The sequence below is a fragment of the Rutidosis leptorrhynchoides genome, chromosome 11, assembly GCF_046630445.1.
Source record: "Rutidosis leptorrhynchoides isolate AG116_Rl617_1_P2 chromosome 11, CSIRO_AGI_Rlap_v1, whole genome shotgun sequence".
In the NCBI taxonomy this organism is placed as follows: Eukaryota; Viridiplantae; Streptophyta; class Magnoliopsida; order Asterales; family Asteraceae; genus Rutidosis; species Rutidosis leptorrhynchoides.
The window spans coordinates 108,068,438-108,140,526 of record NC_092343.1 but is presented as its reverse complement, the minus strand read 5'-3'; the positions used below and the strand labels follow the sequence as shown (position 1 = coordinate 108,140,526).

Here is a 72,089-nt window from a genome sequence, read left to right as displayed (position 1 = left end):
TGTCCCGTTCTTATTGATTAAAAACGTTCCATATTAATTGATTTCGTTGCGAGGTTTTGACCTCTATATGAGACGTTTTTCAAAGACTGCATTCATTTTTAAAACAAACCATAACCTTTATTTCATAAATAAAGGTTTAAAAAGCTTTACGTAGATTATCAAATAATGATAATCTAAAATATCCTGTTTACACACGACCATTACATAATGGTTTACAATACAAATATGTTACATCGAAATCAGTTTCTTGAATGCAGTTTTTACACAATATCATACAAACATGGACTCCAAATCTTGTCCTTATTTTAGTATGCAACAGCGGAAGCTCTTAATATTCACCTGAGAATAAACATGCTTTAAACGTCAACAAAAATGTTGGTGAGTTATAGGTTTAACCTATATATATCAAATCGTAACAATAGACCACAAGATTTCATATTTCAATACACATCCCATACATAGAGATAAAAAAATCATTCATATGGTGAACACCTGGTAACCGACAATAACAAGATGCATATATAAGAATATCCCCATCATTCCGGGACACCCTTCGGATATGATATAAATTTCGAAGTACTAAAGCATCCGGTACTTTGGATGGGGTTTGTTAGGCCCAATAGATCTATCTTTAGGATTCGCGTCAATTAGGGTGTCTGTTCCCTAATTCTTAGATTACCAGACTTAATAAAAAGGGGCATATTCGATTTCGATAATTCAACCATAGAATGTACTTTCACGTACTTGTGTCTATTTTGTAAATCATTTATAAAACCTGCATGTATTCTCATCCCAAAAATATTAGATTTTAAAAGTGGGACTATAACTCACTTTCACTGATTTTTACTTCGTCGGGAAGTAAGACTTGGCCACTGGTTGATTCACGAACCTATAACAATATATACATATATATCAAAGTATGTTCAAAATATATTTACAACACTTTTAATATATTTTGATGTTTTAAGTTTATTAAGTCAGCTGTCCTCGTTAGTAACCTACAACTAGTTGTCCACAGTTAGATGTACAGAAATAAATCGATAAATATTATCTTGAATCAATCCACGACCCAGTGTATACGTATCTCAGTATTGATCACAACTCAAACTATATATATTTTGGAATCAACCTCAACCCTGTATAGCTAACTCCAACATTCACATATAGAGTGTCTATGGTTGTTCCGAAATATATATAGATGTGTCGACATGATAGGTCGAAACATTGTATACGTGTCTATGGTATCTCAAGATTACATAATATACAATACAAGTTGATTAAGTTATGGTTGGAATAGATTTGTTACCAATTTTCACGTAGCTAAAATGAGAAAAATTATCCAATCTTGTTTTACCCATAACTTCTTCATTTTAAATCCGTTTTGAGTGAATCAAATTGCTATGATTTCATATTGAACTCTATTTTATGAATCTAAACAGAAAAAATATAGGTTTATAGTCGGAAAAATAAGTTACAAGTCGTTTTTGTAAAGGTAGTCATTTCAGTCGAAAGAACGACGTCTAGATGACCATTTTAGAAAACATACTTCCACTTTGAGTTTAACCATAATTTTTGGATATAGTTTCATGTTCATAATAAAAATCATTTTCTCAGAATAAAAACTTTTAAATCAAAGTTTATCATAGTTTTTAATTAACTAACCCAAAACAGCCCGCGGTGTTACTACGACGGCGTAAATCCGGTTTTACGGTGTTTTTCGTGTTTCCAGGTTTTAAATCATTAAGTTAGCATATCATATAGATATAGAACATGTGTTTAGTTGATTTTAAAAGTCAAATTAGAAGGATTAACTTTTGTTTGCGAACAAGTTTAGAATTAACTAAACTATGTTCTAGTGATTACAAGTTTAAACCTTCGAATAAGATAGCTTTATATGTATGAATCGAATGATGTTATGAACATTATTACTACCTTAATTTCCTTGGATAAACCTACTGGAAAAGAGAAAAATGGATCTAGCTTCAATGGATCCTTGGATGGCTCGAAGTTCTTGAAGCAGAATCATGACACGAAAACAAGTTCAAGTAAGATCATCACTTGAAATAAGATTGTTATAGTTATAGAAATTGAACCAAAGTTTGAATATGATTATTACCTTGTATTAGAATGATAACCTACTGTAAGAAACAAAGATTTCTTGAGGTTGGATGATCACCTTACAAGATTGGAAGTGAGCTAGCAAACTTGAAAGTATTCTTGATTTTATGAAACTAGAACTTTTGAAATTTATGAAGAACACTTAGAACTTGAAGATAGAACTTGAGAGAGATCAATTAGATGAAGAAAATTGAAGAATGAAAGTGTTTGTAGGTGTTTTTGGTCGTTGGTGTATGGATTAGATATAACGGATATGTAATTTTGTTTTCATGTAAATAAGTCATGAATGATTACTCATATTTTTGTAATTTTATGAGATATTTCATGCTAGTTGCCAAATGATGGTTCCCACATGTGTTAGGTGACTCACATGGGCTGCTAAGAGCTGATCATTGGAGTGTATATACCAATAGTACATACATCTAAAAGCTGTGTATTGTACGAGTACGAATACGGGTGCATACGAGTAGAATTGTTGATGAAACTGAACGAGGATGTAATTGTAAGCATTTTTGTTAAGTAGAAGTATTTTGATAAGTGTATTGAAGTCTTTCAAAAGTGTATAAATACATATTTAAACACTACATGTATATACATTTTAACTGAGTCGTTAAGTCATCGTTAGTCGTTACATGTAAGTGTTGTTTTGAAACCTTTAGGTTAACGATCTTGTTAAATGTTGTTAACCCAATGTTTATAATATCAAATGAGATTTTAAATTATTATATTATCATGATATTATCATGTATGAATATCTCTTAATATGATATATATACATTAAATGTCTTTACAACGATAATCGTTACATATATGTCTCGTTTAAAAATCATTAAGTTAGTAGTCTTGTTTTTACATATGTAGTTCATTGTTAATATACTTTATGATATGTTTTCTTATCATAGTATCATGTTAACTATATATATATATATATATATATATATATATATATCCATATATATGTCATCATATAGTTTTTACAAGTTTTAACGTTCGTGAATCACCGATCAACTTGGGTGGTCAATTGTCTATATGAAACATATTTCAATTAATCAAGTCTTAACAAGTTTGATTGCTTAACATGTTGGAAACATTTAATCATGTAAATATCAATCTCAATTAATATATATAAACATGGAAAAGTTCGGGTCACTACACACATGGGCTGCTAAGAGCTGATCATTGGAGTGTATATACCAATAGTACATACATCTAAAACCTGTGTATTGTACGAGTACGAATACGGGTGCATACGAGTAGAATTGTTGATGAAACTGAATGAGGATGTAATTGTAAGCATTTTTGTTAAGTAGAAGTATTTTGATAAGTGTCTTGAAGTCTTTCAAAAGTGTATGAATACATATTAAAACACTACATGTATATACATTTTAACTGAGTCGTTAAGTCATCGTTAGTCGTTACATGTAAATGTTGTTTTGAAACCTTTAGGTTAACGATCTTGTTAAATGTTGTTAACCCAATGTTTATAATATCAAAAGAGATTTTAAATTATTATATTATCATGATATTATGATGTACGAATATCTCTTAATATGATATATATACATTAAATGTCGTTACAACGATAATCGTTACATATATGTCTAAATTCAAAATCATTAAGTTAGTAGTCTTGTTTTTACATATGTAGTTCATTGTTAATATAATTAATGATATGTTTACTTATCATAATATCATGTTAACTATATATATAACCATATATATGTCATCATATAGTTTTTACAAGTTTTAACGTTCGTGAATCACCGGTCAACTTGGGTGGTCAATTGTCTATATGAAACCTATTTCAATTAATCAAGTCTTAACAAGTTTGATTGCTTAACATGTTGGAAACATTTAATCATGTAAATATCAATCTCAATTAATATATATAAACATGGAAAAGTTCGGGTCACTACAGTACCTACCCGTTAAATAAATTTCGTCCCGAAATTTTAAGCTGTTGAAGGTGTTGACGAATCTTCTGGAAATAGATGCGGGTATTTCTTCTTCATCTGATCTTCACGCTCCCAGGTGAACTCGGGTCCTCTACGAGCATTCCATCGAACCTTAACAATTGGTATCTTGTTTTGCTTAAGTCTTTTAACCTCACGATCCATTATTTCGACGGGTTCTTCGATGAATTGAAGTTTTTCGTTGATTTGGATTTCATCTAACGGAATAGTGAGATCTTCTTTAGCAAAACATTTCTTCAAATTTGAGACGTGGAAAGTGTTATGTACAACCGCGAGTTGTTGAGGTAAATCAAGTCGGTAAGTTACTGGTCCGACACGATCAATAATCTTGAATGGTCCAATATACCTTGGATTTAATTTCCCTCGTTTACCAAATCGAACAACGCCTTTCCAAGGTGCAACTTTAAGCATGACCATCTCTCCAATTTCAAATTCTATATCTTTTCTTTTAATGTCAGCGTAGCTCTTTTGTCGACTTTGGGCGGTTTTCAACCGTTATTGAATTTGGATGATCTTCTCGGTAGTTTCTTGTATAATCTCCGGACCCGTAATCTGTCTATCCCCCACTTCACTCCAACAAATCGGAGACCTGCACTTTCTACCATAAAGTGCTTCAAACGGCGCCATCTCAATGCTTGAATGGTAGCTGTTGTTGTAGGAAAATTCTGCTAACGGTAGATGTCGATCCCAACTGTTTCCGAAATCAATAACACATGCTCGTAGCATGTCTTCAAGCGTTTGTATCATCCTTTCGCTCTGCCCATCAGTTTGTGGATGATAGGCAGTACTCATGTCTAGACGAGTTCCTAATGCTTGCTGTAATGTCTGCCAGAATCTTGAAATAAATCTGCCATCCCTATCAGAGATAATAGAGATTGGTATTCCATGTCTGGAGACGACTTCCTTCAAATACAGTCGTGCTAACTTCTCCATCTTGTCATCTTCTCTTATTGGCAGGAAGTGTGCTGATTTGGTGAGACGATCAACTATTACCCAAATAGTATCAAAACCACTTGCAGTCCTTGGCAATTTAGTGATGAAATCCATGGTAATGTTTTCCCATTTCCATTCCGAGATTTCGGGTTGTTGAAGTAGACCTGATGGTTTCTGATGCTCAGCTTTGACCTTAGAACACGTCAAACATTCTCCTACGTATTTAGCAACATCGGCTTTCATACCCAACCACCAAAAATGTTTCTTGAGATCCTTGTACATCTTCCCCGTTCCAGGATGTATTGAGTATCTAGTTTTATGAGCTTCTCTAAGTACCATTTCTCTCATATCTCCAAATTTTGGTACCCAAATCCTTTCAGCCCTATACCGGGTTCCGTCTTCCTGAATATTAAGATGCTTCTCCGATCCTTTGGGTATTTCATCCTTTAAATTTCCCTCTTTTAAAACTCCTTGTTGCGCCTCCTTTATTTGAGTAGTAAGGTTATTATGAATCATTATATTCATAGATTTTACTCGAATGGGTTCTCTGTCCTTCCTGCTCAAGGCATCGGCTACCACATTTGCCTTCCCCGGGTGGTAACGAATCTCAAAGTCGTAATCATTCAACAATTCAATCCACCTACGCTGCCTCATATTCAGTTGTTTCTGATTAAATATGTGTTGAAGACTTTTGTGGTCGGTATATATAATACTTTTGACCCCATATAAGTAGTGCCTCCAAGTCTTTAATGCAAAAACAACCGCTCCTAATTCCAAATCATGCGTCGTATAATTTTGTTCGTGAATCTTCAATTGTCTAGACGCATAAGCAATCACCTTCGTTCGTTGCATTAATACACAACCGAGACCTTGCTTTGATGCATCACAATAAATCACAAAATCATCATTCCCTTCAGGCAATGACAATATAGGTGCCGTAGTTAGCTTTTTCTTCAATAACTGAAACGCTTTCTCTTGTTCATCATTCCATTCAAATTTCTTCCCTTTATGCGTTAATGCAGTCAAGGGTTTTGCTATTCTGGAAAAATCTTGGATGAACCTTCTGTAGTAACCAGCTAGTCCTAAAAACTGGCGTATGTGTTTCGGAGTTTTCGGGGTTTCCCACTTTTCAACAGTTTCTATCTTTGCCGGATCCACCTTAATACCTTCTTTGTTCACTATGTGACCGAGGAATTGAACTTCTTCCAACCAAAATGCACACTTTGAAAACTTAGCGTACAATTCTTCCTTCCTCAATACTTCTAACACCTTTCTCAAATGTTCACCGTGTTCTTGGTCATTCTTTGAGTAAATAAGTATGTCGTCAATGAAAACAATGACAAACTTGTCAAGGTATGGTCCACACACTCGGTTCATAAGGTCCATGAACACAGCTGGTGCATTAGTTAAACCAAACAGCATGACCATAAACTCGTAATGACCGTAACGTGTTCTGAAAGCAGTCTTTGGAATATCATCTTCTTTCACCCGCATTTGATGATACCCGGAACGTAAGTCAATCTTTGAATAAACAGACGAGCCTTGTAGTTGATCAAATAAGTCGTCAATTCTCGGTAGTGGGTAGCGGTTCTTGATGGTAAGTTTGTTCAACTCTCGGTAGTCGATACACAACCTGAATGTACCATCTTTCTTCTTGACAAACAAAACAGGAGCTCCCCACGGTGATGTGCTTGGTCGAATGAAACCACGCTCTAAAAGTTCTTGTAATTGGCTTTGCAGTTCTTTCATCTCGCTGGGTGCGAGTCTGTAAGGAGCACGAGCTATTGGTGCAGCTCCTGGTACAAGATCTATTTGAAATTCAACGGATCGATGTGGGGGTAATCCCGGTAATTCTTTCGGAAATACATCGGGAAATTCTTTTGCAATGGGAACATCATTGATGCTCTTTTCTTCAGTTTGTACTTTCTCGACGTGTGCTAGAACAGCATAGCAACCTTTTCTTATTAGTTTTTGTGCCTTCAAATTACTAATAAGATGTAGCTTCGTGTTGCCCTTTTCTCCGTACACCATTAAGGGTTTTCCTTTTTCTCGTATAATGCGAATTGCATTTTTGTAACAGACGATCTCTGCTTTCACTTCTTTCAACCAGTCCATACCGATTATCACATCAAAACTCCCTAACTCTACTGGTATCAAATCAATCTTAAATGTTTCGCTAACCAGTTTAATTTCTCGATTCCGACATATATTATCTGCTGAAATTAATTTACCATTTGCTAATTCGAGTAAAAATTTACTATCCAAAGGCGTCAATGGACAACTTAATTTAGCACAAAAATCTCTACTCATATAGCTTCTATCCGCACCCGAATCAAATAAAACGTAAGCAGATTTATTGTCAATAAGAAACGTACCAGTAACAAGCTCCGGGTCTTCATGTGCCTCTGCCGCATTAATATTGAAAACTCTTCCGCGGCCTTGTCCATTCGTGTTCTCCTGGTTCGGGCAATTTCTAATAATGTGGCCCGGTTTTCCACATTTATAACAAACTACATTGGCATAACTTGCTCCGACACTACTTGCTCCGCCATTACTTGTTCCGACACCATTTGTTCCTTTCGTTCTATTAACCCCTGGTCCGTAGACCTCACACTTCACCGCGCTATGACCATTTCTTTTACACTTGTTGCAAAATTTGGTGCAGAACCCCGAGTGATTCTTTTCACACCTTTGGCATAGCTGCTTCTGATTGTTGTTGTTGTTGCGGTTATTATTGTTGTTGGGATGATTGTTGTAGTTGCTGTTGTTGTTGTTGTTGTTGTTGTTGGGCCGTTTGTTGTAGTTGCGATTGATGTTGCGATTGTTGGGATAATTGTTGCGATTATTGTTGTAATTGCTGTTGTTGTTGTATTGGTGATTCTTATCACCGTTTTCCTCCCACTTTCTTTTGACTTGATTCACATTGGCCTCTTCAGCAGTCTGTTCTTTAATTCTTTCTTCAATCTGGTTCACGAGTTTGTGAGCCATTCTACATGCCTGTTGTATGGAGGCGGGCTCGTGTGAACTTATATCTTCTTGGATTCTTTCCGGTAATCCTTTCACAAACGCGTCGATCTTCTCTTCCTCATCTTCGAATGCTCCAGGACACAATAGGCACAATTCCGTGAATCGTCTTTCGTACGTGGTAATATCAAATCCTTGGGTTCGTAACCCTCTAAGTTCTGTCTTGAGCTTATTGACCTTGGTTCTGGGACGGTACTTCTCGTTCATCAGGTGCTTGAATGCTGACCACGGTAGTGCGTACGCATCGTCTTGTCCCACTTGCTCTAGATAGGTATTCCACCATGTTAACGCAGAACCTGTGAAGGTATGCGTAGCGTACTTTACTTTGTCCTCTTCAGTACACTTACTTATGGCAAACACCGATTCGACCTTCTCGGTCCACCGTTTCAATCCGATCGGTCCTTCGGTTCCATCAAATTCCAAAGGTTTGCAGGCAGTGAATTCTTTGTAGGTGCATCCTACACGATTTCCTATACTGCTAGATCCAAGGTTATTGTTGGTATGTAGCGCAGCCTGTACTGCGGCTATGTTTGAAGCTAGAAAAGTACGGAATTTCTCTTCATTCATATTCACGGTGTGTCGAGTAGTCGGTGCCATTTCCTTCAAAATAGTTAAATGGAACAAGTTAATCATACAGAATATTAAGAGTAGTTAATAGTATTTCGTAGCATAATATGAACTCATTTATAAAAGCTTTTTCTTCATATTAGCGTTTTATAAGTTTAAATTCGGGTAGTACCTACCCGTTAAGTTCATACTTAGTAGCTAATATACAATTCAACTACTACAATTCTATATGAAAAACTGATTATAATAATATTTCGCGTTCAAACTTTTACACAATATTTTACAAACTTACAATACCGCTTATTTTACATAAATCATGAAATATAGCACGCAATAACTTTGATACAAGATAGTTGTGAAGATAATTCTAGCTAGTACACAAGTCGTTCAGCAAAGGCAATAAAGATACGTAATTCATACGTCCAGAAACAAGTCATGCATTCTGGTTTTACTAGGATTACTTCCCATCCTTGGTCTTGTGGAACAAAACCGTTATGGCCGTTGATAAGATAGTGTGTTGTAACGTCGTCAAAGGGACGAGGGTTACGTAATGTCCAACAGTCCCGTAACAATCTAAAAACCTCATTTCTTACCCCAATTACCGACTCCGTCACTTGTGGAAATGTTTTGTTTAATAGTTGTAGCCCGATGTTCTTGTTCTCACTTTGGTGAGAAGCGAACATTACTAACCCGTAAGCATAACATGCTTCTTTATGTTGCATGTTAGCCGCTTTTTCTAAATCACGAAGTCCAATATTCGGATATATTGAGTCAAAATAATTTCTTAACCCGTTGCGTAAAATAGCATTTGGGTTCCCCGCAATATATGTGTCAAAGTAAACACATCGTAACTTATGGGTTTCCCAATGTGATATCCCCCATCTTTCAAACGAAAGTCTCTTATAAACCAAGACATTCTTGGAACGTTCTTCGAATGTCTTACAAACTGATCTTGCCTTAAATAGTTGTACCGAGGAATTCTGACCGACTCTAGAAAAGATTTCATCAATCATGTCTCCGGGTAGGTCTCTTAAAATATTGGGTTGTCTATCCATTTTGTGTTTTTAAACTGTAAAATAGACAAGAGTTAGATTCATAAAAAAATACTTATTAATACAAGAAATTTTTACATATATCATAAAGCATAAGCACACTATATTACATATATTACACCACACGAATACAACTATCTTATTCCGACTCGCTCGTTTCTTCTTCTTCGGTTTTGGTTCGTTTTGCCAGGTTTCTAGGGATATATGATGTTCTCCTAATACGAGCCGTAATTTTCCACATTGGTTTAGAAAAACCTGGTGGTTTAGAGGTTCCCGGGTCATTGTTACAACTTAAGGACTTCGGGGGTTGACGATACATATAAAGTTCATCGGGGTTGGAATTAGATTTCTCTATTTTTATGCCCTTTCCCTTATTATTTTCTTTTGCCTTTTTAAATTCAGTTGGGGTAATTTCTATAACATCATCGGAATTCTCGTCGGAATCCGATTCATCGGAGAATTGGTAATCCTCCCAATATTTTGCTTCCTTGGCGGAAACACCATTGACCATAATTAACCTTGGTCGGTTGGTTGAGGATTTTCTTTTACTTAACCGTTTTATTATTTCCCCCACCGGTTCTATTTCTTCATCCGGTTCCTCCTCTTCCGGTTCTGATTCTTCTTCCAGTTCCGACTCTTCTTCTGGTTCCTCTTCGGGAACTTGTGAATCAGTCCACGAATCATTCCAATTTACATTTGACTCTTCATTATTATTAGGTGAGTCAATGGGACTTGTTCTAGAGGTAGACATCTATCACATAATATCAAACGCGTTAAGAGATTAATATATCACATAATATTCACATGTTAAAAATATATAGTTTCCAACAAAATTTGTTAAGCAATCATTTTTTAAGTAACCACGGTCGAAGTCCAGACTCACTAATGCATCCTAACAAACTCGATAAGACACACTAATGCAAAATTCTGGTTCTCTAAGACCAACGCTCGGATACCAACTGAAATGTCCCGTTCTTATTGATTAAAAATGTTCCATATTAATTGATTTCGTTGCGAGGTTTTGACCTCTATATGAGACGTTTTTCAAAGACTGCATTCATTTTAAAACAAACCATAACCTTTATTTCATCAATAAAGGTTTAAAAAGCTTTACGTAGATTATCAAATAATGATAATCTAAAATATCCTGTTTACACACGACCATTACATAATGGTTTACAATACAAATATGTTACAACAAAATAAGTTTCTTGAATGCAGTTTTTACACAATATCATACAAGCATGGACTCCAAATCTCGTTCTTATTTAAGTATGCGACAGCGGAAGCTCTTAATAATCACCTGAGAATAAACATGCTTAAAACGTCAACAAAAATGTTGGTGAGTTATAGGTTTAACCTATATATATCAAATCATAATAATAGACCACAAGATTTCATATTTCAATACACATCCCATACATAGAGATAAAAATCATTCATATGGTGAACACCTGGTAACCGACATTAACAAGATGCATATATAAGAATATCCCCATCATTCCGGGACACCCTTCGGATATGATATAAATTTCGAAGTACTAAAGCATCCGGTACTTTGGATGGGGTTTGTTAGGCCCAATAGATCTATCTTTAGGATTCGCGTCAATTAGGGTGTCTGTTCCCTAATTCTTAGATTACCAGACTTAATAAAAAGGGGCATATTCGATTTCGATAATTCAACCATAGAATGTACTTTCACGTACTTGTGTCTATTTTGTAAATCATTTATAAAACCTGCATGTATTCTCATCCCAAAAATATTAGATTTTAAAAGTGGGACTATAACTCACTTTCACAGATTTTTACTTCGTCGGGAAGTAAGACTTGGCCACTGGTTGATTCACAAACCTATAACAATATATACATATATATCAAAGTATGTTCAAAATATATTTACAACACTTTTAATATATTTTGATGTTTTAAGTTTATTAAGTCAGCTGTCCTCGTTAGTAACCTACAACTAGTTGTCCACAATTAGATGTACAGAAATAAATCGATAAATATTATCTTGAATCAATCCACGACCCAGTGTATACGTATCTCAGTATTGATCACAACTCAAATTATATATATTTTGGAATCAACCTCAACCCTGTATAGCTAACTCCAACATTCACATATAGAGTGTCTATGGTTGTTCCGAAATATATATAGATGTGTCGACATGATAGGTCGAAACATTGTATACGTGTCTATGGTATCTCAAGATTACATAATATATAATACAAGTTGATTAAGTTATGGTTGGAATAGATTTGTTACCAATTTTCACGTAGCTAAAATGAGAAAAATTATCCAATCTTGTTTTACCCATAACTTCTTCATTTTAAATCCGTTTTGAGTGAATCAAATTGCTATGGTTTCATATTGAACTCTATTTTATGAATCTAAACATAAAAAGTATAGGTTTATAGTCGGAAAAATAAGTTACAAGTCGTTTTTGTAAAGGTAGTCATTTCAGTCGAAAGAACGACGTCTAGATGACCATTTTAGAAAACATACTTCCACTTTGAGTTTAACCATAATTTTTGGATATAGTTTCATGTTCATAATAAAAATCATTTTCTCAGAATAAAAACTTTTAAATCAAAGTTTATCATAGTTTTTAATTAACTAACCCAAAACAGCCCGCGGTGTTACTACGACGGCGTAAATCCGGTTTTACGGTGTTTTTCGTGTTTCCAGGTTTTAAATCATTAAGTTAGCATATCATATAGATATAGAACATGTGTTAAGTTGATTTTAAAAGTCAAGTTAGAAGGATTAACTTTTGTTTGCGAACAAGTTTAGAATTAACTAAACTATGTTCTAGTGATTACAAGTTTAAACCTTCGAATAAGATAGCTTTATATGTATGAATCGAATGATGTTATGAACATCATTACTACCTTAAGTTCCTTGGATAAACCTACTGGAAAAGAGAAAAATGGATCTAGCTTCAATGGATCCTTGGATGGCTCGAAGTTCTTGAAGCAGAATCATGACACGAAAACAAGTTCAAGTAAGATCATCACTTAAAATAAGATTGTTATAGTTATAGAAATTGAACCAAAGTTTGAATATGATTATTACCTTGTATTAGAATGATAACCTACTGTAAGAAACAAAGATTTCTTGAGGTTGGATGATCACCTTATAAGATTGGAAGTGAGCTAGCAAACTTGAAAGTATTCTTGATTTTATGAAACTAGAACTTTTGGAATTTATGAAGAACACTTAGAACTTGAAGATAGAACTTGAGAGAGATCAATTAGATGAATAAAATTGAAGAATGAAAGTGTTTGTAGGTGTTTTTGGTCGTTGGTGTATGGATTAGATATAAGGGATATGTTATTTTGTTTTCATGTAAATAAGTCATGAATGATTACTCATATTTTTGTAATTTTATGAGATATTTCATGCTAGTTGCCAAATGATGGTTCCCACATGTGTTAGATGACTCACATGGGCTGCTAAGAGCTGATCATTGGAGTGTATATACCAATAGTACATACATCTAAAAGCAGTGTATTGTACGAGTACGAATACGGGTGCATACGAGTAGAATTGTTGATGAAACTGAACAAGGATGTAATTGTAAGCATTTTTGTTAAGTAGAAGTATTTTGATAAGTGTCTTGAAGTCTTTCAAAAGTGTATGAATACATATTAAAACACTACATGTATATACATTTTAACTGAGTCGTTAAGTCATCGTTAGTCGTTACATGTAAATGTTGTTTTGAAACCTTTAGGTTAACGATCTTGTTAAATGTTGTTAACCCAATGTTTATAATATCAAAAGAGATTTTAAATTATTATATTATCATGATATTATGATGTACGAATATCTCTTAATATGATATATATACATTAAATGTCGTTACAACGATAATCGTTACATATATGTCTAAATTCAAAATCATTAAGTTAGTAGTCTTGTTTTTACATATGTAGTTCATTGTTAATATAATTAATGATATGTTTACTTATCATAATATCATGTTAACTATATATATAACCATATATATGTCATCATATAGTTTTTACAAGTTTTAACGTTCGTGAATCACCGGTCAACTTGGGTGGTCAATTGTCTATATGAAACCTATTTCAATTAATCAAGTCTTAACAAGTTTGATTGCTTAACATGTTGGAAACATTTAATCATGTAAATATCAATCTCAATTAACATATATAAACATGGAAAAGTTCGGGTCACTACACCATATACATGGTATATATCAAGATTCATTTTTATAAAACATGTTTTATAAAAGTCTTGTAAATAAATATATAAAACTTGCATATGTTAAGTTACTTACATTTTATAAACCAATTTATAAAATATAACACAACATAATTATCTAAACCTTATAAACAATTATATATAAATTATCCAAATAATTTATCTCAAGTGATATTATTTTAGAAAACCAATTTTCTAAAATTCAAGTGTCGCGTATTTATTTAACTATCCAACCGTTAAGATTAAATACTTGTAAAGTGTCGGTAAGCTTGTTATTGGGTATGACCCGACTTAGATCATAGCATATTAGCCACATTAATTTAATATGTCTCTCGGGCATACAAAAAACCTTCAATCCCCTGCGGCGTATGAAAAGCAGTTTTGTCCTCATCCTCCGCAGCCATTAAGATTTGGTGATAACCCTTGTATGCGTCCAGAAAACACTTGTACCAGAAACCTGACAATGATTCCACCTTTCAATCTATCTCCGGGAGAGGGTAGTTGTCCTTGGGACATGCCTTATTGATGTCTTTAAAATCAACACACATCCGCCAATTACCGTCGGCCTTTTTCACCAACACCGGATTAGCGACCCATGTCTGGTACCGTACCTCTCGCAGAATGTTTGCGTTTACCAGGCTATCTACTTCTGTGCATAGCCAGTCACTGCGCTCGAGAGCCATATGTTGCTTCTTTTGTCTTACGGGTGTGAGTGATGGATTGACGTTCAACTTATGTTCCGCAATATCACGCGGATCCCCAGTCATGTCTGATTCTCGCCATGCGAAAACATTTGCATTTGCGAATAATATTCCATGCAACTTAGCCTTAGTTTCAGCTGACAAGCCGGCGCCGATTTTAATACGCTTTTCCGGATGCAAGCGGTTGGCGATAACCGTACTGCTTGCGAGTTGTTCTCCCATGGTGGGAATGTTTACCAGCACAACTGAACCGCATAACTCGGTCGTTTGATGTGACACAATCGTGGCAATTCCTCCCATTGTAGGAAACTTAATCAAGCCATGCACCACCGATGGTATAATGTTAAAACTTCGTATGAAATTTCTCCCTAGTAGCGCATTGTATCGCGAAGTTGAACGAACCACATAAAAGTCAACTAATTTGTGCCTGACCAACTGCGGATCCTTATCATCTGCAAGCTCTATCATTAGCTCTATCCGGCCTAACGGCCATGAACTTTCTCCAGAGAAACCTGATAGTGTAATATCAGGCTGACGTAACTGCGCTTTAACTTCTGCTGGAAGGAAACGATAGCAATGTTCATACATAATATCCACGCCGCTACCGGTGTCAACATGCATGCGCATAACTTGTATTCCGCAATTAGGGATGCGACACTTGATGACAATGGGCTCATTAATTGTGTCGATTGACATGACAGGAGGGAAAGTGATTGGGAGAAGTTCCCAATCCTGGTGATCATTGTACTTTCTCCGCTGGCTAACTTTCTCTGCATCGACCATATTAATGGTTAAGTCGGCATTTTTTGTTTTATTGACTTTTTGCCATGGGAAAGTTTTAGCCTTCGACCCCTCCTCTGCGATCTTTACCTTGTCCTTCTTAGGTGGTTTCAGGTGATCCAACTTACCTGCGCGCAGTGCCTCGAGCACTCGTTCCATCAAGTTTTTACATCGATTAGTGTCATGACCGTAGTCATCATGGAATTCACAATACTTTATTTTATCACGCTTACCAAATTCTGTAAGCGGAGTTGGAACCGTAAAGGTTACGCACACTGGTTCGGTTGCCAAGATTTCCTTTGGTGTTTTAGACAAACTTTTTAGCAGCGCATAGTTCTGATTATTGATGCCGCACTGGTTATTGTTTCGATAATTGCCACTTGATTTCCCTTTATCGTTCCTGATAGGACCACTGCTAGGATACCATCCGCGAGAATTGCTTTCACGGTTGTCATCACGCGAACGATCATCATCATCTTTCCTTTCATTGCGCGAGCTAGCGGTGGGAATATCATTATCTTTGCCACTCCGCATATAATCGTGGCATTCTTTAAGGGCCTCAGTATAAGTTGCTGGCACCGTATGGCGCAAGCGCTTGACCAAAGTTGGGTGGCGTTCTGAATTTATACCATGTATGAGCCCAGAAATCTGCTGCTCCGGCTTAAGATCTGGTATACGCAGGCACTCATTAGTATACCTTGTGAGAAATTCACCCAAAGACTCCTTGGATTTCTGCACAATATCATGACATTCGATATGAGTGCGTTTGCGTGGTCTTTGATTCTGATACTGCAGCAAAAACTTGGTTCGCAGATCCATGAATCCGGATACACTACCAGCTGGTAGCCTGTTAAACCATTCCCGAGCAATGTCCTGCAGCGTCATGGGAAATATCTGACACGCAACTGGATCCACCCAACCCTGGGTGAGCATTGCGCCCTCGAAACGCTGCAGGAAGTCATCTGGATCAGTTAAGCCATTGTAAGTACATAACGTGTGAGGTATCTTTGGTACTGATGGAAACGGATATGCAGTTATATGCAGGGGAACTTATCAAAAGTGGTCGGCAGCTCAAAGGGTGGTTTAACAGGGTCCCCCTTTAGCCCTGCGAAGAAACGCCTCATCATATCTTGAATAAAATCAGGTTGTGAAAACAAATGAACCATGTCAGGAGGTGCAGCCTGCATAAATTGACCTGCAATATTCGCCTGACCCTGAATATTTTGCCAAGGTTGCACCGGCGTCTGCGGGTATAACCAAGGTTGCGTTGGAAAAGAAGGAAGAATTGACGGCGCAGAATATACAGGTGGTTGCAAAGGAACTGAAACCTGTGGCACTGATATCTGCGAAACCTGAGGGTATGCTGTTAAGAGCCCAACTGCATGCGCAGTACTTTGCTGTTCTGCGGTTATCGGCGTCCAATGAGAATTGGCGTCTGGAATGACACCATATCCCTAACTATTAAGTAGTGCCTGTGCATCCGCAGGAGTTAGAAACTGTGAAATTGGGCGCGGTGGCTGCCAAGGTTGCAGTGGTGTGAACGACGAACTTTGCTAATAACCCTGCGTCTGCAGAGGGATTGAAATCGTAGTGCTATAAATAGGCACCTGGCCGCAGCATACTACATGTGGGCCCACTGTTTCACCGCCAGTGCCTACAAGGATAACCCTTGGATCCACCGTAGAAAAATCCAGCCGCGTGGTTGTGACCGGTGAGTTTACCCTTGGCGGTGTAATTCCATCCGAGAATATCGCATTGTACCTTGGGAAAGGTTCGCAGGACACGGGTGGAACGTAAGGCGTGTATCCCGCCCCCGTAGTCATAGCTTGCGTTAGCTGACTACCAGACGGCGTGTTCTGGTTATCTGTTTGAGTTCGTTCCGATGAGTCCTCGGAAGCCATGATTCTGTTAACGAAACAAAAAATTCGAGAATTTTGTGAGTAACGAGCTTTACAATTCAAAACTTTTAAAAAACAATTAAACATGTCTTGAATTAGTTCGACTCTCAATGAAAGCACCACTTGATCATGCATATTTTTACCATAGTTTTAATATGCCTGTTCAATGCGTAAAGGGGGTTTAAGGATCTTAGAACAAGGCTCTCCGGTCCGGCTACTGTGAATAACCCTGGCCGATATGATGATATCGGCGGGGTGGCCAAGTGATTAAGTCCACCTTCGATAGCGGTCGCTGATCAGAAAGCCCCACATAAGGTTGTAGGTGCTAGTTTAATAAAGAACTAACCTGTTAACCTTGAGAAGACGAGAGATGATGCTAATAACGTAAAGCGTGTAGTAAACGATGATTACGTAATGTGAGTAGCAGATAATGGTTACGTAACGTCGTGATCCTAGAATGATAATTAGGGTTAGTATATATAGGCAAACCCTAATTCTAGAACCGTCTAAGATTGTGATAATCTTGTCCATAACAAACTCCACTGAATCACGGATATAATTATGGAAAAGATATTTACTTGGTAACCAAGTAACCGATGTACCGGGAATAAAGGCATTCGATACGAATCCGCATGCCGCATACCGCATACAAAGTATACGCATACGCATGCGCGCGAGTGCCCGCATACGTACGTATTGCGCATGCGGGTTGCGGTATCATTAATATTATATATATATATAATGTAATATATATAAAATATGTAAATATTAAATATTCAATATATGTTATTATATAATTATTAAATAATTTATAAATTGTAATATATGTAATTGCAAGTTAAAATATAGTTATATTATTATTATACTTTTATTATCAATATTAAAATAAATATTAATATTGATATTAATATCAGTATTATAAGTATTATCATTTTAATCTAATATATAGATATAAGATTTGATACATTTAATTTGTCATATTATTATTATTACTAATATTATTGTTATCATTATTCATGTTATTAATATCATGATTATTATTAATAACTATTATTGTACCTAGTATTGAGATTATTATTATTATTTCTAGTATTAATAATATCAGAAGTATTATTATAATTAATATATCATAATTATTAATTATTAATATTAATTATATATTATATGTATATAATCAGATAAAAGAATCAAATTCTGTTTAACTTACCTATCTAACTTTACTTGATTTTTATTTCCTGTCTTTAACATTATTACATGTCAGAGATTATTCTACAATACAGATGAAATTAGTTTAACAGCAATTGCAGCTTTTATATTACATCAATTGCAGCTTTTATTTTTATATTCTGCCCCTGATAGAAATCTTGTCGAATCCAATATCTCCACTACAAACAACCATCTATCAAATCTTGTTACTGCATCCATGATATACCTATACTCTATAAGATTCGTTATTACAATTCGATGAAAAAGAAATCAAACAGACAGACACAAAAATTGTGGGATATTGTTATCAAATATAGTACGAATCTGTTAGCCATCACTTTCTACTTTCAATTTTTTTCTTCTTTCTTCTCGATTGATTCTTGTGGTCGACTGTTTCCAAACTATATTACAAAATCTGTCAGAAATAAATATCAAATAATCGTACGAATCTGTTACACATCTCATTCAAGTCGTACCAATATGGAATATCTAAATCTGCTTTAAAATTGTTTATTTTAAAAATATCTCCTGATCGAATATCATCTGTCGACCACAATCTTTACTACAGACAACAATTCGCAAGATTAGAAGTAAAGTTAAAAACTCTATATCCATAAAAACAATAATTTGCTATATGAAAAAGATATATTAATGTACCTGATTGATTCTTCTGTCGACCCAATCAAAGTTACAAAACAAACTGTAATTGAATCTTGTGCTGTATATATCGTACAAATTTGTTACAGGTCATAATCTACTTTTATTTTTCTTGTTTTCTTCTTCCTGGCTAGAATACTTATGTCGACAACGATCACCACCTTTCTCCTTATATATGATATGCACATATGTTACATTACAGAGGGGAGGGATAGAGATCACCAAGAACTACTACACCACTTCAATCACCATCATAGCACCATGAAAACTATTGTTACTGCCATGCTATACTTGTTTTGGTTTGTAATTCGAAACAAAAAACTACTCGACCCAAAACACCACCATGATGAGACAACCACCTTCCATTTTGTTTGAAGCACAACCGAACCATCACCTCTTTCTTCTCCTTCGTGAACGACCAAAAACCACCTTCCATCCACCATATCTCTCTCCACCTTTGTCTCTCTCTCTCTCTCAGTTATGAAAGCTACCAAAACCGTCGTTTGCTTTCTTTGTTTCTAATCGAGCTAGGCCAAGAAATGCCACCACAATCACCATCAGATCACCATTATCTCCACTGGTACCTCCCACTATTATTAAAAGCAAACACCACCTCTTTATTATTTTTCTTGATTCGAACTTACAGCATGCCATATATAGTATCGTTGAAAGATTCTAATTGGTGTTTTCTTTTTTTTGGCCGACAAACTCAAAAGGAAAGAAATCCCCCTTGATAATAAAAATACACACTAGTGGATATTTGAAATGTAGAAAACATAATTAAAGAAAACAAAGGGACGTTTTTTTTTATTTGATAGTGATAAAATTCAAGTTCATGGCCGACAAAGCATTATGGGATGTTTAATCTTTATTTTTTTGATATCGATGCTACAGCTACTGCTACGTGTGAATTTTTTTACCTGTTGCTGTTGTATCAAGGAGAACGTGATAGCAGGCCTTTGGAAACACAATAACTGGGCCGTGAACTATTTTCTGTTGGGCTGTTAAGGCAAGTAGGCCTGTTCCAGTTTTCTGTTTCTGTTTCTAATCAAGCTGCTATGCTGCAACTGCAGCTGCAATATTTCTGTTTCAGTCAAAAGGAAACCAACCCACACCTCGCTATATTTTTGTCACCGAAAAATGCTACTACAGCCCATTAGTGTCGAAATTGTTGCTGCATCCTGTCGCTGCTATAATTTTCCATTTGAACCAAACTCACTCAAGAATTAAAAAGCAGTTTAGGAGACCGACATATTTAGTGGAGGTTGCACATATATAATTATCATGTAAATAACTTTACAAGTCATGCTTCTTGCTTTTAGAAAGTGAATTTGCCACTCTACTGTACGCTTCCTGTTTCGATAATGATGGTGATGAAATGACAAAACCTAAAACCGTAAGGGTACTTGAATTATTTAATAGTTGGGCTAAATAATTTGGTTGGACCGAGAGTGTAATTCTGTTGGGCCGAGTCCCTTTTCTTCAGTTGGGCTTGCAGATTATATATCAATATATAAAGGGTTAAATAAATATAAGTGGGGAACTAAAACAGAAATGATGAAACATATGGACGGTTTGATGGTGAGTTAGGTTAATGAGAGGTCGAGGGCTCGAATCTGAGCAGTGGTATATCTTTTTGAAAGCCTTTTTAAACCCTTTTAAGGTAGTAATTCATTTCTATTAAGTAGTAGTATTATTATTATTATTATTATTATTATTATTATTATTATATTATTATTATTATTATTATTATTATTATTATTATTATTATTATTATTATTATTATCATATCATTATTAGGAATATAAGTATTATTATTATTATTATTATCATTTTTATTATTACTAGAATTATTATTATTATTATTATTATTGGTATTATTTTTATAACAAATTACTGATTTTTGATATAATACCAACTACAAATATATATATATATATATATATATATATATATATATATATATATATATATATATATATATATATATATATATATATATATATATATATATATATATATATATATATATATATATATATATATATATATATATATTGTAATATAACTATATGTATGAATATTGATTATTTTACAAAATAACTATATATAAAATATAAATAAAGTATATATATTTATATAACTACAACACTTAAAATATATAAATATTATATATAAGATTTATGTGATTATATGTGTTAATATATATACTTGATATAGGTTCGTGAATCCGAGGCCAATCCTGCATTGTTCGGTATCGTCATATGCATATTTTTACTACAAAATATCGTATAGTGAGTTTCATTTGCTCCCTTTTTAAATGATTTTGCAATATATATTTTTGGGACTGAGAATAAATGCGCTGCTTTTATAAATGTTTTACGAAATAGACACAAGTAATCGAAACTACATTCTATGGTTGGATTATCGAAATTGAATATCACCCTTTTAGCTTGGTAGCCTAAGAATTAGGGAACAGACCCCCTAATTGACGCGAATCCTGAAGATAGATCTATGGGCCTAACAAACTCCATCCAGGTTATGGATGCTTTAGTACTTCAATTTTATATACAGATAAGTGTTCCTGTATATTTGGGGATATTCTATATGCATTTGTTAATGTCGGTTACCAGGTGTTCACCATATGAAGATTTTTATACAGATGAGTGTTCCTGTATTATAATTTTTGCAGATGAGTGTTCCTGCAGTTAACTATGAAAATTAAATCTTGTGGTCTATTAAAATATTGAAATGATTGTTATGATAAACCTATGAACTCACCAACCTTTTGGTTGACACTTTTAAGCATGTTTATTCTCAGGTATGAAAGAAATCTTCCGCTGCGCATTTTATCATCTTAAAGATATTACATGGAGTCGTTCATGGCATATATAGGTCAGAACCTCGCAATGGGACCATCTGTTGAAGACTTCGTCCAAGTGGATTAGGAAGGGTCACTACAGGTGGTATCAGAGTGGTGGTCTTAGCGAACCAGGTCTTGCATTAGTAAGTCTGGACTTCGACGTAGTAGTTGTTAGGATACATTAATGAGTCTAGACTTGGACCTTGTTTGCTTGCCAAAAGTTTTGCATATCATTCCTTGTTGAAAAATATCTACTTATCATCTTCAGTCTCGACACGTCTTATTGCAATTATTGCATAGATGGTGTACAGATGAATTCATATTCCATCACATTAGACCTTGTCTGACACGTTTCCTTAATTTCCTCCGTAATCTACGGGATCTTCTGTACTATATATAGGTATTAGGTATTCTATGTAATTAGAATATCATCCGATATTCGAAAATCATTTCATATCGAAAAATCATTTATCTGACCATACAAGATGGATCCTGCAATCAGTCTGAGTCCCTCGAATTCTGATAGCTATTCCGATATGGATTTCCACTCGTGCTCCGAAAGTAGTGTAACCGGAATGAATCAACCAATTAGCCATCATCAATTCTGGATGAATTGGGGATGGATTTGTAATCGACTTAATCAATGGAGACAAGAAGAAGGCGATCCTTTTCATCAACCAAATTCACCTCTTGGCGAAGAACCTGAAGCACTTACCGGCGAACCAGTCCGAAACACCATTTTCACCCTCATTTCTAGGATATCTTGCAACGATTACATAATATCTACAATTCTAATCCTTATTCATTCACTCGTTCCAACCGCCAATCATCCCGGAGTAATAGAAGAAGTCAACGAGCTTAGTGCCCGAATAACAACTTTGGAGAATATGGTGCACAACTTACAAACACCAGCAACATCACCGGCACCAACAGTATCACCAGCATCAGCACCAGTACCATCAACAACACAAGCCTCAACATCACAATCTATACCCCGAGCAATAATCTTCGTTCTACATCTTGTTCTACATCAATTATCTTCATTCTACCTCTTGTTCTACATCGATTATTTTCGTTCTACATATCGTTCTACATCATTTATCTTCGTTCTACATGATGATTATATAATCTCTAATGTTTTAGAGATTATGTATTCTAGTTCTAATGGTAAATCAAATGAGTTTAGTATTATATTGACTCATTAAATCCATGATTTCATCTGAAGAAAATATATATGTATATATATTTTCATAAAGATTGTAATTAAAAGTTCTGTTGTACAAACTTTTAATGGTGAAAATATTTTAACGGGTAGGTAATACCCGAGGAATATTTAGTTTTCACACTGATAAGTTACACTGTACTTTCTTCAACTCAGATTCAGCAGTCATTAATAATACCGCCCAAATCCACACATATACGTATCCGTTCACTGAAGAACAACTATTTTCATTCAAATTCAATTTCATATTCGGATTTTGACTGATCAGAATCCAAGTCAAGATTTGAGAAGTGGTATGTAACATCCCGCATTTTTCCGTTAATTCATTTTAACGCCCGTCTTTTTTTTTATAAATAATATCTATCGTTATCTAAATTCGTATCTTCTGTTGACTAGTGTTTCAACATTTCCGTTATTTAATTATAACATCTCCCGTTTATTCTCGCGTGTCTAAATTAATTCGTTTGGTAAATTCACGCACCCGCTTTAAACTCGAGGGACCAAAGTTGGCTAGTGGGCAAACTAGTTGACTAGGTCAACTAGTCAACCCACTATCTTATCCATTCATTTCACTTCTTCTCCTACCTCCTTCTTTTTTCTCTCTAGTCACCAAGAACACCCTTTCACCCAACTTCAAAGATTCATCATCTATTTCAATTCAAGCAAGCAAACATCAAAACAAATTACATATTCGTGATCCTCTCTTCATCCTCTTCAATTTGGTACCAATTTCACTAATTGGGGTAAGGTTCTAAAAACTCTAGATTTCTCTAATTCGTTTTTATAGACTTGAAATGGTGTTAGTTAGTGTCTATGGCTCGAGTATAGCATGAATATGTGATTTATTTGCTCGATCTTGTTGTTTTGCATAAACTAGCATGAACTTGAAATGAGTGTGTTTAATCTTGAGTTTTGAATGATTAAATGTTGTTAGATGTTAAAAATGTATGTATTAAATGTGTTACTAATATCACTAGCTTCAATTTGATGTGTAGGTTGACTTAGAAAAGCTTCACAAACAAAATTGTTAAATTTATGATTTTAAGTTAGGGTTTGATAGAAGTAAAATGAAATTTTGATGCATTGAATGCTTGTTAATGTTGTTGATAAATGTTTAGTTGTAATGTATGTTTAATTACCTTCGAAACGGTATATCGGATGTGTAAATTGGATTCCCGAATTATCTTATGCATTTATGAACTTTGAACTTTTGATAATGAACATTCAATGACCTTTCGATGCGGATTTAATTGCTATAAATGCTAGTTTTGGTTGGTGATATGTTCTTGGTTGTATTCTTTGTCAAATTACCTTTCCAACGATATAACATACGTGTTTTGAGTGTTTGTGGTTCGTTATTTGTGAGTTGGTGATTTTTGGTTCGAGACTTAACAAATTCAGCAAACAGCATCTTTTATGTATTAAAGCACGCCGCGCAACCTTGAGTGCGCCGCGCATATGTAAAGGTGCAGATGCTTAACCCCTGGAATGGTTCCTGACCTGGTTCCACGCTATAATGCGCGCCGCGCGTACCTGCGCGCACCGCGCACTTCCCAGGCCAAAGTTACTTTGTGTTTTGTTTTCACAAATTCATTTCCGCTTACTCGCAACTCCGATTAACATGAAACTTGGCCAACATGCTTATATATGATTTCTCATCATGGAAAAATTGTCTGAGACCAGACCCGGACACGTTGACTTTTTCGTTGACTTTGACTCGACCAAAGTTTGACTTTTAGTCAAACTTAACCAAATACTTATGCAATCGTTCTAATCTTCTTTTATACATAATTATTGGATGAAACTTGACAACGTGATTCACATGCTATATAATCGAGTCGTAACGAGCCATATGACTAATTGAACACATTTCGCCCGACCTTGTGTCGTAACCGGTTAATTGATACAACTTACTTGTTTAGGTCGAGGCTAAGCAACTTTCATACACACGTTTACTTTGTGAAGTACATTTATACTTGTGCACTCGAGGTGAGATCATAGTCCCATCTTTCAACAACTTTTATACTTTTAAATCATGGGATGAGAAACATATACAGTTTTATACTACATACTTTTATACTTTGAACACAAGTACGGAAACAAACATTCCACAGCGAGTTAGAACAAAAATCCTCAATTCAATTATCATTAGTTACACTTGCAGGGTGTAAGCAAGAACTTATATTGTGTGGCCATACGGGTTTGGCAAACCTTCATTCGGACGGTTCGCTACCGTTGTGCGGATGAAATATATTTTTGAGAAACAGTGTATGTTCTAACACTATTGTGATGGGGTTCTATGGAAGGAAAGTTAAGTCTTGATAATTGGGTGCTCGCGAACATACTTTTGGAATGCAAACGATTTGGATAATCAACGTTATGGAAATACAAAATCTTGTGGTTCAAAAACAACGTTTACAAATACACCTATGATTTCACCAACGTTTTTCGTTGACAGTTTTCTATATGTTTCTCAGGTTCATACTTGGCTACTTGATACATGCTTCTACGTACACTTATACTTGCTTGGGGTCAAGCATACATGCATACACTTTGATTACTTGCTTGGGGTCAAGCATACATACATACGCTAGTGATAGCACCTTTGGATTCAAGCATATTGTTTACATACTTACGCTATTTATAGCAACCGTGATTTTCAACTTATTATGTCGCAAGTTATTTCATTAATACTTCATACTTTTGTAAACTTAAACTTGTTGTCGAGCCGTTTGGTAAACTAAACTTTGTAAGTCTTGTACGTTTCAAATGAATGTGACATAATTTTGGTCAAACGCGTCTCATTTAGGGACTATGACCACGTAACGGGACCTAAGTTAATGCCGCCGTCAATGACGATTTTGTCGGGTCATTACAGATGGTATCAGAGCGTTGGTTGTAGGGAACTAGGATATGCATTAGTGTGTCTGACATAGTCGTTAGGATGCATTAGTGAATCTAGACTACAATCGGATAGCTAATCATTGCATTCTAACTTGCATTTTCTATAGATAGCACTTACTTGACTACTTGTGCATTTATACTTGAATCATTCTTAGGCGAACTTCTTAATGGTACCAAATTTTCATCATACAAACTCGTACTCTGCCACTTTCTGATAACACACGTAAATTCAAGATTCATACGCGTAAGGATGACGACGACTTCATTCGTTACACTAGTTCGGGAACTTTGTCTCCCAGGTTGTTATTCACCACCGTTCCAGCTTACTATCCACAAGTGCTGTAAAGTTTCCACCACTATGGCAATCATTAACCACTACCGATGTTACACCGGTGATCTTTGCTATCTACCACTTCTTGTTACTACCACCACTACTCTAGATGAGTATCGTCATTACTGCTTATCACAATGGTTGCATACTACTCGTTATCATGATTCGTTACTCTTTTTGTACCTAAAGACGTTATTGTTTGACTTGAACCGCATTGACGTGAACAACCAGTTATACACTTCCCTCGAGAAACACATCTTCAGAGTTGCACTAATTCTTTCGATTCGATATGAGTCACGTTAGAGACATCGTTACACTTTGTTTATTTTAAATCTTCACGATTACACGAACTTGATTCTATGGAGTAATGTGGGAATGGAGGTATGTGTGACGACCCAGAAATTTCCGATCAAATTTAAACTTAATCTTTATATAATTTCGACACGATAAGTAAAGTCTATTAAACTAAGTCTCAAAATTTTTGAACTATTTACATGGAAAACAATTAACCTGTGACTACTTCCGACGATTCACGAACCTTTAAATGCAAATAGGAATGTACATATAAATAATTATAAGTATATATTATAAATTAAACTATTATGTGATTTAATTATCATGAAAAATAACTTAAGATAATTTAAAAATGTGTTATTTAAAATTGCTTACTTAATTATAGAAAATATATTAAATTTAATTATGAATATAGTTGTTATAATAATATTGTTATTATTTTCAATATTAATATCAATACTAGTATTATTAATATTATTTTAAATATATAATCTATAAATATGAATTGATATATATAAGTTGTTATAGTATTATTATTATTAATATCATTATTCTTGTTAATAATATTAGTTTTATTATTATTATTATTATTATTATTATTATTATTATTATTATTATTAATATTGTATTAGTTATTATTATCATCATCATTAATAATATTATTATTATCATTACTATGATATTGTTATAAATTTTTATTATTATTCTTTATAATATTAAGTGTATTATTAATATAGTTATATTTATTAATTATTGAGATTAATTAAAATCTATAATTATATATATATATATATATATATATATATATATATACAGATTTATTTATATAAGTTATAAAAATACAGATATATATATATATATATATATAGTTAATGATATAACAAGTCTATTCCATCTCTATCATTTTTATTTTTCTCCTGTCTTCTGTATACTCGTGATTTTCTTGTCGACTGAATTTTTGCTATAAAACAATTGTGTATTCAATCAACTCTACATTCTTCTAACACTTATCAATGTTTAATTATCAATCAAATTAAAACAGAAAAATCACAAAAATAAGCTCGACACCTCTGTTCTTCATCTTTTTAGCCAAATTTTGATTTAGTGTTAAATTTCAAAATCCATAAATGCAGAAGTGTTAGAATTCATCTAACTAAACTATCTGTAAGTTTTCAATCCTCAATTCTTTCTATTAATTTCTAATTTGAGAGTCAAAGTTTTGATTTTAAAAGTCAACTGAGTGTTCTTGAATCAAATTAGAAATTGTTTTGATGTTTTTAGTTAATTTGATGATCCATAAAGATTATAGGAATGATTTGCAACACAATTCATGTTGTAATTATAACCTATAACATTCTTAATCTCAAAACCAAATTTTGTGCTCATGTGTTCTTGACAGTGAGATACACAAACTTGAATTCGAAACAAATTTCAAAAACTAAAAATGCAGAGTTGTTAGGAATCATTTACTTAAACTTTCTGTAAAATCTCAAGTTCCAATTCTTAATAACGAATTCAAATTTGCGAGTCAAAGTTATTTTGTCAAAAGTCAACTAATTTGTTCATCGAGAAATTAAAGCTTGTTTTGATGTTTTAAGTTCAATTGACAGTTCCAATAGTTTTTAGGAATGATTTGAAACATATTTCATGTTGTAAAGATTGTCCAAAACGAACTCAAAATTGAAAAAATTAATTTTTTTTTAAGAAGCTACGCGCTTCAGCAGTAGGATTTTTTTTAGTTTTTTTTTTCAATTTTCTTAATTACAAGAACACTTTTATTTTTTTTGTTTCATGTTTGTTTAAAAGTCCTAAAACCATTTTGATGATTGAGTATTAAGAATGAAGTTGTTTGATCGTTTACATCTTGGTGAAGAAGATGAAGTGGGTAGAAACATGTACTAGATAAATACTTTGGGTTGTATTATAAATCAGATAAACAAGACAGAGGGAATGGTTAAGTGTGTTAGCGGGTGAGCGAGAGGTCTCGGGTTCGAACCATGTTCGGGACATATTTTTTTTTTAGAAAAGCTTTGGAAGGTAGATTTCATTACCAAAATTATTATTATTATTATCATTGTTATTGTTACTAAAATTATAATTTTTATCACTATTATTATTACTAATATATGTATATGTATTATTACTATTATTATGATTAGGATTATTATTATTATCAAAATAACACAAACTATTATTATTATTATTATTAATATTAGTATTAGTATCACTATGTACTTATTAGTATTATTAGAATCATTGTTAACATATGTATTATCATTATTATCATTATCATTTTTATTATTAGTATTATCGTTATTAATAAAGTTATTATTAGTAGTACTATTATTAGTAAATTATTAATATCAAAACTTTCATTTTTAACAAATAAATATTGGGTACATAAAACTTACTTATTACATATACTACAATTATATTAATATTCCATATAAACTATATATAAGACATATCAACATTTCTTATATAAATACTTACATACAACAAATTAGATATTTTTAATATAATACTAAATATATATATATATATGGATATATTAATATAACTAAATGTATAGATTTTAATCATTTTAAATATATATAAAATAAATATATATAACATATACTTTAAGATATAATATAAGTATATATTTTTTAAATGGAATTTAACGTAAATTATATAAACTACAAACACATAAATAATATATAATTAATAAAGGAAATTATGTGATTTCCATTATATGTTTTAATAGATATACAATTGATATAGGTTCGTGAATCCGAAGCCAACCGTGCATTGTTCAGTTGTGTGAATATTTTTACTACAAAATATTGGATCTTGAGTTTCATTTGCTCCCTTTTTAAATGCTTTTGCAATATATATTTTTGGGACTGAGAATACATGCAATGTTTTTATAAATGTTTGACGAAATAGATACAAGTACTTGAAACTACATTCTATGGTTGGATTACTATACCGAATATTGCCCCTTCAAGTCTGGTAACCTAAGAATTAGAGAAATGGCCCCTAATTGACGCGAATCCTATAGATAGATCTATGGGCCTAAAAAACCCGATTCTGGAATTTGGAATGCTTTAGTACTTCGATTTAAATGGTGATTGCGATTGCCAATATTTATGGCATACTTGCGAGTATGCGGGGGATATTCTATATGCATTATGTTAATGTCGGTTACCAGGTGTTCATCATACGAATGATGTTTATATACTTGCGAGTGTAATGTTATTTATGAAAAATGAAATCTTGTGGTCTATTAAAATTATGGAAATGATTGATTACGATAAACTAATGAACTCACCAACCTTTTGGTTGACACTTGAAAGCATGTTTATTTCTCAGGTATTAAAGAAATCTTCCGATGTGCATTTGCTCATTTTAGAGATATTACTTGGAGTCATTCATGACATATTTCAAAAGACGTTACATTCGAGTCGTTGAATTCATCAAGATTATTATTAAGTCATTGATAGTTTGATATATTATGAAATGGTATGCATGCCTGTCAACTTTCGATGTAATGAAAGTTTATCTTTTAAAAACGAATGCAATGTTTGTAAAATGTATCATATAGAGGTCAAATACCTCACAATGTAATCATATGTTATTGTATTCGTCCTTATGGATTAGGACGGGTCATGACAATATGAATTAGCATAATATAACGACACTCGATCAACGTGGTTATATTATGGTAAGTCATACCAAAGTTCTAATGACACGCGATGGTGATTAGACTCGATCAACCTAGTCACCACCATGTGCCATGTACATGACTTTATTTTTCTTTATTGACATCTGAAAACTCTGAGAATATTGTTAACAACCATGCCAGGGACACATCTTGATATTACCGGATCCTATTTATGTTTCTGAACGAATGACCAATTCTTTCAACTTCAAAACATATGTTACACGTGTATACTATCTTGTCTTCGCACACTTTTATCGACGAACTATGAAACGCTTGATATGCTCACATCGAGGCGGAAACTTCTCTCGCATTACACTCGTACTTCCGTGTAAGGAAATCTTTTATCTAAATTCTCAATGGAGAGAGAGACTCTTCATGTTATACTAGTATTCGCCTCGAGGGTGAATAGTCCTAACGAATGTTTTCAAAAATCGATAAGAAACTTGTCCCAACCAACGTTCTTCAGAAACCGACAAGATGGGAAAACTTGTACAACTATACATTATAGGAATTCTATCATGACACGGTGTGCCTTTGTCATTTGTTTCGAATCGAGACGCTCGTTTCACTCCTAGATTCTGGGGTGCCTTACAATAAACTTTGGAAACCAGATTATTCATGAGTACCGTGTATCATCCACAAACCGATAGACCGAGCAAACATACGATTCAAACCTTGGGAAAACATATCACGAACTTGTATTGTTGCCTTTAATTGATCTCCTCTTACTACGATAGTTATCATTCGAGTATTAACGCCGCACCTTTTCAAAACTTTATATAGCCGCAAATGTCGTTCTCCTATTCGTTGGACCGAAGTAGGTGACAAGCAAACCACCGGACCCTAACTCATTCATGAAATAATCGTTAAGATCGTTCAAATCGAAGAAAGACCCAAGAAGGCCCGTAATCGCCACTATACCGATGTTAGACGTAAGCATCTCGAATTCCAAGTGGGTGACCGCGTAATATTAAATATCTCACCTTGGAAGGGTGTAATCCGTTTCGGAAAACGTAGAACGCTAAATTCGCGACATTTGGATCCTTTTAAAATCTTGGGGCGTATTGGACCCGTTGCTTACCGTTTCGAACTCCCAACTCAAACAAATTCCGTTCATTCTACATTCTGTGTATCAAACTTAAAGAAGTGTCTTGCGAAACAAGAACTTATTATCCTTTTCGATGAGCTTACTATCGATGACAACCATCCCTTCCTAGGAGAACTATGAATCGTGAAACCAAACTTTAAAACAACGTAAAATCCCGACCATCAAAGTTCGTTGGAATGCCCAAAGAAGTACCTTCACCCATTCGTAGAATTGGCAACGCAAGATTTCGAGGAAGAAACGACGACTACTACTTCCAACTAAATTTCGGGATGAAATTTCTTTTAAGGTGTAGGTAATGTAACATCCCGAATTTTTCCGTAAATTCATTTTAACGCCCGTCTTTTTTTTTAAATAATATCTTTTGTTATCTAAATTCGTATCTTCCGTTGACCAGCATTTCAACATTTCCGTTATTTAATTATAACATCTCCCGTTTATTCTTGCGTATCTAAATTAATTCGTTTGGTAAATTCACGCACCCGCTTTAAACTCGAGGGACCAAAGTTGGCTAGTGGGCAAACTAGTTGACTAGGTCAACTAGTCAACCCACCATCTTATCCATTCATTTCACTTCTTCTCCTACCTCCTTCTTTTTTCTCTCTAGTCACCAAGAACACAGTTTCACCTAACTTCAGAGATTCATCATCTATTTCAATTCAAGCAAGTAAACATCAAAACAAATTACATATTCGTGATCCTCTCTTCATCCTCTTCAATTTGGTACCAATTTCACTACTTGGGGTAAGGTTTCTAAAAAATCTAGATTTATCTAATTCATTTTTATAGACTTGAAATGGTGTTAGTTAGTGTCTATGGCTCGAGTCTAGCATGAATATGTGATTTATTTGCTCGATCTTGTTATTTTGCATAAACTAGCATGAACTTGAAATGGGTGTGTTTAATCTTGAGTTTTGAATGATTAAATGTTGTTAGATGTTAAAAGTGTATGTATTAAATGTGTTACTAACATCACTAGCTTCAATTTGATGTGTAGGTTGACTTAGAAAAGCTTCACATACAAAATTGTTAAATTTATGATTTTGAGTTAGGGTTTGATAGAAGTAAAATGAAATTTTGATGCATTGAATGCTTGTTAATGTTGTTGATAAATGTTTAGTTGCAATGTATGTTTAATTACCTTCAAAACGGCATATCGGATGGGTAAATTGGATTCCCGAATTATCTTATGCGTTTATGAACTTTGAACTTTTAATAATGAACATTCAATGACCTTTCGATGCGGATTTAATTGCTATAAATGCTAGCTTTGGTTGGTGATATGTTCTTAGTTGTATTCTTTGTCAAATTACCTTTCCAACGATATAATATACGTATTTTAAGTGTTTGCGGTTCGTTATTTGTGAGTTAGTGATTTTTGGTTCGAGACTTAACAAATTCAGCAAACATCATCTTTTATATAGTAAAGCGCGCCGCGCAACCTTGAGTGCGCCGCATATGTAAAGGTGCAGATGCTTAACCCCTGGAATGGTAGCTGACCTGGTTCCACGCTATAATGCGCGCCGCGCATACCTGCGTGCACCGCGTACTTCCCAGGCCAAAGTTACTTTGTGTTTTGTTTTCACAAATTCATTTCCGCTTACGCGCAACTCCGATTAACATGAAACTTGGCCAACATGCTTATATATGATTTCTCATCATGGAAAATTGTTCGAGACCCGACCCGAACACGTTGACTTTTTCGTTGACTTTGACTCGACTAAAGTTTGACTTTTAGTCAAACTTAACTAAATACTTATGCAATCGTTCTAATCTTCTTTTATACATAATTCTTGCATAAAACTTGACAACGTGATTCACATGCTATATAATCGAGTCGTAACGAGCCATAGGACTAATTGAACACATTTCGCCCGACCTTGTGTCTTAACCGGTTAATTGATACAACTTACTTGTTTAGGTCGAGGCTTAGCAACTTTCATGCACACGTTTACTTTGTGAAGTACATTTATACTCGTGCACTCGAGGTGAGATCATAGTCCTATCTTTCAACAACTTTTATACTTTTAAATCATGGGATGAGAAACATATACAGTTTTATACTACATACTTTTATACTTTGAACACAAGTACGGAAACAAACATTCCACAACGAGTTAGAACAAAAATCCTCAATTCAATTATCATTAGTTACACTTGCAGGGTGTAAGCGAAAACTTATATTGTGTGGCCATACGGGTTTGACAAACCCTCATTCGGACGGTTCGCTACCGTTGTGCGGATGAAATATATTTTCGAGAAATAGTGTATGTTCTAACACTATTGTGATGGGGTTCTATGGAAGGAAAGTTAAGTCTTGATAATTGGGTGCTCGCGAACATACTTTTGGAATGCAAACGATTTGGATAATCATCGTTATGGAAATACAAAATCTTGTGGTTCAAAAACAACGTTTACAAATACACCTATGATTTCACCAACGTTTTTCGCTGACAGTTTTCGATATGTTTCTCAGGTTCATACTTGGCTACTTGATACATGCTTCCGCGTACACTTATACTTGCTTGGGGTCAAGCATACATGCATACACTCTGATTACTTGCTTGGGGTCAAGCATACATACATACGCTAGTGATAGCACCTTTGGATTCAAGCATATTGTTTACATACTTACGCTATTTACATCAACCGTGATTTTCAACTTATTATGTCGCAAGTTATTTCATTAATACTTCATACTTTTGTAAACATAAACTTGTTGTCAAGTCGTTTGATAAACTAAACTTTGTAAGTCTTGTACGTTTCAAATGAATGCGACATAATTTTGGTCAAACGCGTCTCATTTAGGGACTATAGCCACGTAACGGGACCTAAGTTAACGGCGCCGTCAATGACGATTTTGTCGGGTTGTTACATGGTATAATGAAGAAAAAAAATTGATTAGGTACCAATTAATTAACTACGTAAAATTTTAAATCTATATACTAACCATTGGACTATTGGACTACTAACCTTGGAAAATTAAAAAGTATTAAAAGAGTAGGAAATATTAATTGCATCACATTTTGATTTAAAATATCGTTAATAAATTACATCTTCTACAGTTAAACATTTCTTCAAGTTTGCCACTTGACTTCATCTTAAACGTCATTTGTATCTTGACTATTACCTCTGCGTTCAAACCCTTCAAAATTCTTGAAAACACCTCGAATTGATAACCGATGATTCGGATATGAGAATACTGATAAAGCAGTATAAACGACTGAAAGTCTTAGAAGACAGGAGTTAATAATAAAAGAATGGTACGTTGGAGAAGCTCGGAAAAAGATCAAAATCCTCTTTCCTCATTATAAATATCTTCAATATTCCTTGATATCGTTATATTTTCCTTCATTATAAATCTTCTCAATGAATCCTTATATCATTCACATTCGTAAATTATCTTCGCCTTCATTCAATCCTTAGTATATCATATCGAACACTGTTTTGATTTCTAAATCTCAGTGAAACCCTGAAGTTTTAAATCCTTTGATATTTTAGAGTAATATTTGAATGAAAGCATGAGTTAATGTAATATAATGACACTTGATCAACGTGATTATATTACAGTAAGTCATACGGAAGTTCTAATGGAACGTGATGATGGTAATGCTTGATCAACCTTACCATCACCACGAACCGTGTTATTTGACTTGTATTCATCATGAACCATGTTACTTGATTCGAATTCGTCATGAAACCCAACTCAATCCGAGAAGGGCATTCATAAACTATCTGCGTATTAATCTCGAAAGAAAATCTCTAATCTTATCATTTTCTTCTTCGACGAAATATTCTTAGATGACTAAAATCTTTCTATTAAAAATCTGAGTTCAAATTTGGTACTAAAACATTCTCGATTTCAATTCCAATTGTAACCACTCAAATTTCGGGACAAAATTTCTTTAACGGGTAGGTACTGTAATGAACCGGAAAATTTCGACTAATTTTGAACCAAACTCTCGATACGATTTAATATTTTGACACGATAAGAAAAGGCTATTGGGTTGAGTCTCAAAAATTTTGAACTGTTTCATATATTCAATCACCCTTCGACTAGTTCCAATAATTCACGAACAATTGTTTGTAAATAAATAAATATAGATATATATGTATAAATAAAAATATAAGTAAATATAATGATTTGAAATAATAAAAACACAATTTAAGCATTTGAATTAAAATGAATCTACATATATACATGTATATGAATTCTATATATATATATATATATATATATATATATATATATATATATATATATATATATATATATATATATATATATATATATATATATATATATATATATATATATATATATATATATATATATATATATATATATATATAATATGTAAATATTAAATATTCATTATATGTTATTATATAATTATTAAATAATTTATAAATTGTAATATATGTAATTGCAAGTTAAAATATAGTTATATTATTATTATACTTTTATTATCAATATTAAAATAAATATTAATATTGATATTAATATCAGTATTATAAGTATTATCATTTTAATCTAATATATAGATATAAGATTTGATACATTTAATTTGTCATATTATTATTATTACTAATATTATTGTTATCATTATTAATGTTATTAATATCATGATTATTATTAATAACTATTATTGTACCTGGTATTGAGATTATTATTATTATTATTATTTCTAGCATTAATAATATTAAAAGTATTATTATAATTAATATATCATAATTATTAATTATTAATATTAATTATATATTATATGTATATAGTCAGATAAAAGAATCAAATTCTGTTTAAGTTACCTATCTAACTTTACTTGATTTTTATTTCCTGTCTTTAACATTATTACATGTAAGAGATTATTCTACAATACAGACGAAATTAGTTTAACAGCAATTGCAGCTTTTATATTACATCAATTGCAGCTTTTATATTTTTATATTCTGCCCCTGATAGAAATCTTGTCGAATCCAATATCTCCACTACAAACAACCATCTATCAAATCTTGTTACTGTATCCATGATATACCTATACTCTATAAGATTCATTACTACAATTCGATGAAAAAGAAATCAAACAGACAGATACAAAAATTGTGGGATATTGATATCAAATGTAGTACGAATCTGTTAGCCATCACTTTATACTTTCTATTTTTTTCTTCTTTCTTCTCGATTGATTCTTGTGGTCGACTGCTTCCAAACTATATTACAAAATCTGTCAGAAATAAATATCAAATAATCATACGAATCTGTTACACATCTCATTCAAGTCGTACCAATATGGAATATCTAAATCTGCTTTTAAATTGTTTATTTTAAAAATCTCCTGATCGAATATCATCTGTCGACCACAATCTTTACTACAAACAACAATTCGCAAGATTAGAAGTAAAGTTAAAAACTCTATATCCATAAAAACAATAATTTGCTATATGAAAAAGATATATTAATGTACCTGATTGATTCTTCTGTCGACCCAATCAAAGTTACAAAACAAACTGTAATCAAATCTTGTGCTGTATATATCGTACGAATTTGTTACAGGTCATAATCTACTTTAATTTTTCTTTTTTCCTTCTTCCTGGCTCGAATACTTCTGTCGACAACGATCGCCACCTTTCTCCTTATATATGATATGCACATATGTTACATTACAGAGGGGAGGGATAGAGATCACCACGAACTACTACATCACTTCAATCACCATCAAACCACCATGAAAACTATTGTTACTGCTACGCTATACTTGTTTCTGTTTGTAATTCAAAACCAAAAACTACTCGACCCAAAACACCACCATGATGAGACAACCACCTTCCATTTTGTTTGAAGCACAACCGAACCATCACCTCTTTCATCTCCTTCATGAACAACCAAAAACCACCTTCCATCCACCATATCTCTCTCCACCTTTGTCTCTCTCTCTCTATCTCTCTCTCTCTCTCTTATGAAAGCTACCAAAACCGTCGTTTGATTTCTTTGTTTCTAATCGAGCTAGGCCAAGAAACGCCACCACAATCACCATCAGATCACCATTATCACCACCGGTACCTCCCACTATTATTAAAAGCAAACACCACCTCTTTATTATTTTTCTTGATTCGAACTTACAGCATGCCATATATAGTATCGTTGAAAGGTTCTAATTGGTTTTTTTTTTTTTTTTGGGTTAAGGCTACTCAAGGGCCATATACTTTTCATTTTGTCCCGATGTAGTCCATATACCCAAAAAAATCATATTATAGTCCATAAACTTTAAAAGAATGTATCGATATAGTCCATTGACCTGATAAATAAGGTTGATCGATTTTAAACCGTTGATCTTCAAAAAAGTATAATTTTTTTTGTGCCGATGTAGTCCATATACCCAAAAAAAAGTACTAATGTAGTTCACATACTTTCAAAAAGTGTATCGAAGTAGGCCATAAACTTTCAAAAGTGTATCGATGTAAACAAAATGTGACCTGTTTAACCGGTAACGGGTTATCTTATGGACTACATCGATACACTTTTTTAAAGTTTATGGACTATAATAGTGTTTTTTTGGGTATATAGACTACATCGGAACAAAATGAAAAGTATATGGCCCTTGAGTAGCCTTAACCCTTTTTTTTTTTGGCCGAAAAACTCAAAAGGAAAGAAACCCCACTTGATAATAAAAATACACACTAGTGGATATTTGAAATGTAGAAAACATAATTAAAGAAAACAAAGGGACGTTTTTTTTTTTTATTTGATGGTGACAAAATTCAAGTTCATGGCCGACAAGCATTATGGGATGTTTAATCTTTAATTTTTTTTTTATTTTTTTTATATCGATGCTACAGCTACTGCTACATGTGAATTTTTTTACATGTTGCTGTTGTATCAAGGAGAACGTGATAGCAGGCCTTTGGAAACACAATAACTAGGCCGTGAACTGTTTTTTGTTGGGCTGTTAAGGCACGTAGGCCTGTTCCAGTTTTTTGTTTCTGTTTCTAATCAAGCTGCTACGCTGCAACTGCAGCTGCAATATTTCTGTTTCAGTCGAAAGGAAACCAACCCACACCTCGCTATATTTTTGTCACCGAAAAATGCTACTACAGCCCATTAATGTCAAAATTGTTGCTGCATCCTGTCGCTGCTATAATTTTCCATTTGAACCAAACTCACTCAAGAATTATAAAGCAGTTTAGGAGACCGACATATTTAGTGGAGGGTGCACATATATAATTATCATGTAAATAACTTTACAAGTCATGCTTCTTGCTTTTAGAAAGTGAATTTGCCACGCTACTGTACGCTTCCTGTTTCGATAATGATGGTGATGAAATGATAAACCTAAAACCGTATGGGTACTTGGATTATTTAATAGTTGGGCTAAATAATTTGGTTGGACCGAGAGTGTAATTCTGTTGGGCCGAGTCCCTTTTCTTCAGTTAGGCTTGCAGATTATATATCAATATATAAAGGGTTAAATAAATATAAGTGGGGAACTAAAACAGAAATGATGAAACATATGGACGGTTTGATGGTGAGTTAGGTTAACGAGAGGTCGAGGGCTCGAATCTGAGCAGTGGTATATCTTTTTGAAAGCCTTTTTAAACCCTTTTAAGGTAGTAATTCATTTCTATTAAGTATTATTATTATTATTATTATTATTATTATTATTATTATTATTATTATTATTATTATTATTATTATTATTATTATATCATTATTAGGAATATAAGTATTATTATTATTATCATTTTTATTATTACTAGAATCATTATTATTATTATTATTATTATTATTATTATTATTATTATTATTATTATTATTATTATTATTATTATTATTATTGGTATTATTTTTATAACAAATTACTGATTTTTGATATAATACCAACTACAAATATATATATATATATATATATATATATATATATATATATATATATATATATATATATATATATATATATATATTGTAATATAACTATATGTATGAATATTGATTATTTTACAAAATAACTATATATAAAATATAAATAAAGTATATATATTTATATAACTACAACACTTAAAATATATAAATATTATATATAAGGATTTATGTGATTATATGTGTTAATATATATACTTGATATAGGTTCGTGAATCCGAGGCCAACCCTGCATTGTTCGGTATCGTCGTATGCATATTTTTACTACAAAATATCGTATAGTGAGTTTCATTTGCTCCATTTTTAAATGCTTTTGCAATATATATTTTTGGGACTGAAATACATGCGCTGCTTTTATAAATGTTTTACGAAATAGACACAAGTAATCGAAACTACATTCTATGGTTGGATTATCGAAATTGAATATCACCCTTTTAGCTTGGTAGCCTAAGAATTAGGGAACAGACCCCCTAATTGACGCGAATCCTGAAGATAGATCTATAGGCCTAACAAACCCCATCCAGGTTATGGATGCTTTAGTACTTCGATTTTATATACAGATGAGCGTACATGTATATTTGAGGATATTCTATATGCATTTGTTAATGTCGGTTACCAGGTGTTCACCATATGAATGATTTTTATACAAATGAGTGTTCCTGTATTATAATTTTTGCAGATGAGTGTTCCTGCAGTTAACTATGAAAATTAAATCTTGTGGTCTATTAAAATATTGAAATGATTGTTATGATAAACCTATGAACTCACCAACCTTTTGGTTGACACTTTTAAGCATGTTTATTCTCAGGTATGAAAGAAATCTTCCGCTGTGCATTTGCTCATCTTAAAGATATTACATGGAGTCGTTCATGGCATATAGAGGTCATAACCTCGCAATAGGACCATCTGTTGAAGACTTCGTCCAAGTGGATTAAGACGAGTCACTACAACTAGCTTTTTAGAAATATCACTAGTAGAGTGATGGTATTTTTAACATGTATTTGATAAATTCACTTATTTTATACATTAACAGATTAGTGTACAATCTGTCAATGTATAAAGTGAGTGAATTTATCAAATAAATTGGTTGAAAATATCACTACCTTTTTATTATGGAGAGTGATATATACACAACTCACTTTTGTTATGTACACAACTATGATGCTTTACAGTGTTGTACAATACAATACTGTAAAGCATCATGATTGTGTACATAACAATAACAATAGTGAGTTGTGTGCGTATCATTACACTTATTATAGTAGTTGTTTGATAGCATAAGTTGAAAAGAACTAAACTCGTGTACCTTATTATATTCTATTAATAATTGTAGTAATAATTACAAGTCAATAAAAAGAGACCACGTTTTAAATGTTACGGAGTATATTTTATCCTAAATAAATACTCCATCAGAATATGATGAAATGCAACCAAACCCTATATTTATCACTAACTTATTACAGTAAAATCAACAACATAAGATCATTAACATAATTAAATTAGATACTAGCAAAGTGTATATATTTATACAACAAACTAGATAACATACTACATATTGCCAAGCTATATAACTACAACATAAAACAAACTGTTGCACTAGCACAAAGCATACAAATCTAACCAACTAATCGACAAAAATCCAATGTTCGACCAGAAGATACGCAAACTAGTCCGATGATGAACTAAAATCAAAGAATTTAGTTTCTGCTACCTTGACATTGCGAAATATGACTATAGCTAGATGTTTATATGATTCAATGGTTTAACTTGATCATGTGCAACAGATTCCGCACAATTTCAGACATTGGTGGTCTAAACTCTGGTTCCGCCTGCACGAAATGAAGAAAAATGTGAAATATTCGAAAGTACCATTTATAATGATTCTTGATTTCTTATGATTAATTACTAAAAGGACTAGTAATTAAAGATTTCAATTAATGCAAAAACATGTTTTCAAGAATATAGTTCAACAATAACAAAAAAGTTTAGATATTAACCTGGACGCAAAGAGAGATTATATCAGCAAAACGAGATAAAGATTTGGATGAATACGCAGCGTCAAGGGAAGGGTCAACCATTCTTGATAACGCTTCTATATCATGAAGCCGAGGAACCGCCCATCTTACCAAAAATTGCTCCCCACGAGGTCTTGACCTATAAGACTTGAGCTCTTTTCATTAGAAAAAATCAATGCTTAAAAAAAACGACCTAATTATAAAAAAGTGGTGTTGTAAAAGTCAGCCAAGCAGGCCGACTAGTCGGGTTTTCGGACTAATCCAACTCGACTAGGTCTAAGTCGGGCTAAAAAGTCAGTCAATGCTAGTCAACGTCAGTCAATTGGTCAAAATCAGTCAAAGTCAGATTTGATTTAGGATTAGTCGGACTTAATCGGTCAAAGTCAGATTTATGTTTCTAAACATTTATCTCAGAGTTTGTGTTTACTTATGCTTATGGTTCTTTAATTTTTAATTTTATTATTTTTAATGTATAAAAGTGCAATCCAAATTCTTATTCTGAGGAAAAAGCACATAACTTTTTGTGTCGAACTTGTAGAGTATTGGGTTCAAATTTTGATATATAAAAGTTAACGTTTTTAAATTGAAGAAAAAAAAAAAGAAACAATATAAACCTGTCATGAGCTTTTCGACCGGTGAGAAGTTCTAACATAACTACTCCGAAGCTATAAACATCACTTTGGTAAGTATAACTTCCCGACTCCAGTTCCGGGGCACCGTATCCTGAGCCTTGCAACTGATTAATCGACATCATATTAATGACCAATACAATATTCCCGATGCAAGCCTATGCAAAATAAAGAACCGTTTACCTGACTATTAAACATTAATGGTATTAGTGGAGACAAACCGCAATCTGAAACACGTATATTTAGCTCTTCATCAAGAAGAATATTTGCAGACTTGAAGTTTTTGTGTACAACGAGTGGTTGACAAACCTCGTGCAAGTACCTTTTAAGAAAAACATAAAAATACAAAACAATCACCATCAATGGATGATCGGATATTAGCTCTTGTAACAACCAATTTGTTCCGTTTCACACTTTCATTTAAGCCAAGATTTGAACTTTTACCCATCCCTCACCTGTTCTTGAGGAAAAGAAATAGTTTGAATTGACCCGTTTTAATGAAAATGGGTTGAAATTGCCACCTTTTTTATATCACAAGGTCAATAAATGTACAAGTTGAAAGATGTAATATATAATATTTTACCCATGCGTCACACGTTGTTGAGGATAAAAAATAGTTTAAATCGACCCATTTAAGGAGAACGGGTTGAAATTGCCACCTCTTTTATATCACAAGGTCAATACATGTACAAGTTGAAAGATGTAGCATATAATATTTTTTACCAATCTGTCTGCCATTATTGAAGGTAAAAATCATTTGATTCGACACACTATAAGAAAAAATGGGTTGAAATTGCCATCTCTTTTATATTTAAAAAGGTCAATAAAGGTGCAAGTTGAAAGATGTACTCACTCCAATGCTTTTGCAGCTTGAAGTGCCAAATGTATACGCGCGTTCCACGAAAGTTTCTCATGAATTGAGTCATCTACATGCAGTGCTTCATGTAGTGTCCCGTTTTTACAGTATTCATAGACCAAAAGTTGTTGCCCGTGTTCACAACAGTAACCCTCGAGTCCAACTATGTTTTCGTGTCGAAGTTTCGAGACATTTGACACCAAGTTCATGAAAGCTTCGTCACTCCATGACCTTGAAGCTGCATTCTCCAGTTTCTTTACAGCCAGTAGCTATGAATACACAAAGTTAGAGGCAAGTCATAAGTGAAGGGAACAATTTTTAACCCATTTATGTTAAAAAAGGGTCAGTTTGGGTAACAGGGTCAAATGAGAAAAACTGATATTAAAAATGAATGAAACAGGTCTTATTCTAGAAAGTTTCCTTAATCCTCAAACGTTTTCGACATCTAATTACAATTATTATTGTTATTTTTTTTTTTTTCTGAAAGATATCATTATTTTTTTTTTTCGACATCTAATTTCCCGTTTTGTACCACGACCCAACCCACTCAACCTGTCCTTTTCACTAGATATTAAACATTATTAAACATACCTTGTTGTTTGGAAGCTGAGCTTTGTAAACTGTACCAAGCATGCCTCTACCAATAAAATTTGTTTGAGAAAAACTATTTGTATATTGTTGAAGAGATGCAATCGAGAAATATCTTGGCAAATTTACATTTCTTGAACGGTTTCCACCTATGGTTGTTGGAACCGACACTGGTTTTACGTCGACTTTTTCAGCGTCAAGAAGTTGGGGAGGTCGATTTGTAGAAATCGTCACCGTTTTCTCTTCTTTCAGTTTGGAGCTTCGCAATGAGTTATTACTTCCGTTATCATTTAATGTAGGTCCTGTAGAACAAGGGGATTACATAGTTATAATGTTGTAGATAGAATGGAGTTATAATGTACTTCCGTTATCATATAATGTTGTAGATGAAATAACTATACTTGCAAAATGGTAACGAAAGACTACAGTTGACAAAATCAAAAATAAAATGTTGCAATGATGAACAATTGCGTACCCTGACACTACAACTTTTCAAACCTGAGACCTCTTGTAAGGAACTCACAGAGCCCCAACCACTCCAACCACTGGGCTATTTTGTCATGGTTAAAATATATGATTGAATCTATATATTATTTGAAAATATATTTTAGATGTGATTACAGTTGTGTACAAACAAAACAATGCAAAGTAACAAACTTTGGGAACTTAATACATAACAAAAAGGACATAGTAACTTCAACTTAGCCACATGTTTTTTTTTTTTTTTTTTTTTTTTATAGAAACAGTTGATAGAACCACAACACACAAAGCAACTCGAATCGACAATAAGAACAAGAACATAATCGACACGCAATATTACCCTCAACCGTTAAACTTTATTAATCACCAACTTAAGCCCTAGTACACAAAGAAGAAATGTCTCAACTAGGATTCCCCTTTGAAATACAACCTCCATAGTATAATCCCTATGAAATTCATCAATCATTGTATCAAGTGTTGCAGAGCTCGGGAGTACTCGGCAAAAAAGAATTCTCCCGATTACTCGGTCCAATTCCTAGGTCAAACTTGGTCAGACTCGGTCAGAACTCAGGATTACTCGGTCAAAACTCGAGATTACTCGAAAACTTGGTCTAAACTCGGGATTACTTGGAAAATTGGTCAAAATAGTTCAAAATCAAACTTGGTCAGCATCCGAGTACTCCACGAGTTGCTGAGCACTCCCTAAAAATTCCCGACCAAGTACTCCCCGAGTAGCGATTTTTGCAACCTTGGTATAATCCCTATGAAATCCATCCTTTATAGTATAATTATAGTTCTAAGCTAATCTAAACAATTAAGTTACATTATACTACTCTTAGATATTTCTAATATAGTAATATTCCTAGCAGAAACATTCTTAGATCCTTTTCTCGAGTTTGAGAAATTAGGACAGTACGATGGTTGTATAATGACAAACATGCTTGCATGATGGTTAAGAGATTCACTCGAACATAAATCATCACTCAGAGAGGGAGGTACAATCCGACTTTCGACAATATTTAAAGTAAATGATGTAAGCTTTCAACTTTTAACATAGAGTATATTTGATCTAAATAACTACATTGCATATCGAAAGATGTTACTGAGATTCTTTTCAGTTTTGGACTCAAGTGATAGTACGTTAAACTCAAAATGTTCAAACCTTGGCCTATTATTGTTTGGCAAAAAAGGAATAAAGCATAATAAAATAAATAGTCATGTTACCATTCTCTTTATGTTGAGTTGGGTTTGAAGAAGACGAATTTAGCATAGAGTTCTTCATATGATCACCAACTTTGATAGCTGATTTTTCTTTGCGACATCTTGACACACGAAAGCAAACTCCGAGTGTAAGTAAAACAAGAATCAAGAATCCGCTAATGGCAAGCCACACTACTTTTTTACTCAATGTTGACTTTTGTTGACCCGAAATGTGCGGTAGATCTGAAGAAGACGGTCCAAATGCTTGAATTCCGGGGCTTGAATCTGGAGGTTGCGTATCGAACGTTGACGAAGGAGATAAGGCGGATGGTGAACGAATAATCGTTGTATTAAACGGGTTTCCTGAGCTTCTGCATTGAATATATATATGAATGTTAGAAATTGTATATATACAAACATATTTGCTAACAAAGGATTCTTTTTACCTGAAATTCGGAACGCTTAACAATTTCGGAGGTATGGGTCCAGAGAATAGATTATTTTCGATATCCCTATGTTACAACAATATATTTATATTAAGGAATTAAAATATTATAATCTATGAAAAAAGGATGAAAGTATAAACATTTTGAGATAAGTTTGATGCAGTAAAAGAAAGGAAAGAATAGTACAAATCTATAAGGGGAAGATCTTCCAATACATTAAGTACACCAGTAAGATGATTATTCTGCAAGTGTCTGCAAAACGAAAAACAAAAGAATAGATGTCCAAAATATAACTGATCTCAGTTTATTGCACTTTTAGTGACAATGAAAAAACATATAAGCAGTAACTACATAAAATAAAATATAAAACATGGGAATTAAAACCCAAAGGACTGTTGTACAAGTCAGCCGTTGCGTCGGTTTGGGGACTAGCACGTCCCGACTCACCAAAAACGCCTTAAAAGTCGGTCAATGCTAAAAAGTCGGGTCAAAGTCGGGCCGAGTCGGTTAAAGTCAAAGTAAGGTCAAAAAATTTATATTTTCTAAAATTAGATTTTGTGTCATATATCTATGTTTGAAATATTTATGTTTTATGTTTGATATGATTATGTGTAATATATAGTATATATTTAATTTATTTATTACTAAAGTCAATGTTGGTCAATGCCAAACTCATACCCGACTCGTTTCATGTCTTAAATCATAGAAACTGTGTCTTACAATATGGAAATCGATGACAAGTTCGCCATTGAAGGAGGCAAAGTACCACTTAGATTGTTAGCAGACAAATCTCTGCAAAAATAAATTAAATTCAACGTATATATGTGCGGAACTAATGTTATAAACTTACATACTTTAAGCTTATGAAACATATAAACGCGTGATATTTGGATTAGCGTAAGTAAGGCGTACAGATTAGTCAAGGCCATAAGTTGTTGAAAAGAATCCGGTATAACTCCACTCAAATGATTTTTGTTCAAAGACCTACAATAACAATTAAAATAAGGACTTATTTAAAGAATATAACAAAAAATGTAACCAAAAACGACATTTGAACAGGACACTTACAAGTCTGTCAATTGACTTAACGTCGACAACGACTCTGGTATGCTTCCTGTAATTTGGTTCCCGAAAAGAAATCTGGAAAGATTACGAAAATTTCAACAGGTCAAATGGGTAAAATTAAACAAAGTAACGAAAGATTAAATGTGTGGAAAGTATATTTTAATATACAAATACAACTCAGGGAGAATAATATTGTTGGTGTAATAATATTATTCTGTGTTAGACACAGGTGATCATATCAAGTTTGGGCAAAAGTGTGATAATCACCCAAACCCAACCAATTTCGACCCATCAAAACATCCATTGTGACCAACCTAGAGAGTGTTGCAGAACTCGGAATTACTAAGGGAGTAGTCAGTTTTCGCAACTCGGGGAGTACATAGCAAACACTCGGTCAAACTAGGTCAAACTCGGTCAAAACTCGCGATTACTCGAAAACTCGGTCAAAACTCAGTCAAAACTTGGCCAAAACTCGGGATTGCTTGGAAAATCGGTCAAAGTCAAACTTTGTCAACATCCGATTACTCCCTAAAAAGAGTCTTGACTGACTACTCCCGAGTAGCGATTTTTGCAACCTTACACCTAGACCACCCATTTTTCCACCTAACACGAAAAGAAAAAGTTTAAAATAGCTTACAAGGTCTTCAATGTAAGGGGCAAATTATATGGGATACTTCCTCCGATATGATTATTACTCAAATCCCTGCATAATGAAAGATCATTAGACACCGCAACGACAAAAACTAAAAGTTAGTGAATCTTCTTGACACTCACATTTGTATAATTGATGCAAAAGCTCCCAAATTTTCGCCAAGCTCACCTCCCAAATTTGCATCATTAAGAACTCTGTACATTTAGAAATAGATACTTTTTGAAACCGAGAAAAAGTATTTAGAATGAAAAATAAGAAATTGTTGCGTACATTCCGGTTATGTTGTAATTTACGCATTGGACGCCTTGCCAACCTTCGTAACACGGGTCTCCTCCGGCGAGTAACCATCCCATTAGAGGAGGGAATCCAAGGGCAGCATATAGACTATTTATTGCTAAGACTGTAATAAAGATACAAAACTTGTGTAAGGAGATTAATGTACAAATACTAATTAGTGAAGTAAATAATAAGATATCCATACGCACAAATTAATCAAATTAAAGGGAAATTTTCATTTTTACCAAAGCCTGATGTTGTTACAAAACAAACTATGATGGCTCTGTTAAACAAGCAAGAATGGAGTATAATGTTTCGTATCTAAAAGGACTTCCCGTGCAAAATGGGTCATTCTTTCAACATTTGATGTTTCGTATTTATTGTTCTATCAAGTACATTAGTTTGTTTAATGCGCGGGCAAATTTAGTGTTTTTAGAAGGAGAGTGAAGGTTGTGACTGTGACGTGACAGTGTCAAATTCTGAAGTTGTGTTATGGTGAGTGTAAAATTTGGGTGTTAAATTTGAATCAAAAAGTTTGGGTGATATATTATATTATGATTAGAAATAGAAATTGAGTGAAAAAATATATAAATAAATAAAGTGTCAATGACGTGGGAAGATTTAATTGGTTAAAAAAAATCTGACGCCACCTTTGTGCCGTTAGGAACAAAACTGGCGCCCCAAAAATGTTAAGGAATTTTACGTTAAAAACAAGCACAAAAAATGTGGCCATAACGAGGTTTGAACCTAGGGCTTTTTGTAATGATATCGTGATGCCAACCAACATTATATAGTGGTAATGCTTTTAAGTTATAATAAGAATCAATGAATTAAGACTTACATACGATTCTTTTTTTACACATCGGCTGGTTATGGCGTATTAGCCCAAGGCTTATCTGTACCTTTTACGACGTCGTTTACGATTTTTTCATTTTTTCCCGTCTTCTGAGGACTTGTATGGTCAAAATTCAGTTCTATCTACTGCCAAACGAGCCATTTCGAAACCCTAGGATTTGTGCTTCATCAAGTGTATCTCTTGAAATGCTTACACATTTGAGGAAACATTCGCACACGTAGCGTTAAGTTAGTACTTTTAATTATCCACCGCCGTTCGCTGCCGTTTTCTTCCAGTAAGACTATCTTGGATTTCCGACCAAAACCCAGGTGAATATAGGTCTGATTTGTTGCTTTCAAATTTGTGTTATAGTTTTAAGAAACCTGCTATTTCTGTTATTGCTTTCTGTTGAGTATCATGGTGTCCAAGAAGAAGAAAAAGCACCAAGATTTAATGGAGAGTGCTACTTGGGTTTTGCGAAACCCATCGGTTAGTCGTGGAACATCGGATGCGACTTCTAAAAGTGGAGAAACGTTTTCATCTGATTCTGATGGGGATCGTTCATCTCCGATTATGGATGATGTCGTACGTTCCAATCTGATGGTAGATGAAGTTGATCAGCCAAATAAGAAGGACGGAGATGTGCCAATTGATCAACCTGGGAAGGATAATCGTGATTCAGAAAGGAAGATTCTGAAAACCTATAGTTCTAGAAAGAGGAAGGGTATAGTGAACCAGCTGATTGAAGTTGGTGAAGGTCCGTCAAAGGAAAAGAAGAGTGCTCAATTTGTTCCTTATGTTGGTGATTCTTCTATTCCTGCTAATGAAAAAATTCTCCCAGAAGTAATTAAAAAACGCAAGGGTAACAGGAAGAAAGGTGGGTATGGTAAGAATTCTGTTGTAACTGATCATTCTATTGATGATATTGTTGCTAGTAACGATGATATTATTGCTAAATCTATTGGTGAAACTATTGCTGTTGCTAAACCGGCTAGTCCTGTGGTATTCTTTAAAAGTTCTAAAGATGGTAATTATAATGCGGTTGATGTAAACCTACTTGCTGCTGCTGAGAATGCTGCTAAATTATTTAAGAATGATGGTATTAGAGAGTCAATTGTTGTTCCGGATGATTTCTCCCAATTTACATTGGGTGACAATGTAAATTTAATGAATACGCGGGATAATAATAGCGGTGATAAAGATAATGTTGTATCTGGGATTAATTCTACAAAAATGGAAGGGGTTGAGACTAGTGATGGGCAAGACAATACAAATACTAAAACCCCAAGAGCATGGGTAAATCCAAACATCACTTTTGCTGACTTCTTAAAACAAAACAAAGATGAAGAAGAATTAAAAATGGAGTTCATTCCTCCACTTTTAATGTCTAATGGTCAAAAGAGAGTAGTTTTCTCCGCTGAGGAGGTTAAGAAGGGCGGTAGTGCTTTTTCTCTTCAATTATATGGGTATTTTATTGGAACTTCAATGGAATATAGGGTTGTTAACGCCCATCTAAGGAGAATGTGGCGAAGGTATGACCTTAAAGAAATCGTCAAAACAGCTGCAGGATTTTATTTATGCAAATTTAATAATGAAAAGGGTATGAAGGAGGTTCTTGAGAGTGGTCCATGGTTAGTTAATAATGTTCCTTTTTTCGTGAATCAGTGGGAACCTGGGGTTTGGCTTGAAAAAATTGAACCTGAAAAAGTTCCAATTTGGATTTGCATTCACAATATACCCATTGAACTATGGAGTGGTAGAAGTATAGGTAAACTTGTTAGTGGTATTGGTAGGCCTATGTTGATGGACAAAGTTACTTCAGAGAGATGTTTAAGTAAAAGTGGAAGACTAGGTTTTGCTAGAGTTTTGACTGAAGTCAATGCAGCTGATGACCTTCCTAGCGTTGTCGAATTTTCCTATCCTGCGATTGGTTCTTTTCCAGCCAAAGTGGGTAAACTTGAGGTGACTTATCAATGGAAACCGCCTTTATGCACTCATTGCAAAGTGTTTGGGCACTCTTTCAATACTTGTAAAATTAGGCCTAAAACAGAAGATGAAGTTTCAGCACAAGTGTTAAAAGACGCTTTGAAAAACAACAATGATGGTGAAACAGTTGATTTAATTAACCAGTGTGTCGAGGACGGCTCTAAAGATGTTAGTAAGAAAGGAAGGGTATTTCATAAGTTGAATTTTGATAATAATAAAAGTCAATGGCAGTCAACAGAAGCAAAAGGTATCAAGCAAAATGGAGTTAAGAATAATCATGGTATTAAAGATAATATTGTTGTGGAGGAAACAAATTGGAATGTGGAGTCCCAGAAAAATCGAAATCAGAATGTTTTAAGGAAAAGAGATAAAGGGAAGGACATTGATGGTGAAGGTAATAATAAGACATATTCCAAAGATAGAATTGAAACAAACAATCCTTTTTATGTACTAGTAGATGATGAGGGTAATGGTGATTGATGTTAAGTTTGGTAATACTGCTCCGAAAACATCTTGTTAGTCTCTTACTTTATATCTAGTATAGGTCCTCGAGTTTCGCTCATATTAGTGTTACTCATGTTGTAATCCTCGTTGTATCATTTCCTTATCAATAAAATTATATTGCTTTTCAAAAAAAAAATGAATTAAGACTTACTATCGCGAGGATCAGTGAACCCAAAACAGTTTGGTGTGGAAATAACCACCCATAAACCCACAGCAGCAACCACATAAATCTGCAGTTCTGAATTCCTCACCATCACCTTATGACCAAAGCATTCAACTTTGGAGTCTCTCTGATGTATTGTTTAATAAGTTCCAAAAAAGATGAAAAATACCCTGCAAACATAACATTTTTATTTTTATGAATTATAAAAACAGAAAATCCTGAAAAAAATTCAAAAGTATGCAATTTTTAAGTAGCCAAGTAGCAAGTATCCTACAATGCATAAAAAACAGAGTAAATTTAAGAGCAACTCATTAACAACAACAACTTTAACATAAATAAATAAATAAGTAAATTACAAGCACATACTACCCAAAATCTAACAGGATCCCATCATGCACACACACATAAAAAAAAAATTAAAAAAATAATAATAAAAGTCCACAGATTGAAGTATCCACATTTGCAAGAAACAAAAAAATTTACACATTTGAACTTTAAACAAAAAAAAAAAATGGTGATTAAAGTAATTAAAACTTTAATAAAAGACTTGGCACAAAAGCACATAAGGCAAAACATGAAAAGTTGTTCCAAACATACATCAGGTAAAAAATATGTTAAATTCAACCTTGGAAAAATGTAAACCCTGAGTAATAAATGGCATTTTGTTGCAAATAAAACATCTTAGATGCAAAATTAAACTAAATATTTTGTTGCACTGACATCAACTCGTGTGACAAAATGTAGCAATAGATATTGAGTAAATTGTCCAAATATACAAACAAGACTAAACATTTAAATTTGAACAATTAAACATAGACACTGAAGTTATATTTAATTCTTACAATATTTGAGCAAGAATAATCTTGAAGGATTCAACTAAAAATGAAGCACAATTCACAAAATTCAACTCAGTTGATTTAATTTAATTTTAATTGAACAATAAAAAAAAAACTAATAAAAACCATGAAGTGAGTTTTGAAGTGTACTATACTTACTGTGTAAAGATGAACAGAACTGAAGTGTGTTGGTTTCTGCAAGAGAGAAGGTGATGATGGTTTACTGGTGCTCATAAGCAAAAAGTAAGCATTTTGCTTATTATGCTGTTTTCTAGGTGTTTTCTTCACCTTTTTTGAGGAATGTTTTTGAATGTATAAAGAATTAAAATTTGGACAAATGTTTTTTAATAATTGTTTTTGTTAGACAGTTGAGTGGCTCGATTGGCGGAAAATGGAAAAGAGAATTCACGAATTATACCTTTTCCTATAAATCCATTACAATTTGTGTTCCAATTACGAAATTATTTAGTTTTTCAGTTGTTCTTTCAATTTTCTGTCTTTTCTTTTTGGCTCAAAAGCCTCTTGCGATATAATATGTTGTTTCTTCATTGTTCTGATAAAGGTTTAATTAATATATTTTTTTTCCAAAAAAGAAAAGAAAAATCCATTACAATTTCATGTACAGTTTCATAAATACCTTTCAATAAATACTAATGGGAGATTTATATAAGATATCACTCAAGGACAAGTTAGTAGATTTGAGTGTATCAATCAAAATTATAATTGAAAATATCATCTCCCATACAATAAATATTCACTCGATTTATCAGACCTAATAGTGAATATGGATGATATATAAATAGATAATAGTGAATATAAATACGGATATGAATGAACTAAAACACGTATATCTAATCAAATATACATGTATATACATACTACACATTTGTCATACTTTTTTAATAATAATGTGAGAAATTATGTCACATTTTTATGTTTGAATTTTAATTAGCCATGTCATATTTAAGTTACGTTTTTTAAACCATCCTAAGGTAGCCGAGTGGTTGGGCCCCTGAGATACTTGCAAGAGGTCTCAGGTTCAAATCTTTAGGTGACTAGGGAAGGGTTGGAAACAGTCAAGGAGTATTCTTGATGAGCTGCGTACAGTAGAGTATGAGGTTGGATTACTCGCCCTTCCCAGGTAACCAGACATGAAAAACCTTACAACTTTTATATTTAAGTTACACTTTTGTTTTTCTTTGCAAATTAAGAAATATTATAACACTTTATTGAAAATTTTATGGATATACATTAATCCGTTTAATTCATTGAATTTGAATAGAATATGAATGAATAAACTGAAATTTAAAGGGTCGATGGATGATAATTAAATGAATATGAGTATAGATACGGCATCAGCCAATATGTATTTGATCCATTAATATTCCTAATTACGATGGTCTTATAGTTTGGTATTATTGAGTTACTAAAAAAACCGAAATTGAAATACATGTTACATGTCTTAAATAAACATATTACATGTCCTATAAATTACATAATTGAATGACTATAATTTAAAGACAAATTTACACGGGTCTTGGTAGGTCGAAAAACACAACTAGAGTCCAAAAGAACTTTTTTTATATAGAGAATTTCTGTGGTATGCAATTATTTCACAAGAGGTCAAATTCGCTATCTGACGTTAAAAATAACAGTTAACTCCCATTCGCTAACTGGCGTTACAACGACGATAATGATACGCTATTCGGTTAGCGTATAGAAAACAAATTTTCAAAGAACAACCGAACACCATAAACGTGAATAAAGGCATCAAATGAAGACGAATAGCGAATAACGGCATTAAATGATACTCTATTCGGTTAGCGGATAGCGAATGAAGACGAAACTCATATGCCGAAAAATACGAGTTGACTGGTCAAAAATTCCGAAGAATAAGGGATTGACCCACCAATCAGAACATGACACGTAGAAGAACCTTTGAACTTTTTCGTTTATAAATAGGCCACCTGGATTTCATTTATAGGCAGATTACATCACTTTGTCAGAGCAGAACTTTCTCTCTCTACAAAAGAACTTTCTCTCCCTAAAGTTTGACCAAGTTTGACCTCGACTGGATTCGCAGTTTGACTATGGATCCGGTAATCATCGTTATTTCGGAGAGCTTTCAGGGACTTAAACCGCTCACCATTAACGTGATTGTGATTTGCACTCGTATTTTATTCGCATTCTGGATTTGGTACAATCATTTGGCGCCACTCGTGTTTTAATTAGTTTTGAGCTTTTTCTACAATTTGGAAAGAGAATATCGTAAGAAGATGGGAGGAGATCAAGGCCAGACAATAACTCAAGAGTCTTCAAAGAGAATACAAGAAGAAAACAGTAATGAGATTACAGGAAGAACAAATAAAAGCATACAACAAGTGAAATTTTCACCAGTACAACCTTTGCAGTTATTTGGCAATTCGCAAAGAAAGGAGCAAAGTGAAACGTTTGATGAAACAGCTAAAAATGACGAACAAGAAATCTTGAAGAACCAGGCAATGCAGTTGTTGGAAGTAATCATGGTCAAAATAAGAGAAGAACGAGATGAAGGAATACAAAAAAGATTAACAGAAACGGGTGTGGGATTGAAGGGAAAAACAATGACAGAGTTTCTCAGCGATGAAGGAGAATTAACTGAGGAGTCAGCAAATACATTCTTAGCCAAAATCCTTTTGCGAGCCGCACCAGAGAAATATAGACATTCTTTAGCACAACCAGAAACAAGAGAAACAGCTGTTGATAATCTGTTCACATTAATAGAGGCAAAAACTCCAATGACAATGTCTACAACGACACAAAGATTTTGTGAACGAATCTCGAATTATCAGTTGCCAAAGAACTTGAACATCCCATCAACGCTAGGAACATATGATGGATCATCGGATCCCGTAGATTTCTTGCTGTTATTTGAAGGCGCTAATTGGACTCAACATTGGGAGGATGAAGTAGCATGTCATATGTTTCCGATGGTGATACAAAAGATGGCAAGGGAATGGTTCACGGGTCTACAACCAAGGAGCATCACAAGCTTTCAAGATTTAAGGGCAAAATTTTTGCTTCAATATCAAAACTTAAGGAGATATATACTGACTCATTTGGATGCACATGAAATTAAACAACATCCAGCAGAACCATTGAAGGAGTTCATGAATCGATACACCTTGGAATGTCAAAAAAATTCCAGACCAACTAAAAAGCCAACAAATTTCTGGCTTCAATTTATGTTTGGACCAACGAAGGCACATGTCACTTGTAAGACAATTAAGATGGACAATTCCAAAGACATATTCGCAAGCTATGGATATTGCAAGGGCATATCTGCGATCAGGAGATGATACCAAAAGTCAACAAGGAGAACATTATCGCTCACGAGATGATAACGGGTCACGAGGCTATCCGCAAAGAGACAACTCTAGAAGGAATGATTATAGAAACAAAAATGATCAAAGAATGAACGATGGTCAATATTATCGACGAAGACCATATGAAAGGCATTCGCTAATCGGATCTTTAACAAAAACTCCACGAGGGATATTGTTAACTGAACCACTTAAGCAGAAGTTCAATCTACCAACACCAATGGATAAAAGAGAAGGACCAAAAAATACTTTATGGTGCGAGTTTCATGAAGATTATGGACATGTTACAGATGAATGCAAGTCGTTTATGAGATAAATAATTTCCAAATAAAAGCAGGCGCATTAAATCACTTGCTTCAAGGAAGAGGTTTCAAAAAGCCAGATCCAAATAAAAGATACGCATGGAAAAACTATGATGAAGAGAGGAGGCAAGAAGGAAAGCGAAAAGATTATAATTCTAGAAGAAGGGAAAAAAGAGATCAAAAAGAGCGGACACCAGAGTTGAGGATCCACATGATTGAAGAAGAATATGAAGAAAATGATGAAGAAGGATGGCGATATGAAGATCAGGGAGCATGGCAGAACAAACCTATAATCTTCTATCCGATTAACACATGAATACCATAAGAAGAAGCAGTGTTTGTGAAAGGAACATTTGCCAATTGTTTTGTTGACAAAGTTTATACTGATACAAAAAGCGAGGCACACATCTTATATGAGGCGTGTTATCGAAGGATGCCAAAAAATGAAAGAGATCTGATATCGGCCAAAAAGTCAAGTTTTTACTCCCGATATTGGACCCTAAAACCCATAAAGTTCCAAACTTTATCGTAAAAATAATCGCTTTGTCAGTTGATTTTGTAGAATAAATAATTACAAAGGCGATGCAAGAAGAATCAAGTAAAACGGAGCTAAAACGAAGAATCTATAGCGAAAACGGTGAAAGACAAGAAATCAAGGTACGATCCAGGAAATCTGGCTGAACAGGCAAGCCAAACGGCCTGCCAAACAGCTTTCCTGGCTCAGAAACGGCCTGCCAAACGGGTTCAGCAAACGGCCCCTGCAAACGGGCTGGCTTAGCAAACGGCCTGCCAAACGGCCTGTCAAACGGCCTGCCAGCCGTTTGCAGGCAAAAATCCAAGTCTATTTATAGGGCCTTCTCCATCCATTTCAACACACACTTAATTTACAATTCATTTTATATTTTCAAGATTTATGTTAGTTTTTAGTAGTAGCTAGCTTAGCTTTTATTTTCCGAAGGATATCCCGGCGAGTCCCTGCGATCCCGGACAGATTTCTTCGGCTTTTTCAGGTTTTTATCCGAAACGCTTGTCTTTGTATTAAACATGTATTCTTACCTTTTATGTTTAATAACGCGTTCCGAAATTACCATGATAGCTTAATTAATCTGTATGTTGCCATGATAGAAGTTTGGGTTAGCGTGATTATGTTAAATTAGTACGGTTGTCGTTATTATGCTGAACTAGGAAGTCTGATAGATTTGTATGCTAGCATCTTAAGGATTGACCAACCTAGGTGATAGGTCAGATCATGTTGAGATTAGAAGAAAAGACAAGTTAGAATGAGATTCGGTAAGTGTGAAGGAGATTCGGTATTAGAGAGAATTAACAAGATTTACATTTCACAGCTTCTAGAACTCAGTTACAATGCAATGGCTATCTAATTAGGACTACTTAGGTTTCTTATATAGCCCTCTTCTAAGGAACCACCAATTAAGCTTATTTCACATTAACACTATACAACTTCGTGGTCCTAACAATCTCCCCCTTAGTGTAACAACCCTGCTTTTTTGGATACTTCCGTTAACCTTCCGTTAGTTTATTTAACGGCGATTATTTAACTTTTATGTGTTTGTGTGTAATAAATACATACTGGATCTTTGGAGGGCTATAATAATTAATATGGGTTGATATTAATTCAAATAAATATTTCGGATAATGAAATACGATAAAAACGATACGATTTTGATAACTGCTTTTTGAGCAACAAATGCTCGGGTTTATTTTAATAATTAATTTTATTAATTATTAACTTTTTAAAATAATTAATTTATTGGGTTTTTAATAAATTAACGTTTGGTTGCGTTTAACGATCGGTTTAGCGTTCCGGGCCTTTGGTACGACTAAACAACACTTAAAAGGGACCACAAATACATGGAATTGCAAAACACGAGCCCGGGATACCCATGGTGGGCCCATTTGGCTGAAATCCCCAACCCCACCCCATCAATTTGATTTTGGGCTAATTTTGCGGACTTAAGTGTAATTCGTGGACATTTAGGGTCTAGGTATATAAGACTAAATAACCCTAAAATACTGTAAACTCTCCCCATTATTCTTCCAGTCGGAATTTCTGGCTCCCTCCTCCCTCACGACCGTCGCCTCACCCACAACCAATCCACCATCAATTTTTAATCTTTGATCAATCTCGTTTCATTAAAGTTGCAATTCTCGATCTCCTCTACGCGTGTGTATCGTTAATTTTAGCGATCTAAGGTATATTTACATGAACCCTAATTTGTAAAATCTGATTTTTAATAGAGTTTCATAGTTATGTTGTCAATTGCTCAAGTCTATACGCGTACGTGTTAGTTGTTATCGTTATTTTGATTGTTTGATGCGCTAGGGTTTAAAAACGAATTTGTTTTTGTTTGATCAGTAAAATTAAGTTTTTCAAATGTTGATTATTATATTATATTCAGATTCCTTACAAAAAACTATTAAGTTTAGGCTTTGGATTCGCTCGATTTCGTTTCCGTATGATTAAGTTATGTCAATTTGAATTATCGTTGTGTTTTTGTTGTTTGATCAGAAATCTGGTATTGATAGACAACGAATTGGAATGTGAAAATTATACCACTGGAAAGATAATTTAAAAACACTCAATTTAGACTAGGATTTCATGTTGTTTGCTTATGTATAGCCTGAGATATGCTTGAATTAGTGTAAAAGTAGTTTTATACAGCACTTGCATGAAAATAACCTTGTATGATAAAATGTGTTAACTTATGTTGATTAAGGCTTTGCATATTTGAAATGTAGACAAAAAGTACTTCACTTTTCATGTAGATATCATAGGCTAATTGTATCTATATCTTCGGATAATCGCGTGCGAATGTGACTAACTAAATTAGAATCGAATCTGTAAATTGCTCTCTGTTTTATACTCTGTGGATTGTGTTTATTGAATGAGAATGTATACTTATGGAAAATGAAACTTAACATGATATGTGACTTATTGTTAGTTTATGTCAATCTCTGAAACCTTATGCATTGGGCACAATAGAGCCATACTTTATGTAAATTATGATTTGAGCTGAAAACTGAATGTTCAACTTGCACGAATAAACTGTACAAATTGGCTAAACAAAAGTTGATAGATTTTTGATATGTGTTACTATGAGTTGTACGTGAACTATGGCCACTAGTCTTGTATCAATTTCATGTCCCTAACTCTGGTTATAGCCAAAACGAAATCAGTGCGCGGTCAGAAACTTACTGGGCAAACCCCAAATGTACCCCTTCTGATTCCTGACTTTTTATTATCGTATGAGTCCCTGGCTGGACTTTTTGGAATCGATTTTAAGTATATTTATTATCTGGAGTTTTTCATGTTTACTTGAATTTGTACTATGAGATAATGTGCTAAGTATGCTACGTGTTCATGAACTTTGTGCACAACGATAAACTGAAATTGTGAAAATGATTATTCATGACCCGAAACGTATTGTTTGACTTAGGTTTGAAATATTGACCAACATTTGACATGAACCTACTGATGTTGACTTTATTTGACCACATTGACCAAGTTTGACTTTCGGTTTGACTTCGGTTGACTTTGTTTGACTTGCATGATATAGTTGACTTTTACTTTGAAACGCGTCGAGTCGAGCAAGAAGACAACGTACACTATGAAACCACACTTATTTAAGATATATATATTGACCAACCTAAATACGTATACTTAGGTTGCATTACTCGGCTATAAACCGTACAAGTTAATTGTTCACTTTTCAATCCGAGCTTTATTCAAAGGTGAGTCTATAGTCCCGCTTTTTACATGTTTTCAGGGATGAGAATACACGCTGTTATACTTACATTTTCAAATGCTTTTGTATTGACATGAGTACTATATATGCATATTGAGTTTGTTCAAAAAGCCTCTAGCTTGAATACTTTTAATACCATCGGTGTAAGCACAATTTAGATGGATGGATCCGTTAGGTTGACAACCTCACCCACTATAAAAATTGTGGTGCATTTACTTTGAATATTAAATACATTTGAACAAGTTTATAACATTTTATGAGGTAAGGCGGGTATAATGGCTTCTATACTCGGGTCATTGCTAGTATTCAGGTGCTCATATTATGCAAACATTTTTACGACTTGGTGTTGTACTTGTAAAATCTCGTGGTCAAGGAACTTAACTATTTTTCTTATAACTGTTTTTCAGATACTATACAACGTTATTTAAAACTGTGGTTTACGAACAAATGAGACAAAGCTTGACATGTTAGTGTCAACAAACTTTTGAAACAGGAAACGATGTTGTCTACAACTATAACATTAAACCTTGGTGGCCTTCCATTAATAAACGTTTTCGAAATGATATTTCTTATACATACTATATTATTTACTTAAAACCTGTACATTCACTCAACATTATTGTTGATCCGTTTTGAGTGTTTTATTCTCAGGTATTAATTGCTTCCGCTGTAGAATATTGCCGTTACGTAGAAGTCAAGCCAAGCACTGGGACCAGAGTTAACATTCCGTTAAAGGAATTTTTGACGGGGTGTTAAAGTTGGTATCAGAGCTTTGGCTATAGGGAACTAGGATACATTAGTGTGTCTAACCGTAGGACGCATTAGTGAAATATAGTCTATAGCCGTGTGTCTTGGACGACTTTTATGCATCATACTTTCACTGTTCGTGACACCATGCGACATATAGGGCTACACATTACATCACGTACATATACACCCTATACCCATATGATATGGACTTGAACTAAACGCTATACTACGAATCACATACGTACCCGCGACGCGGGGTTTAACTAAATTAAGTTGACTACGCCATATTGAACTTATGGAGTGATGTCGAATGGAAATGTGAGATAGCGTAATGTAATGACCGGGATTACATTACGGTAACTCATATGGAAGTTCCGACATCACAAAATAAGGAATTGGGGCTGAGTCAAGTAGGTTACTTGGATAATCAACATTTAGAAAAAGAACCGTGTAATCCCAAATGTGAGAAGAAATACACAATGTGCAAACTAATTGTTAATATAACTTGTAAGTAACTTGTAATCATGACACAACTCGTCACTGCTTGACACTGACCGCCACCACCCATCACTACTTGTCACTACAAAGACACTACTTGAACACACTCGTCACCTCATACCACTACTCAACACTGTTTAACGCTATAAACTGCTACTCAATGCCGCCTCTCACTGCCAGTCACAACTGATCACTACTTCTCACTGTTGGTCGTTACTAAATACTATTTGCTGCTACCCCTTGCTACTTGCTACTACCCCTTGCTACTTGCTACTACTCAATACTAATCATTACTACTTACCACTACTAAGTACTACTCGTCACCACTAACACATCCACACTTTACTACTCACTACTGTGCATCACAACTCAATTCTGATACGTCTTTAGAGGAGGATTTCCTGGTAACAGCCCGCTCAATACGTAGTATGTATTGTCCACTCTATTTCCAACTTACCTATCATTCACCAACCCGCCGTTCATGATTTTGTTTCCAAACACGAGCCTACCGACTGATGACTATTATGCCTTATTGGGTGCATTAGAATACATGTGTATATACTTATGATGAGAGCATGCTACCTAACAACTTATACGTCACTACTATCATCACTACTTATCACAACCCATCGCTACTTATCGCTAACGCCACCACTCGTTGCAACTAGTAATGCTACTCGTTACCATATCCATTCTCATTCTGTTCCAACGTATGTTTCTTAAGCGCCAATCATTTTCATTATATACACAAACATTACCAATCAACTTTGAACACATCGACGCGAACTACACTTCATCTATTTTTCCGCGAGGCACCTACATCTGGAAGTTTTCACCAACCCTTTTCGATTAAATATCAGATTTTGTTGAGTTGCCATTACACCTTGTTCATTTTCGTTTTCCACGAAATTCATCACATTCTCGCTCATCAACCATAATGTTTATATATGCTGTCAACACTGGTGCTGAGAGAAGCTTTAACGCTAGAGAATTTGGTTACAATGTTTATAACCCTGTACCTTCCTTAGACAACGTGTACTCTATAAAACTATTAAACTGAGAAGTTTTAACTTAGTGGTTGAAACAAACTGGTTATCTGACGATACAATCGAGGTAGCTACGATCAGAAGACTATACGAATTTCTTTCACTGACGATAATAGTGTACAGAGAAGAGATCAGTACACCGTCATGTTACACTAATTACTCGAAGGTCCAGAAGTACATGAGATGAGAATGTCTCGCAATTCTGGCACATGTGAGTAAAGATGAGCCGACATTTAAGAGACCCGAATATTTTCCAACTATTAGGGATTGCCCTTAGGTAACAAGTCCAACCCACCGTGAAGTCAAATTTCGGATTGATTTGGTGCCAGCAGCTACACCCGTTATGCGTACAATATACGGACTTACACCTTTAGAACTACAAGAGCTTCCCGTGGTAAAGAACATCAGAGTTGTAATGCCCTAATTTGTGACAGCTACTAGAAGGTTGGTCACATAGCCATGAATTTCTGAGCTGGAGCTCTAGTCTTGTTTGTTAAGAAGAAGGATGGGTCGATGAGGTTGTGTATCGACTATAGAGAATTGAACAAGTTGACAATCAAGAATCGGTATCCGCTACCGAGGATTGATGACTTATTTGATCAGCTACAAGGATCTAGTTGTTATTCAAAGATTGATTTGAGATCCGGCTATCACCAATTGAGAGTCAAAGAAGCTGATGTCCCGAAGACAGCGTTTAGAACACGTTATGGACATTATGAGTTTACAGTGATACCGTTTGGTTTGACGAACGCACCAGCAGTGTTCCTGGATCTCATAAACTGTGTTGTAAGCCATACCTAGATAAATTCGTCATTGTGTTTATTGATAACTGATGTTAAAGCAAAGGGGTACAAAATAGTTATATTTTTACTACAAAATACTATTAAATACTATACAATTTTACACAAGTTATTTATTTATTTATAGAGTGGATATACCTAAACCTTGCTACAACACTTATAGGTAGTGTACCTAATCGTACAGTAGTGTAGTCTTTAGTAAGTCCGGTTCGTCCACAGGGAACTTGCCAAGTTTAACGCTATATTTTTAACTTATAATTGTAAAAATACAAAAAATATATATAAGTAGTATTATTATTATAAAAGGGGGTTTTTACCGTTTAATGACCGATTTGTCAATTTTAAAACTTTAGTCGCAGTTAAAACCTAATGTAAGATATTAAAAATATAAAAGACTTAATTTAAAGCGTAAAGTAAATAACGATAATGAAATTGCGATAATTAAAAAGTACGATAATTAAAAGTGCAATTAAATAAAATGACAGTAAATAAAAGTGCGATAATTAAAAGTGCAATTAAATATGAAATAAAGGAATTATGCTTATTTAAACTTCCGTAATCATGATGTTCGATGTGTTGTTTTTAGTTTAGTACCATGGGTTAATTGTCCTTTGTCCTGGATTATTTGATATGTCCATACGGTTTTTTCCATAATAGTCCATCAGTTATAAATATAAAGTGCGAGAGTCTTCGTCAAATTATCCTTATACCCGAAGTCAAATATTCCAACTAATTGGGGATTCGAATTGTAACAAGGTCTTAATACTTTGTTTAATGAATACACCAGGTTATCGACTGCGTGTAGTCCAAGGTTTTACTACTTTGTTAACAATTACACCAATTACCCTTGAATGTAATCCACCCCTATTTCAACAAGTCTATTAACTATTAATCCAGTTCCGTGTCCGGTAAAATGAACAATTATTGGTATTTATAGATATCCCGCACACCGTACCCAGTCAAGCGTATGTGGTTATATATAAATACGTCAAATTATAAGTCTATATATTAAATTAACGAGGTATCATTTAGTTAATATAAAGCCCATTAATAGCCCATAATCTAATTTTCACAAGTGTCGTTCTTTTGTCCAAACCCCAATTATGGTACAAAGAACAATTACCCAATTTTAATATTTAGCCCAACATCACGATTACTTTGGCTTAAATAAGCATAATAATAACTTAGCTACGAGATATTAATTTAAAAAGGTTGAACATAACTTACAGTGATTAAAAATAGCGTAGCGTTACCCGGACAGAATTTCGACTTATACCTTTACAACATTCGCTAACATACCCTTATTATTAAAATTAAAATTAAAATTAAAATTAAAATTAAAATTATAATTATTATTATATATATATATATATATATATATATATATATATATATATATATATATATATGTTGATAGATAAGAAGAGAAAAGGATGTAATGAAATCGATCGAATGCGTTGCCTTTTATAGGCCCCATTTCTGTTTTGGTGTGCTCCGCGATCTCGATGGAATTCTTCTTCACAGCTCCGCTATCGCGGAGTGTTGGATTCCAGCTCACCAACTTTGGCTCCTAGCTTGCCGACGGTTTATAAATATATATAATATATATAATTTTAAGAATTATTTATATATTATATTATATTTATGTGCATAGTTGACTTGTAATTTTAACTCCGTTGCGTCGCGCGTTGAAAGTTGGTTCATGTCCTGGTTCCGGATTTTCGAACGCCTTTTCGTATAATTTAATATCTTGTACTTTGCGTTTTGTAACTTGTACTTTTGTAATTTCTATACGTTTCTCATCAATAATTTGAACCACTTGGATTGTACTTTGTACTTTTGAGCTTTTTGGTCATTTGCGTCTTCAATTCGTCGAATCTATCTTTTGTCTTCACCTTTTATTATTTAAACGAATATCACTTGTAAATAGAACAATTGCAACTAAAAGCTTGTCTTTCTTGAGGGATAATGCTATGAAATATATGTTCGTTTTTAGCATTATCAAATATTCTCACACTTGAGCGTTGCTTGTCCTCAAGTAATATAGTCTTGAAAATAAAAATACTAGAATCACTTCTTTATTCTTCACACTTTGTACATCAGTGATTTTTATACGGTGGTATAAACAATGGTAGTAACGTTATGGTTTACAGTCTCACATGACTATGAAAATTTAGATCCTTAAGTAAATTGGATCTTTATGAAAATATTTGATCTTTTGAAAATTAAATCTAGCTTTTACCCTAGATAAGTTTTCCGGAATAACCCTTCACCGGTGTTTGCAAAATTGTTTTTGTGGGTTTTGTGGGTTTCAGATTTGAAAATTTTAGCTCAAAACTTGCGGTTTTGTGTCACCCACTTGCTAACCTTGTATTGGGAAAGCAACACGTCCAGTATACTTGTTCCGTATATTACCTTTCGGTAAACTACCGTCCGGTTGTAAAGGAAAGCGTTGAACAAGCAACTGTTAAGGCAATGTCCCGTGACATGCTTTTGTTTATGGTCTATAACGTGTCGGATGCAATTACTATCCTTGGTAGGAGCAATAGTAAAGCTCACCCCATAGTTTTTCGGTCTGGCACAAGGTCCTGTCTTCGACCATGCTATGCAACCACCGTTCTTACGGTTGACACCCGATTTGGTTCAGGTGACCTAATGAATTCCAGGTGAATTCCTAGGATTTTACGTTCAATGGTAATGAACGCATTGAAAATAGGTTTTCAGAAAATAATTCGGCTTTAATTTTGATCAAAATATTTTCTCGTTCAAGCTCGAGTTTAGATATCATTGAATTCTATGAGTTTGTAATTCTCAATCTTTAAGGTCAATCTCAAGGATTGAGTAATATCAGTCTTAAAAGCTGATTTTTAATCTTTAAGGAGATTATCCTTTATGGGGGTCTGATTCATTAGTCTTATCAAGCTAATTTGCACGGCGCCCTCCCCATTTTACGAGACAGATCCTCTCATGGTTAGGATAAGTCTGACCACTTGGCGACCCTGTTTGATGCTGAGGTCCGTGGATTTCCTGCTGATTTTAGAGATGACTTTTCTAGATTTTTCGTCAACCTACAGCTGGCCTGGACGACAACTTCTTGACCTAAATCAAGAAGCGCGTGTCTTTTTCGGAAGACTTTACTTCTTTTTAATGATGGAATTGATTCATCGTGTAGATCCATCTTTCTTTCAAATATATTACAAGAAATTGAGTAAAACTGATAAAATTGTCCAAAACAAAAGTATCTTAAGTTATTTTGTACAAAAATATGTGATATATGTTTTAAATAACTTGGTAAATTTTTCCCACATTTGGCTTTTATTTTCCTTTCTTTGCCTTTTTATTGTCCTCTATTCCATTTTAAATGAATTCTAACATTTTGGGTTGTTTCTCAATTTATGTCCTTTCCGAGGTAACAATAATTTCGGTGTTAACACCTAGTTTTATCGTTCATAAATTTGTATAAACATGATTTTGAATTCATTTATTTGAAAATTTTGAATTTTTTTTTACTAGAATTGGGTAGTCAGTATATAAGACTAAGGCTGTTCTTTATTATCAGAGAGCACTAGATTCTAATACAACTATTGCGTTACTAGTATTTTTAATGGTAACCAAGTGTATAAGTTAAAATTTTTAAAAATACGAAAGAATTTAACCCCTTCCCACACTTAAGATCTTGCAATGCCCTCATTTGCAAGAAATCAGTAACAATTTAAATTATTGAGGGTGATTAGCGTAGAAAAATGATTAAATTTTACCAAAGTTTCCAAAAATATTGGCGTTTGTTTGCTGAATCATAAATGGTGCATATCATTTGTTCATTCCTGCAGTTGTTATTTCACATATATTTTGCATCTTGTCGTCAAAATTAGTTACTTTTGCTGAACTTAATGCTGGTCTTTGAAAATGCGCTGTTTTACCCTGTTTTGTACATGAGATAAACTACAAGCATATATATACATATTTTTGAAGTTGGGTATATCACCCTACATTCAAAAATTAATAAAATCTAATAATAAAAGTTAGAAAATTATAAAAACTATTACAATACCAACATAAGTATTAAATGTAGCAATATTACGAATAATAAAATAAATAAAACTAAGGAAACTAGGGTTGATGCTGAAACCAGTAGGGGTTCCATTCATAGTCGTAAATGCTGTAGAAAGCTTGAGCTGGGTCATATGTAGGGTATGGTGATCGGCTCTCTATAGTCCAGGGATGAAATATGGGCATTGGAGTAGGAATGTAATTTCGACTTACATGTGTACAATGACTTATGATTTGGCTTTGATGATACTGCCAATCTTGAAATGCTCGTTGTCTAGCCATTTCATACTCATGTTGAGCCATAAACCTTTCCATTTCTGTCATCTGATTTCTCCCTCCCGCATTACCTTGTTGTTGATCTCTTTCTACCTGTGGATGATTCCCTTGATATGGTTGTGCAACATTATTTCTTTTCAATAAAACCTTTGCACCAGCATATACCCGCATATCAATCTGATCACGAGGAAGGGGTACTTGTACTAACTCCCTTCCCCGAGTAATATCCACACCGAGGTACTCGGCAATTAAAGTCACAAAAATACCACCTCCTATAATACTATTGTTTCGCATTCCCTTTATCATTTCCGACAAATAATAACCCACACAATAAGGAATATTTACAAAGCTCTGTGGGTCTCTAATACACATTAGATAAAATAATTCATTTTCAGTCACTTTATCTTTATTTCTACCCCTTTGTGTAATAGAGTTGGAAATGAATCTATGGATTACCCTAAGCTCAGCTCTATGTATATCAGTATAAGAATAATGACCTCCACAAAAATGATTATGGCTAGTCATTCTACTCCACAACTCATTCTTATCAAAATCATGATTAACCCTTCTACCATTACTTATTAACTGTCTACAATCATCAGTTAATAGTTCTTCAGGCGTATAAATACACAAAGCTTCAGCCATATCTAATAAACACATACGGCGCATCACACCTCCTAATAAAAATCTAATAAAACTTTTATCCGTTAACCTAGTTACTTCATTATTTAGTTCAATAGTACTTACTAACTCAACGTACCATTCCTTATATACAGGTCTACGTATAGTGAATAGATTAATCCAATCATTGAAAGTAGAATTACCATACCTTTGTGTAAGTAATTCTCTTATTGGCTCGGCCAATCCCACTGTCTCTAATGGTACCCAATCTATCACCCTGGACACTTCAACATCTTTGGGACAAAGAATGCTCAAGTTCCTCTGATATTTTGGATAGTCTATCCAAAATCTGTCAAATCGTAAGTTAGGGTGTAGATTTGCTTCAACTGCTCGTGACAATGGAATAAAAGGGTGCGGTTGATTTTGTTTGTATTGTTCACTGAGATCTTGATCCTCGTCACTTTCATTATAAGTATTCAAGTTTTGTGGTCGTTCATTCTGCTAAACACATTAAACAAAAAGGAATTTGCGCATCCAAAAATGCATTGGTATTAGCAAAATAACAATTATAAATAACTAACATGACATGTTTAATTAGAATCAAATTTATACACATTTTCATATTTTTATCAATTCTATACTTTTTTAAATAAACAAATATGAGAATGTATACAATGTTCATAAGTATGTAACTTCTAAAACATGTCAAAAAGAGTCATTATAACAATTAAACGAGTTCCAATTGGCATTCAAATCAAATTAAGCAAGTTCATTCAATTTTTACTTAAAAAGTCAACAAATTGTCTCAAAAATAATGTTTGTAATCAAAGTTTGGATCATTTAACACATAAAACATGTTACACTACTTAATTTAGCATCAATTCATAACAAAAATCGGGCATAACTCGTTTATATCAAAAAGCCCCAATTTTACTCAAGAACACAAACCCTAGATTTCTAAAATTTTTGAAGTTTTTGGCTTCAAATCATGTTAAATAGCATCAATCTAGGTTATATATGCATAATATATCATCAATTTAACTCTAATTACACTAGAAATTAACAAAATCAAATTAGGTAAATTTAGTTCAAGAACACAAAAAATCGAATTTAAGAGTGTTTGGATGTAGGAATTACCATTCTTCTTGAAAGGGATCTAGGTAGGAATCTCCACATCAATATATAGCAACAAATTTGATGAAAAACGGTATAAAATGGCGATTTGTGTGTATTTTTTTGTGGGTTTTTCGCAGAAAAAAAATGAATTGGGGATGGAGACTGGTCTGTCTCGACCAGTTTATCCTTTCTGTATTTTTGTTGCTCCGTGATCTAGAAGGTGGATACCTTCCTAGCTCCGCAATCTCGAAGTTTTTTTTTTTATTTTTTATAAAAAAATCTTAACTTTATAAAAACAAATAAGTAATTAATTTTAAAATTTTGTTTCTTTTTAGGAATGAGGGCGTTTCGGTACTTTGACCTAGTTCGTCCCTTGACAAAATTTTAAAATTTGTCTTTCTTTAAGCGTTGTTTTAAAAGCAAAGATTTTTGGATTTTTTAAATGTTTTTGTCATACTTTAAATTAATAAGATTAAAAATAATGATAATAAAATTTCTCGTCCCGCCCTTGGGTAAAGCAATTTCGGTTCAACGACCTAATTTTCAACTCACGACGAATTTTGAAAATCAAATTTTTAACTTAACGAAATAAAGTAAATTTTGTTTTTAAATTCACACCAAACTTTAATTTAAAATGCATAAAATTAAAAATTCATATTATTAATATTTTAAAAATTCACACTAAACTTATATTATATTTTTGTTTTTATACATACAAACTTAATTTAAAAATATCAATATTTTTTTTCAAATATTTACAAACTTAAATATATTAATTTTAAAAAGTTTACAATATTAATTTAATATGTATATATTAAATTTAAAAACATGGTAAAAATTAAAATTAAAAATCTTTTTGGTCTTTTATCCCACTTTAATTAATCAAATATTGTCAAAAATATACGCCCCTCTTTTCGGTAAAGTAATTTCGGCTATATTACCTAGTTTTACTCCTGACAAATTTCTGAAATATTTTGATTTGATTGATTGAAGATATTTATACCTTAAGGATAAACGGTAAATTTCGCAGTGATGTAGTAAATTTTTGTATGATATCAATAATTTCGGTTATGCATACCTAATTTTATTGAATACCAATTTAATACTTTATAGCGAACGATTCAGCGTTTATTATCAAAAGGTTAAAAGTAAAAAATAAAAACTGTACATACTTACCTGTGAGAAAGAATTCTCAGAGACCTGCTTTAGCCTACTCATATGAGAGTTGTGTGATTTGGTTCTCCATAGCTACGTAAGTGTATCCTCGATTCTTCAATATCTTTTCTTCTGAACATATAAACGGTCCTTCTATGCATAGAGTAACAAATTCGGTATTTGAATATGTTTGATTATTTGAACATTTACCTTCGTGTGACCATTTTCCGCATTTATAACATCTTTCAAGGTGTCGTGCTCTTCTTTTCGTTGCAGATTTTGATTTTCCTTTTCTAAAATGTATCTTATGATGATCTTTTCTGAGTTCTTTTCTTACTCCATCCATTTTGCCTCTTATGAATGATACTAGTTCACTCGGAAGTGTGTCATTATTACGTTTAGTAATCATAGCGTGTAGCATTAGACCATGGTTCAGATCAAAGGAATTCTTCATCGCGTAAAACCTAAAAAAATAAAAATTCAGAATGGGGGGAGAAGACTAGTTCTTTAGGGTCTGCTAGGGAAAGACCATACGGATTCCATTCTCGGAAACTACACGAAAATAGAATATCTAACTCTAACAGAAATATATATTACCCTAAAAAGATTCGAACCTCCCCACACTTAGTTAGATGTGGTGTTGAAATTGTGATTAACGTTATTTTCAATTGGATCATCAACAACTTGTATATCTCTGACTTTTTCTTCAATCCATTTGTTGATTTCCTCTGTAACTTTCACAAATTCAACTAACATTGCCTTTTCTTTTGGAGATAAATTGGATACCAATCGGTTATATAACTTAAAGTTTCCCTTAATCCTAGCATCGTGAATCCGTTTATAAAGTTTCTTAGTTGAACTGTTAAAAATGGGTTCATCTAATTTCGTATCATCAACGGGGTTCTTTGTGATCGGATCATCATTAAGTGTTTCTTCATCTTTGATAATGCTAAAAATGAACATATAATTCATAGCATTATTCCTCAAGAAAGACAAGCTTTTAGTTGCAATTGTTCTATTTACAAGTGATATTCGTTTAAATAATAAAAGGTGAAGACAAAAGACAGATTCGACGAATTGAAGACGCAAACGACCAAAAAGCTCAAAAGTACAAAAGACAATCAAAAAGGTTCCAATTATTGATAAGAAACGTCTCGAAATTACAAGAGTACAAGATTCAAAACGCAAAGTACAAGATATTAAATTGTACGCAAGGACGTTCAAAAATCCGGAACCGGGACATGAGTCAACTCTCAACGCTCGACGCAACGGACTAAAAATTACAAATCAACTATGCACATAAATATAATATAATATTTAAATAATTCTTATAATTATTTAATATATTATATATATTTATAAATCCGTCGGCAAGAAAGACTCCAAAGTATCTGAGCTGTAATTTCAAACTCCGCGACTCGCGGAGTTTGAAGGCCAAAAAGGCCGCGAGTCGCGGAGCCCCAAATTCAGAAACCCCCTATAAAGCTCGCGCATTCTGATCGTAAAATATCCATCTTTTTCTTCTCCTCATTCATACGTAAAATATATATATTTATAATTTATATTTTAATTTTAATTTTAATTTTAATCCTAATAATAAGGGTATGTTAGCAAATGTTGTAAGGGTGTAAGTCGAAATTCTGTCCGTGTAACGCTACGCTATTTTTAATCATTGTAAGTTATGTTTAACCTTTTTATATTAATGTCTCGTAGCTAAGTTATTATTATGCTTATTTAAAACGAAGTAATCACGATGTTGGGCTAATTACTAAAATTGGGTAATTGGGCTTTGTACCATAATTGGGGTTTGGACAAAAGAACGACACTTGTGGAAATTAGACTATGAGCTATTAATGGACTTTATATTTGTTTAACTAAATGATAGTTTGTTAATGTTAATATAAAGATTTACAATTGGGCGTCCCTATAAATTACCATATACACTCAATCGGACACGATGGACGGGGTATTTATATGTACGATTAATCGTTCATTTAACCGGACACGGGAATGGATTAATAGCCACTAGAATAATTAAAACAGGGGTGAAATTATGTACAAAGGACACTTGGTATAATTGATAACAAAATATTAAAACCTTGGGTTACACTCAGTCGACATCCTGGTGTAATTATTAAACAAAGTATTAAAATCTTGTTACAGTTTAAATCCCCAATTAGTTGGAATATTTAACTTCGGGTATAAGAATAATTTGATGAGGACACTCGCACTTTATATTTATGACTGATGGACTGTTATGGACAAAAACTAAACGGACATATTAAATAATTCAGGACAAAGGACAATTAACCCATGGGCATAAAATTTAAATC

At 33.6% G+C, this 72,089-nt stretch overlaps 1 protein-coding gene across 2 annotated transcripts; it reads right to left on the bottom strand.

The window, feature by feature from the left end:
• Positions 1 to 41,039: 41,039 nt before the first annotated feature.
• Positions 41,040 to 52,299, bottom strand: LOC139876511 (protein STRUBBELIG-RECEPTOR FAMILY 3-like). Of its 2 annotated transcripts, none has more exons than XR_011768142.1 (17): positions 52,173 to 52,299; positions 51,166 to 51,347; positions 47,684 to 47,813; positions 47,536 to 47,607; positions 47,399 to 47,464; positions 46,765 to 46,836; positions 46,609 to 46,680; positions 46,417 to 46,488; positions 45,883 to 45,948; positions 45,697 to 45,762; positions 45,275 to 45,621; positions 43,574 to 43,872; positions 42,980 to 43,251; positions 42,310 to 42,448; positions 42,112 to 42,233; positions 41,480 to 41,644; positions 41,040 to 41,311 (listed from the first exon to the last, which is right to left on the bottom strand). XR_011768142.1 is itself a non-coding variant. In XM_071863838.1 (17 exons), exons 2-17 carry the CDS (start codon positions 51,266 to 51,268, stop codon positions 41,237 to 41,239), a joined length of 2,130 nt encoding a protein of 709 aa, XP_071719939.1. In that variant the 5' UTR covers positions 51,269 to 51,347; positions 52,173 to 52,299; the 3' UTR covers positions 41,040 to 41,236. The 2 variants fall into 2 exon arrangements, 1 of the variants encoding a protein (XP_071719939.1); XM_071863838.1 differs by having other exon boundaries at positions 41,480 to 41,636.
• Between the last annotated feature and the right edge of the window lie 19,790 nt (positions 52,300 to 72,089).

Excerpts from the sequence above, each read along its gene's own strand:
- LOC139876511 (XM_071863838.1), bottom strand. The coding sequence starts at position 51,268 with ATGGTGAGGAATTCAGAACTGCAGATTTATGTGGTTGCTGCTGTGGGT. Across the intron at positions 47,608-47,683 it reads AATTACAACATAACCGGAAT|AGTTCTTAATGATGCAAATT; the intron begins GTACGCAACAAT and ends CTAAATGTACAG. Across the intron at positions 43,252-43,573 it reads CTCAGCTTCCAAACAACAAG|CTACTGGCTGTAAAGAAACT; the intron begins GTATGTTTAATA and ends GTGTATTCATAG.